At 37.5% G+C, this 65,115-nt stretch overlaps 3 protein-coding genes and 2 pseudogenes across 4 annotated transcripts in view; 3 read left to right on the top strand and 2 right to left on the bottom strand.

Annotated features, from left to right (window-relative positions):
* Positions 1 to 1,432, top strand: part of LOC145053659 (zinc finger BED domain-containing protein DAYSLEEPER pseudogene) — a 3,090-nt pseudogene extending 1,658 nt beyond the window's left edge. The window contains exon 2 of the transcript XR_013684574.1: positions 1 to 1,432. This exon is cut by the window's left edge and continues 888 nt beyond it. The product of XR_013684574.1 is annotated as a zinc finger BED domain-containing protein DAYSLEEPER pseudogene (transcript).
* Positions 1,433 to 10,076: 8,644 nt separating this feature from the next.
* LOC145050218 (uncharacterized) lies at positions 10,077 to 16,529 on the top strand. Its single transcript, XM_078998505.1, has 12 exons — positions 10,077 to 10,229; positions 10,318 to 10,536; positions 10,757 to 10,898; positions 11,061 to 11,210; positions 11,358 to 11,525; positions 11,625 to 11,870; positions 11,970 to 12,405; positions 12,494 to 13,434; positions 13,585 to 14,802; positions 14,925 to 15,869; positions 15,973 to 16,367; positions 16,497 to 16,529. Exons 1-12 carry the CDS (start codon positions 10,077 to 10,079, stop codon positions 16,527 to 16,529), a joined length of 5,046 nt encoding a protein of 1,681 aa, XP_078854631.1.
* A 612-nt stretch (positions 16,530 to 17,141) lies between these two features.
* LOC145053658 (zinc finger BED domain-containing protein DAYSLEEPER pseudogene) lies at positions 17,142 to 20,294 on the bottom strand (annotated as a pseudogene).
* A 1,382-nt stretch (positions 20,295 to 21,676) lies between these two features.
* DIN10 (Raffinose synthase family protein) lies at positions 21,677 to 24,501 on the bottom strand. The gene is made up of 4 exons (XM_079001731.1): positions 24,301 to 24,501; positions 22,881 to 24,214; positions 22,558 to 22,767; positions 21,677 to 22,478 (listed from the first exon to the last, which is right to left on the bottom strand). The coding sequence occupies exons 1-4, from the start codon at positions 24,469 to 24,471 to the stop codon at positions 21,737 to 21,739; spliced, it is 2,457 nt and encodes an 818-aa protein (XP_078857857.1). The 5' UTR covers positions 24,472 to 24,501; the 3' UTR covers positions 21,677 to 21,736.
* Positions 24,502 to 57,656: 33,155 nt separating this feature from the next.
* Positions 57,657 to 61,871, top strand: LOC145053656 (uncharacterized). The gene is made up of 10 exons (XM_079001730.1): positions 57,657 to 57,947; positions 58,032 to 58,099; positions 58,275 to 58,336; positions 58,513 to 58,662; positions 58,752 to 58,928; positions 59,006 to 59,218; positions 59,313 to 60,649; positions 60,738 to 60,800; positions 60,883 to 60,958; positions 61,074 to 61,871. The coding sequence occupies exons 1-10, from the start codon at positions 57,730 to 57,732 to the stop codon at positions 61,725 to 61,727; spliced, it is 3,018 nt and encodes a 1,005-aa protein (XP_078857856.1). The 5' UTR covers positions 57,657 to 57,729; the 3' UTR covers positions 61,728 to 61,871.
* The last annotated feature ends 3,244 nt before the right edge of the window (positions 61,872 to 65,115 follow it).

Raw genomic sequence — 65,115 nt, 5'->3', positions numbered from 1 at the left:
CTTCGAAATTTAATCTCTGAAAAGAACCCAAATGTCCTTAACGGTCAATTACTCCTCACAGACTGCTTGGCCCGTTCTTTAACGTTTATCGCGCATTGTGCGATAAACGCGGGCCAAGAGACTGTGAAGAAAGTTAGAGACTGCGTGAAGTATGTGAAAACATCGGAATCATTAGAAGAAAAGTTTGTTGCTTTAAAACAACAACTTCAAGTAATGAGTACGAAATCTTTATCACTCGATGATCAAACACAATGGAATACAACTTATGAAATGTTGGTTTCGGCATCGGAGTTGAAAGAAGTGTTTTCTTGTTTGGATACTTTAGAGCCCGATTACGATAAAATCCCAACTCTTGAAGATTGGAAAGTTATCGACAATCTTTGCACGTATTTAAAGCTACTTTACAATACTGCAAATCTGCTGACATCATCGAGTATACCTACGACTAATATGTTCTTTCATGAAGCATGGAAGATTCAGTTAGAGCTTGCTCGGGCCTCCACTAGTGAAGATGATGTCATTAGTAACATGACAAAACCAATTCAAGAAAATTTCGATAAATATTGGAATAATTGTTGTTTGGTTTTAGCGATTGCAGTGGTTATGGATCCGAGGTTTAAAATGAAGCTGGTTGAATTCAGTTTTACAAAGATTTATGGAGAGAAAGCGGTTTCTTATATAAACACTGTGGATGAAGGGATTCATGAGCTTTTTTCAAAGTATACCGGACTTCCTTTGCCACTCGCTTTACTAAATGGGGACTCCGGAATCGGTGATTCCGGAGTTGTGAAACAAGAAGATGATGCGGGTGTGGGAGGTTTAGGGAATGGGCTTGGGCTTACAGATTTTGATGTTTTTATTATGGAGAGTACGAGTCAGCAATCGAAGTCGGAATTAGATCAGTATTTGGAGGAATCGCTTTTGCCAAGGATTCATGAGTTTGATGTTATGGGGTGGTGGAAATTGAATAAGAATAAGTACCCGACTTTATCGAAGATGGCTCGTGATATTTTGATGATTCCGGTGTCGAGTGTTGGTCCGGAATCGGTGTTTCAGACGGGTGTGAAGGAAATGGACCGGTATCGGTGCGAGTTAAGTCCGGAGATGGTGGAGGCGCTTTTTTGTGCGAAAGATTGGATGCGTTGTGAAGGGGTGGAGAGTATGGAGTCGAATGTGAAGATGGAGTTTCCGATTTAGTATTGGAGTTTGATGTTTAGATTTTTTTTATTTTTTTTTTTGTTATTTAGGTTGTGTTCATTTGTGCAGGATATGGAAATAAATAGGTTTGAGTAAGATGAGTTGAGTTGTGTGTGTTATGAATTTGAATTGGAGAAGCTGTGTCTGGATTGGTGATTTGGAATGAGTTGTGAATACTTGGATGGAATCGTGTTTGATACGATGGAATTGGTTAGAGAGTGGATGGTTTATTCTATTGGATTTGTTTTGTTAGACGGAATTGATCAAACCCTTGTTAGAAGAATGTCAATACCTTCCTTTTTTTAGTTCTAGAAAATTCATCTTCTTAGTTTTCATCACTTAACGAGAGGAGTCTTGTTTTTTCTTTTTCTTTTTATCATAAAATGGGTTAATGAAATAAAAATTTGTTATGAAATCTGGGCTTCTTTATATTTATAGGGTTAATGTTATAAAAGCTATTAAGTTTTGGCCTAAAGTTACAAAAAAAACTAATTTTCATTAATTTTAGAGATATTCTTCCTGATAAATAAAGATCTTTTTGTCATATGTCACATTTTTATTTATTTTGTCACATGTAATTTTATAGTTATTTTAAATTAATTTTTATTTCACATGTCATTTTATTAATTTCTAGATAGTATTTAAATGCAATAATAATAAATGCATATCAATTTCATTAATGAACTTTTCTTATAATTACAAAATTATTAAATTAAAGATTTATTAATTTTATTTATTTATTTATCTAAATTATTTGTTTAAATTTATAAGAGAAAAAAAAAACACTTTAATTTTTATAATTTAATATTTTTTCACTTTTTCTTATAAATTCATACTTCTCAAATGTTTAGAATTTTGTTTTTAGTTTTTTTTAAATAAATTCATGTAATACATGGGTTTCACACCTAGTATTTTATATATTTGAACTCTTATGATCTAACCTAATAAATGAAAATCAATTTTGTCAAATGTTATGTTTTCATTGAATTTGACACATGTCATTTTTTAAGAGTTTTTGAATTATTTCTTTTTCATTTGTCATTTTCTTAAAATTTCATTTTTCTTAAATTTAAAATCCACATTTTAATGAGATTTGTATATATAAAGTTGATCATTCTATTAAATTTTATAATAAATGCTCTACAATCTTTATTGCTTACTTTATTTATTATATTCTTGTATTTATGTAAAATTATTACTTTAAAAAATATATAATGCTTATAATTTTATATTAAATTCTTTTTATAAACCCCTGTAATATATGGGTCTCACACTTAATAGCATAATATCCTTTGGCTCATGTAACATGTCGGCTTCAACACATTTCTTAGTATTAGTGGCAAATATAGAATATAAAAAAGTTAAATGGATTTTTTTTTTTCAAACTTGAGCAAAATTCGATAGTTTTAATGGCATTAACTCTTATTTATATAAGAATTAATGACATAATTAACTGTGAAGCATTGTTGGTGTCACTGTATAGTCTTATATTTCAAACTGTGTTAAATTAGATCCTAATTTTTTGTGTGTATCGATTTGGCCATTGTCACCGGTTAGGTATAGCAAGTAATTGTCTACATGGCATGCCACAAAGTGACAAAGGCAATTCCTTACCCACCTGTATCTACATGGTGTTGATTTCGCGTTCACATATTTTTTATGAATTTTAATTATAGCTTTAAAAGGTAATTTTATAGTTATTATTTTGATAGAAAATTAGTTTTGTTATCAATTTATGGAAACTAAACGTGACAAAAACGGACATATCACACAAACTTGACACAAACAACACAATAAATTAGTTTGGATAAGAGATTGCAATCCGCTTAGTTAAACTCAATAATTAAATGTGTTGATACGTCATGCCACGACTAAGCATGTAAGGTTATTTTTAAAAATTCAAGCTAAAAAATAACTGGTTTATGTTTAAGCAAGTTTTTATATTTCTATACGTAAATTGGACGGTCCTAAAACCAACACCAAATATGTAAAAGAAAGCAATTAGATTGAGTATGTTATGTTGTTTGTAACGTTGAAGCCACATTTAGCCGTCTAGGTCAAGATTACATTTTCGAAATTTTTTTATCGAAAAAAGTTCTTCCTTTCTCTCACTTAATCCAAGGTCCCATGCAGCCTTGCTGGGATGTAGCCCCTTCTCCTCCCAAAATCTTAGGAGACCGTGGCAAGGCAAAGGCATGATCATACCGCTCCTCGAATTTTATGTGTTTACGATGTGGTTTCTGGGATATACTCTGATAATAAATGTATTGAAAACCTTTTTGTAATAACTTTATGAAATTGGGTTGTTTTTGAAAAGTTTAAATTGGTTGGAATTTTTAGAGTGTTACAAAATTAGCCTAAACTTTAACTCATTTTCTTTCTTTTTCTAAGGGACAAAAACGTAAAAATGGTTTTATTTATTTCTATTTATTTCCTTACTCTACATTTTTTTATATTCTGAACAATGTAAGCCGAGTTCAATTCCAATCAACTAGTAAAATAAAGGCAAATAATAAAATGGTGTTCTCATTCCAAACAACCTCTAAAAAACACAATATAGTGTTTGAGATAGAATATGAAGACCAAAATACATGATATGTAAAACAATCATTTTGATATTTAGTTGGAATGCAAAATCAATTTGAACTTTAAAAAATCATCAATTTAATGTTTTATTGTTGGAATTGGTCTTATACATTATATTAACCCGGAGGAGTACAAGCATCCAAGGATCTAAATAGCTTATGTCTAGTTATGTTATATGTTTAATTTCGTATATTATTTGCTAATTTGAATTTTCACTAAACAAAAATAGGCATGTCAAAAAAGTCTCATGGGACTACGAACCTATGGGCCACGATCTCAGATAAGGGATATTTGTTAAAAAAATCGGGGGCGGGTGTAAGGTTAACATCCGTTTTAATTTCGGGGGCAGGAATGGGGATAGGTAGTTCCGTCTCGAACCCCTAATATGGGCCCCGTTAATATTATATATATATATATATATATATATATATATATATATATATATAATAAATAATAGCAATGATTTTGAATTTCCAAAAATCAACAAAAAGAATCCTATTTTTAAGTTGTTAGTATAACGTTTTTGAGATGTGATAACATTTATATTTTTAACATGTAAAATTATGTTATAATAACTATTTTAACCCAAAATAGCTTCTTTAAGCCCCCAAAACAACTTCTTTTAGCCCAATAAAAAAAATATCCCAAAATCAATAAGAGGCGGGGGTGCGGGTAATTTAGGAATTCGGGGCGGGGGTGGGAGGTTGAAAATTCTGGGGGCAGGGGCGGGGGAATGGGGAACTTTGGTGGTGGAGGCGGGGATGCAATCCCCGTCCCGTATACCCCCGTTGACATCCCTAAAGAAAAAGACGTTCTTATAAAAAGTTAAAAGAAAAAATTGCATAAATGGTCTTATGGTTTGTCATTTTCTTTGGATTCAATTTTCTAAATTATGGTTTTGGTCATTTTCGCCTAGTTTGGTATGGATTTGGTTTTGATCATTTTGGCCTAGTTTGGTATGGATTCACAACCTCACCTCCACTTCTAGAGTTCTTTTGTAAATATAAGGGTGTTTAAAAAAACTTTATAGAAATATAAATCTTTTTAATGGTTTGTAGAAATAGATGTGTTAGGTGCATTTCATGCACCTATTTTGTGTAAATATCTCGTCTTTAGCATTGCATTTAGGAGCCAAAATCATACATTTTTACTTACTTTTGGTTATTTTTAGTCTATCGGAGGAATACTTTTATTTTCACATTTTTATGGTGGATTTTGTTAGAAATTTGGGTATAAAAAGACTTGGAAATTTTGAGAATCATGATTTTCACTTTCAAATCGAAGTATTTGGGTGGTACTCCCAAATCTTTAATTGGATAAGACTCAGAGAGACAAGAACAAAGAGTGTTTGATGATATTTTCATATGTACCAAAAATGAGACCAAAACCAACTTTAAGATCTAAGTGTGAAAACTGTCATATGACAGTTTTAAATTGTCATAAAACCATAAAAACTGACATAAAAACAGATATTTGGATAAGGGTCAAACCAAGGGTCAATTATCTGAAAAACCAATTTTCTGATGCATTTTTGAAATAGTAACATACCCAGCCAGGGGCTTTACCCCTTGGACCCTGCCAGGGGCTGCCGCCCCTTGGAACCGCTCTCAGGAGCGTTGCCCTCGGACCCCCATTCGTTTAGGGGTTTCCCCCCTAAATGACAATGTACTTTGAAACTTGATCAAACTTAAACAAGTGTATACTCCACACCTTCCTTAATTGTTTAATATTTATCTAGATCACTTTTGGTCAACAAAGTAATCCTATTGCACTTAAATACCATTGATGATAACAAATCACCAACAAATTTCAAGTACATTTGAAGGTTGGAATGCACTTTGGTGATGCTAAGGAAGCTTGAGACAAGATTTGGAAGCAAACAGAGCGGAAACAAAGAATTTGAAAAATTCAAAGAGTACCAAAATAGTGGATTTCACACGGGGTGTGTGAAGGGGTGAAAATAGGCATGAAAATCCACAAGGGGCATGTTGACCAGCTCACCAGGCGTTGACTTCATTTCACACAGGGCGTGTGGATTTACACTGAATCCACATAGGGCGTGTGAAACCCAAAATCAACATTTCTTGAGCAATTTACTTTCAAAGAATCTCCGATCATAGCAACCTACTTCCTTCCACATTGGGCGTGTGGATCCCGAAAACTGCATTTTGGCAGTTTTTCCTAATAACTTATTACGAGATTTTTAGGGTTTTTGTCACTCTTTCTCATCTTAGACGACTTGGAGGTGATTTTTACCAGGAGTTCTTGCTAGTTTTCACTTGGAAATCATTTTTGGAAACATTTGGATTTGTTTTGTAAGTTGAATTAACATCATATTTCTCATTTCTAGATTTTGGATTCAAGCTTTAGCCATATCCGGCTAAAGCCTTCCATTTTTTATTCTGTTGTACGATTGTGTTTATGCTTTTAATCATGTGACTTGATGTTATGTTCATGATTCTATCTAGCAATAGTAGTTTTGTTTTAATTTAATGTTTGATTTAATCATTGTTCATGTTGGCCACTAGAATTAGGATTATTTCATTCTTGTTATTCATTTTTTGAAATTCATAATTGATTTATGAATTGAAAGTAAAGTACAAGAATCAAATTGGTAATTGTATGATGGGATTAACTTTGGTGTAAACTACAGTTTCATGCTCTTAGGTTTTCGAGCTTATGAGAAATATTGAACATTGTTAGGAACATTCACACTAATCTTAATGCGGTTTTTCAATCCAATTCTAAGAGCTTGTTTATGTTAGATTAGTAAAAGTAGGTTTAATATAAAGAGCTTTATTTTGATCAAACACTTTGATGAATGGAAAATGTTAGAGCTTGTTAGTGTTTTCAAGTACCAACTTAGATAGATTATGACTTAACCTTATTATGTGATTAAAATGCCTGACACGTGAGTTTATTACGGAATCGGAACCATTTTATTATTGAGTTAGATGTTTTTAATTGCATGTGCTTATTTTTAATTTCTATAAATCCAAATCAAACTCCCCTTATTTGTGACTCAAATACCTTGTGCAAAGAGGTATATTCGTTTGTCTCGTGTCTCTGTGGATCGATCCTACTTACCTTGTGCTACTTTCTAATGAAAAGTAACAGTGTATATAGAGTTCATTTTGTACCCTTATCATTTGTTGAGTTTGACACCCTATAAAATATGACTTAAAAGACCTACTGTTTGAAAAGCTAGTAATGTTCATTTCTATTTCTATGCCCAAATGTTATGCTGATGCATATGAATACATGAATTCAAAAGCTACTTTTAATATTTAAGATTGGTATATATTGAAACATGTAGCACCCATATTGTTCATATTCATAAATTTTATACGTGCTATTATTCTCCAAAAGGTACCTCTAACATTTAAATTTTAGCTTATCCCAATAATCTATATATTTCCCTTAATATCTAAAATATTTCATCTTTATGTCATGTGTGTTTGATTCAAATTGTTTGGTTTCATAAAGTTATCTATCTATTTTTCCTTGATTAAAAGAAAGTTGTTACCTCTGCAATTGTTTGATTTGCCATTACTTTCGTGATTTAAGCAATATTTGAATTTACATGTAAGGTTGTGAAAATCATTCAGCGATAACTCTGCGGTCGACTGACGTTAAACGATTAATCGGACTAGACGACGATTAATCGGGGACCCTAAATTATTAATAAAGCTATTTAAAAAATTAATATATCCTAAAAAAAATAAGTATTTGAAAATTTTAAATTTTAAAAAATATTTTAAAATTTTATAACTTAAAATTTTAAAAAATATTTTAAAATTTTATAACTTAAAATTTTAAAATTTTAAATTTTTGGTGTAATATTTGAAAATTAAAAATTTTGAATTTTTTAAATATTTTCCGCCTATGACCGTCAAGCCCGATTTTGACTGATTTTGACCAATTTCCGTCAAACACCCTAATCGTAATCGGTTCAAGACCGTCAACCGATTAATCGTATTTTTTCTGCAACATTGCATTGTGGTGTTCTTTTTTTTTAGTTTAATATTCAAATACCACCTTCCAATAGTTTTTCTAACCAGATGCTTTGCTTCGAATATACACAAAGACATTGTTTTAAGTCACTTTGAGGTATTGTATTATAAATTATATAACATATACCGAACTATTGTATTATAAACTAGGTGTAAGACCTATATATTACATGAGTTTATTTAAAAAAAAAAAAAAAAAAAAAAAAAAAAAAAAAAAAAAAAAAAAAAACTAAACTAAATACAAAATTTTAAGCATTTGAAAAGTATGAATTTATAATAAAAATGAGAAAATGTTGAATTATAAAAATTAAAGTGTTTTTTTCTCTTTTAAATTTAAAAAATAATTTGGATAAATAAATAAATAAAAATTAGAAGGAAAGTTCATTGATATGCATTTATTATTGAATATAAATCATATCTATAATTTAATAAAATAAAAAAAAAAAACCATAAAATGACATGTGGAATAAATATTAATTTAAAATAACCATAAAATTACATGTAGCAAAATAAATAAAAATATAACATCTGACAAAAAGATTTTTATTTATTAAAGAGGATTATATATGTATTGTTTCGAATATAAAGACATTATTAACTTATTATGTTCTAGAAAATCATTGGACCAGCCCGAATAAAACTTAAAAGGAAAATCTCATTGACGATACAATAGCTTTTCTAAATTGCCTTTTATGTATTGTTTAAAGGAGTTGTCTAATAAGTAATAACAATTTGTTGAAAAATGCCAACATCAATAGGTTGAAAATACATATGGGTTGAATAAACTCTAAAAATCTTACATCTAAAAATTAATGCTACTCCACTAGCTTTTTCAGTTTTCATGAACCTTCAAAAAAAAAACCCTCCTATTTTAGATACTATTATTAGAACCCAAAAATGAACTATAATAAACATATATTTTCCGACTCCTTCTCTTTCATTGAACTCATGAAATTTTTTAAGAAAAAATTTGTCAACATATCTATTCTTAATAAAAGAGTACTTTGGATGCCAAGTGTCCCTCTTTTGCACCTCCAATTTGACACGTGTCTTCACCAGGGAACTCTTATGCATCAAATTCCCGCCCATTCTTTACACCAAAAATTCAAGAAACTGCCCCTAAACATCAGCAAAAAATCGAGAAACAACCCCTAAAAATCAGCTCAAATATTTTCAAATACCTGCAAATAAAAACTCATATCAATCCTATTTTTATGGTCAAAATCTCGATAAATCAGCATCGTGGATTTAAATCAGCTCCTTTAAATTCACATTATCAACTCCTGTAATTCAGGAATCAAATGAATGCAAATCGTTGACTACAATTTCCTTTATTTTTCCTGCCAATTATTTGTAGATCATAATCATAAATCTGTACCGAACTCCAAATTTAAATCAATTACCCACTATCAAATCCATAAAAATCAGGAATAAAATCTGTGCTTCATTAGTCTCTGCATATTTATATATACCTATCGAATTGCACATAACCTTCTACTGGTTTGTCCTCCAATTTTCAGTTTCTTATCTGCTCTGCTCTACCGATTTGCAAAAGGTTAGTAATACAATCTTTTAAATATTTTTTTATTTTAACATCAAACTCTACATCTATTTTAGTAGTTTCGATCTTTCTTTGTTCTCTTTTTTTCGGTAGTTTCAATCATTCACAACTCGTAATATGTTCAATTCTATGTTTACATCAATTAATTGACTTTCATTCTTGCTATGTTTGCAGGAAATGCAGTAACTATTTAAAAAGTTGTTATTATTTTTTTTCTTGACAATTATTTTCAGATCATACTCCTCTACCTCTTTTTAAATTTAAATAAAAGCAAATTTATTTATGTAAAATACAATATGTAATCTTTAATTTGTTTTTTTATTTCAGCCAATTATTTTCAAATCAAACTGCACAGATAGTTTCATTTTTTATTGAATTTTTATTCTCTTTTTTTTTGTCTTTGTGTTCAAACTGGAATTTGTTGTTTTTCATTTCATTTTATATATGTTATTTGTTATTTTAACTTGTAACTTCACATTTCCATCTTTTCATACATTCTTTGTTTTCTTTTTTGCATGTCTTTCTATTCAAACTGTAATTCGTTTCTTTTAATATCAAATTGCACAAATAGTTCCGTTTTTTCATACATTTTTTGTTCTGTTCTTCCTGTCTTTGTCTTCAAATTGGAAATTGTTGTTGTTTAATTCAATTTATATATGTTATTTGTTATTTTACCTTCTAACTAAACATTTTATACATACTTTATTATTTGCAGATCAATGGCACATCCACATGTTACTTTCATTGCAGATTTAGATGTACTCAAAGATGATTCAACTATCAAAGTCAGAGTGATAAACCTATGGAACCTTTTTTCATTCTATAACAATGCTGAACTCTTCTCTATTGAGTTAATTTTGATAGATGAACAGGTATCTATCAAGTTAACATTATATATTATTTACACATTAAAATATAATATGATTTAATTATAATTTTTATATATTATATTTCTTTTAGGGTACCAAGATACAAGCAAATGTATTAAAAAAATACATCTACCGATTCAAAAACATTTTAAAAGATGGCTTGGCATTTTACATAAAATGTCCAAGCTTTGCATCACAAAAGAAGGGTGCTTTCAGGTTAACTCAAGAGGAACATAAACTTAGTTTTCTTAATGACACTGTTGTTACTGAGTGTCATGACTTTTCTGGAACTACATTTGGTTTTGAGTTTGTTGATTACCAGTCTATTACCAGTCTATATATATATATATATATATATATATATATATATATATATATATATATATATAACTAACTCATTACCCATTATGATTTAGAACTACCATTTGTTTGCTATTTTATGATTTAGAACTACCATTCGATTTGTAATAGTTATTTTAAAATTATTAATTTTTATAAGTTAACTTTATTGATTTTATTATATATCAAAGAAGAATATGGATGCTACATATGCTAGAGAAAGAAGAAGAAAGAGAAAGTTATACTTGGATAATAAAAAATCTAAGAATAACTATACCGCGGAATCGTCTCAACGTATATCTATTGCACATGCTACTCATTTTAGACAATACGGTAATTTTCTTACTTTGTTTTAAATATTTAATATATTTTATTTATTTATATTTAATCTATTGTTCATAATTATCTTAAAAATAAATAAATTTTAATAAAATATAATATATTTAATTTTATATAAAAAAAAATGTTCTTAAATTATTTACTATCATTTTACAGGTTCAATTAACACTACAACTTCTACAAACGCTAAAGAGAGGAGAAAAATTAGAAAGTTATATTTGGATAATAAAAAATCCAAAGTAAATTCTAACACATCTACCCATCAAAAATCACCTATTACACATGTTTCTTACATATCAAATAACGGTATTCTTATTCTTTTATTTTATAATTCTTTTTTAACTATATAAATTATATCTAATTGCTAAATTCTAAAGTTTAATTGTTTTTTATAATTAATTTTATTGGTTTTATTACTAACAATATTTCTTTTTATTTTTCATTACATAACAGATGTCTACAATCGTCGTAGTCATTTAGTATCTGTAGATAACTACAGAAACGTTACATCAGATAAGGAAAATCTAAACTCAGTCAAATCATTTGTATATCAACATACATCTATTCATTCTCAGTCTGCAGACATAAATGTTAGAACTCCTTTATCTAACATTTCAAATGGTATGCATTTCTTTATAGACAGATTCTAAAATATATGTTTACCAGTTATATAATTTATACAAATTCCTAACGTTATAATTTGTATTTTTATTTTTTCAGGAAATTATATTTTTCATAATAACATTCAAACACCGCTATCTATTAACAATGATAATCCATTGTTTGGTATCGGCATGACATCTACCGGTCATTCAACCATCACTCCAAAATCTTCATCAATCAAGTTACCAAAAGGAAAACATCAATTAAAAATGAAGACTACACACATATCTGCTATACCTATGATTGACTTGACATTAGATGAAGAAATTAATGATGACCATATTATTGAAGATGTTTTTCGCGGTACTTCACAAGGTGATCATAAATATAGAAAATTTAATATTTTTATTTAATATTTTTAATTATATTCATTATTTTTAATTTATTTATGGGATTCAACAGATTACTTGGATCATGGAGACCAGATTGTCATATGTCAAATTTGTCATGCAAAACTATGGAAAGATGAATCGCTTAGAGGCAAAAAAAACGGGAATACATCTTATTCGTTATGTTGTGGTTACGGCAAAGTTGAACTACCACCTTTAAAAGAAGCACCGTCATCTTACAAAAATCTTTACCGCTCCATAGATTCTAAAAGCAAACACTTCATGAAGAACATTCGACGTTACAATTCAATGTTTTCATTTACATCCATGGGAGGAAAAGTTGATTCATCCATCAACACGGGCAACGCACCATACATATTTAGACTTAGTGGTCAAAATTATCATAGTATGGGAAGTCTTCTACCGACAGGTGGATCTAGACCAAAATTCTATCAGTTATACATATATGATACGGAGAACGAGATTTCAAATAGATCAACAAGTATTAGGTAAATTTTTACAATTAACTTTATTAAATCAATTAAATTCATTTTAATTTATTTACTAACAATAAATAATTTTTTATAATATTTTCAGTGGACCAAAGAGCGGTTCTACATCAAGTTCAATATCATATGATCTCCAGATTATAGAATTTTTGAAGGTTATGTTAGATTCAAACAATGCGTTGGTCAAGTCTTATAGGATGGTAAGAGACAGTCTTCACGAAAATCCAGGTGCTAATTTGAAGTTAAGATTAATCAGAAAAAGAGAACAAGATGGAAGGACGTATAACTTACCAACTTCTTTTGAGGTAGCAGCTTTAATTGTTGGTGACATTTGTGATTCAATTGAAAAAAGGGACATCATTGTTGAAACCGCATTTGGATTACTAAAACGTATCAGTGAATTACATCCTTCTTACCTTGCTCTTCAGTATCCATTACTATTTCCATATGGAGATGATGGTTATAGAGTTGACATCCTTCATAGAGGTATAACAGTTTCAAGTAACAGCAAACGCCCGACATGTACAATGAGAGAATTTTTTGCTTACAGAATTCAAGATAGAGATCAATCGTTCTCACTACTTCTTAATGCTAAAAGGTTGTTCCAACAATTTTTAGTTGATGGTTATACAATGATTGAAAGTGAGCGATTATATTTCATATGTAAGCAAAAAAAAATTCTTAGATGCGAGTCTTATGAGAATCTGCGTAATCACCAAGCATGTGGGAGTACAGATATTTCAAACGTTGGGCAACGTGTGATCTTACCTTCTTCGTTTACCGGTGGTGCACGTTATATGATGCAAAACTATTTGGATGCCATGTCACTATGTAAGTGGTATGGATATCCTGATTTTTTCATAACCTTTACGTGTAATCCAAAATGGCCAGAAGTTCAAAGGTTTCTTAAGGACACTCCACTTCATCCAGAAGATAGACCATATATATTATGTAGGTTATTTAAGATTAAGTTGGATGCATTTATTAAAGATTTAAGGCAAAATGAAATTTTTGGCAAGGTTCAAGCAGGTATTTAAAATTATACTTTAATATATTTGTGTGTGTGTGTGTGTGTGTATATATATATATATATATATATATATATATATATATATATATATATATATATACCTTCTTTAGTTGCTAACTTCTATCTTGTTTGTATATTTTTTCATGCAGTGGTTTACACAATTGAATTTCAAAAAAGAGGTCTGTCGCATAGTCATATATGTCTATTTATGCATTCTGACTACAAGCTTCCTATAGTTGAATATATCGATCCAATTATTTCTGCTGAGATTCCAAATATTGATGAAGATCGAGAATTATATTCACTTGTCAGGGAGTTCATGATTCACGGCCCATGTGGAGCTGAAAATTTGAATTGCCCATGCATGGTGGACAGAAAGTGTTCTAAAAACTTTCCAAAGCAATTCTGTAATCATACTTCACTTGATTCAGATGGTTTTCCTTTATATAGGAGAAGAAATGATGGAAATTCTGTTGAAAAATCTGGTGTTCATTTAGATAACAGAAATGTTGTTCCATACAACAAATATCTGTTGAAAAGATATCAGGCACACATTAATGTTGAATGGTGCAATCAAGGATCTTCTATAAAATATTTATTTAAATATATAAACAAGGGTCCTGATAGAGCGACTATTGCTATGGTGCACAACAATAATGATTCTGATAACAACGATGCAGTCGATGAAATCAAAGAATACTATGATTGTAGATATATATCTGCATGTGAAGCATCATGGCGTATTTTTACCTATGATGTTCATTATAGGTATCCTGCTGTGATTAGACTGCCTTTTCATTTGCCTGGTCAACAACAAGTCATGTATGAGGCAGACGATGATATTGAAGATGTTCTTGACTGTCCTTCAAATGCTTCTTCAATGTTTATATCTTGGATGAAGTGTAATGAAACCAATAAAGAAGCACGGAAACTTACATATGTTGAATTTCCTACAAAGTTTGTGTGGAAACCTAACCTTCAAACTTGGAAGCCAAGGGAAGTTGGACGTTCTATTGGTAGAATTCACTCGGTTTCTCCTAAACTTGGCGAAGCATACTTTTTAAGAATTCTTTTAAATAAAGTGAAAGGTCCAAAATCATTCGAAGAAATTTGCACGGTCAATGGTGAAATATGTTCTTCTTTTAAAGATGCATGCTATAATTTAGGCTTTTTGGATGATGACAAAGAATACATCGAAGCAATTAAAGAAACAAGTCTTTCTGGATCTGGTTTTTATTTACGTTTCTTATTTGCTACGATGTTATTGTCCACCAGTTTGTGTAAGCCAGAGATTGTGTGGGAAAACACGTGGGAATACCTCTCAGATGGAATTCTTTATACTCAACAAAAGAGATTAAACTCTCCAGGTATTATATGTTTATTACATTATTATTAAAATTGTATCATATAAATTTCCAATATGCACATTTTACGTCCCACTTAATCTCTTGTTTAATATGATGTAAGTAATATTGTGTTGTTCGTACAGGTTTATCACTAAACGAAGATCAAATTAAAAACTTGACTTTGTTTGAGATAGAACAAATTTTACTTCGAAACAATTCCAGTCTCAAGAACTATAGAAGGATGCCTTACCCTGATCTTGATTCGGTTTCATCTTCAAACAATCGTTTGATAGCCGAAGAGCTAGATTATGACATACCAAATTTGAAAAATGACTTTGATCGGTTCTTTGTTTCATTAACCGATGAGCAACGCAACATTTTTCAAGATATCATGGCTAAGGTTAAAAATAATAAGGGAGGTGTATTCTTTATTTATGGTTACGGTGGAACGGGTAAGACATTTCTTTGGAAGACAATATCTGCAGCAATTAGATCCCAAGGTGAGATTGTTTTAAATGTTGCTTCAAGTGGGATCGCTTCATTATTATTGACTGGAGGCAGGACGGCACACTCTCGGTTTATAATTCCCATCAATCTTACCGAGGATTCTTTTTGTAAAATAAATCCAAAGAGTGATCTTGCAATTTTAATAAGAAAAGCCTCATTGATCATTTGGGATGAAGCGCCTATGGTACACAAGCATGCATTTGAAGCTTTAGATCGAACTTTGAAGGATATATTAAAATTTGTCGATCCTACAAACTCAAGTATTCCATTTGGAGGTAAAGTGGTTGTTTTTGGAGGTGATTTCAGACAAATTTTACTTGTTGTTCCGGGTGGCAGTAGACAAAACATTGTTAATGCTTCTTTAAGTTCTTCATATTTATGGAAACAATGCAAAGTCCATAAATTAACAAAAAACATGAGGTTAACTGTTGGAAGCGATCCATTTGTTGTTAATCGAATAAAGGGTTTTTCAAACTGGCTTTTGGACATAGGAGAAGGTAATCTTGGTGGTCCAAATGATGGTGAAGCAATTGTTGATATTCCAGAAGATATTCTCATTAATGATCTATGTGATTCGATTGGTTCATTAATCAATTTCGGGTTATTTTCAAGAAAGAGCAATACTTGCTCCTAAAAATGAAGTTGTCCAAGAAATAAATGATCGGTTGCTAAAATTGATTCCAGGAGAGCAAAAAGAATATTTAAGCTCAGATAAGCTTTGCCAATCTGAGTTTGTTCATGATCAGTTTGATGCAAGTTTATACTCACCTGATGTTTTAAATGGTCTTAAAGTCTCAGGTCTGCCAAACCATAATCTCATTTTAAAAGTCGGTGTTCCAGTTATGTTATTGAGAAACATTGATCAGAAAAATGGCTTATGCAATGGCACTAGACTACAGATAAAATCTTTGGGCAAGCGTGTTATCGAGGCAGTTATCATATCTGGAAGTAATATTGGAAACCGGACATTTATTCCAAGAATGTCTTTAACTCCTTCTGAAAACAAGATCCCGTTCAAATTCCAAAAAAGACAATTTTCATTGGTTGTATGTTTTGCAATGACAATTAACAAGAGCATGGTAGACTATCAAATAAAACATCCAATGTTGTGTATAAAGAAGTTTTTAGAAATTTATAAATACTTTGTTCAATTTTGTTATTTATATCAATTTACCTATATCAAACAATAACATTGATGCAAATGACAGACTTTACAGAATGTTGGTTTGTTTCTCAAGTAACATGAACAGTTGTATATTGTTTTATCTAGAATTCAAATTAAAAAACCATTCAAAACTATTAATTTTAGATTCTGATAGAAAACAAACAAACAAACTATCCAATGTTATGTTAAATTACTTTTTACCAATATATAAAACTGTATATACTTTTATTATGTATATCAATTTATCTTTCTGTTTTATTTAAATTTTATTGCATTATACAAAACGATAATTTTCTAACATATCTACAAATATAAATTGCTAATTGGATATTTAAACAATTTTGAATTCTTAATTTCAACCGAACATTATATTATTATGAAATTAATAATTATGGTATTAATTAATTGAAATTATTTTTAAAATTTTCAATAATTAGTTTATAAATAAATTAAAAAAAAATTTAAATTTTCACCCGTGGTGTCCACGGGTTATAACCTAGTATTACATAAATGAATAGTATTACATAAATGAATATGAAATATTATATTACAACTTTTATCGTTTCCATTATAAAATGATAAAAATATGCGATGACTAATCATTAATCAATGAAAATTAACAAACGAAAACTAAGCATGTAAACTGTGAAATGAAAATTAACAAGAAAAGAAAAACTTAACATACTCCTTCAAGAATATTTCGTCCACTCCATTAAAAAACATTCTAATCGACTAAGCAAAACCACAAATTCAAATCTAAAAAGCACAACTCATGTTACTCAAACCTATTTATTTCCATATCATTTACAAATGATCAAAATCGAATTAAAAAAAACAAAATTCAGATATCAAACTCCAAAACTAAATCGGAAATTCCATCTTCACATTCGACTCCATACTCTCCGCCCCTTCACAACGCATCCAATCTTTCGCACAAAAAAGCGCCTCCACCATCTCCGGACTTAACTCGCACCGATACCGGTCCATTTCCTTCACACCCGTCTGAAACACCGATTCCGGACCAACACTCGACACCGGAATCATCAAAATATCACGAGCCATCTTTGATAAAGTCGGGTACTTATTCTTATTCAATTTCCACCACCCCATAACATCAAACTCATGAATCCTTGGCAAAAGCGATTCCTCCAAATACTGATCTAATTCCGACTTCGATTGCTGACTCGTACTCTCCATAATAAAAACATCAAAATCCATAAGCCCAAGCTCATTCCCTAAACCTCCCACACCCGCATCATCTTCTTGTTTCATAACTCCGGAATCACCGATTCCGGAGTCACCATTTAGTAAATTGAGTGGCAAAGAAAGTCCGGCATACTTTGAAAAAAGCTCATGAATCCCTTCATCCACAGTGTTTATATAAGAAACCGCTTTCTCCCCATAAATCTTTCTGAAACTGAATTCAACTAACTTCATTTTAAACCTCGGATCCATAACAACTGCAATCGCTAAAACCAAACAACAATTTTTCCAATATTTATCGAAATTTTCTTGAATCGGTTTTGTCATGTTGCTAATGACATCATCTTCACTTGTGGAGGCCCGGGCAAGCTCTAACTGAATCTTCCATGCTTCATGAAAGAACATATTAGTCGTAGGTATACTCGATGATGTCAGCAGATTTGCAGTATTGTAAAGTAGCTTTAAATACGTGCAAAGATTGTCGATAACTTTCCAATCTTCAAGAGTTGGGATTTTATCGTAATCGGGCTCTAAAGTATCCAAACAAGAAAACACTTCTTTCAACTCCGATGCCGAAACCAACATTTCATAAGTTGTATTCCATTGTGTTTGATCATCGAGTGATAAAGATTTCGTACTCATTACTTGAAGTTGTTGTTTTAAAGCAACAAACTTTTCTTCTAATGATTCCGATGTTTTCACATACTTCACGCAGTCTCTAACTTTCTTCACAGTCTCTTGGCCCGCGTTTATCGCACAATGCGCGATAAACGTTAAAGAACGGGCCAAGCAGTCTGTGAGGAGTAATTGACCGTTAAGGACATTTGGGTTCTTTTCAGAGATTAAATTTCGAAGACTATCGAGGCCGGAATCACTAACGGGCTGGTTTATAGTGATGGAGAATAGTTTCCCTTCGATGTTCCAATCGGAAAGACAAGCGGAAACGGCATGGGAGAAGGCGGAATCGGAATCAGGGTACGGTTCCATTACAACGTTTAGTAGCTTCCGATGCATTTTCCAGTCACTATCGATGAATTGTCCGGTTACAAAAACATAACCGGTTGTATGTGAAGAGTTCCATAAGTCAAGTGTGAGAGAAATATTCCCGGGCATTCCTTCAATCAGATTCCAAATCCTTTCCTTTTCTTTCAAATAAGTCGCCCCACAATCCCCTTGAATTCTACCAAAATTACCAATTTCAAATCCGGGATTTAAGTTACGAACAAAAGCCATGAACCCTGGATGTTCCACCATCTCAAGTGGGTAGTCATGGAGTATGATCATCCGGGCCATTTCTTGGCGGCACGTGGCGGGGTTGAAGGCGGTGGAAGCGGTGGTTCGTCTGTACCGGCGTTTTGGTCTATCCAACTTGGGAATCTTGGGGGTCTTTGGAGTCAACCGGTCCGATGAGTCATGGTTTTGGTTACGGAGGCACCTGGTGACGTGGCGTTTGAGGTGACTGGTGCCTGAAACTTTTGGGCCATTAACGTATGATAGTAAATGTTTGCAGTGTTTACAGCAGGCTTTTCTAATCTCTTCACTCACGTTTACAATTGTGAAATGTTCCCAAACTGTTGATTTCTTTTTTCTTCTTTTAGTAGGTTGTTCTGTGTCCATGTCCATATCATCCAATGGTATGTCAAAATATTCTGGTTGCATTTGTATGTTGACCGGTGGGTCACTTTCCATAGGTGTAGTCTCGATGAGGTCCTGGTTTGAATTGGAATTTAGAAATAAGTTTTTATTTATCCTAATCTTTTGGTCATTCTATACAAATCAAAACTTGGGTTCATAAGAAATCCAAATCGGAAAATCCGAGCGATATGACTAAACAAATCAAGACACCTCATAATCGAAAATTTTAGATGGATTATTGACATCAATCGATGAACCCAAACAGCAAATAATTAGAAACATGAACAAGAAACACGAGTTCTGTAATAAACAAAAGGAATCATCGCGAATGACATTAACAAATAGTATACGAAACTAAAAGAGGGTTAGTGTTTGAGAGTATATTAAATATATATACCGTGATGGCTGAGGTCGACGAACCATCCATCATCAAGATCGATAAAATTCAAGATGAAGCCTGCAATCGTGATCCAGAATCCTTTGGGCTTGAAGTTTTGAACCCAAGATACGAATTTGAGAATTGGAGTATTGGACTATGAATTAGGGTTTGTTGATTTAAAGAAAGACTAAAAGGAACAAAGAAGATTTGTAAAGGAAAAGAAAATTATAATGGATATGGATATGGACTTATGCGATCCATTTAATTGGCAACGTAAGAGGTGCTGAGGCCGGATTTTATTTTATTTTTTATTTCGGATCCGGATAGTTTTGGATCAACAAAATCAAAAATCAAATTGAGTCTAAATTGGAGAATCCAGAATTTTAAATGTTGGGGTATTTAATGCATAAAAAAAATTCTTGGGAAAAATTACGTATATTAATGTAAAAAAATCTAAACAATTAGGGGTATGTGCCTCTCAAAACCAAGGTTTTAAAAATTGGTTTGAACCGGCCGGTCGAACCGGTTGGACTGGGAACCGGGGAAAGAGCGGTTCAACTATCATCGGTTTTACACTGATTTCTGAACCGGATTGAACTGGCCGGTTTTTAGAAAAACCCGATTGAACCGGTCAAAATAAACCGGTTAAACCGAATAAAAACACATAAAAAATATTCATTTACATAATAAACTTTGGTGATTTTTTTCAAATCTATTTAGTTTTCTTTAAATAAAAACATATGGTAAATGTTATAAAGTTTTTTTATGTGTTTGTATTCATCTAAAACTATATTTCGTTTAAGTATTATACTTTATTTTCTTTTTCACGTATATAGATTAATGTAAAACATTAAAATTTATAGTTATGTGTTATTTTAATGTATACGAATTCATCTACAACTTAATTTGATGTGTATTTTTAATGTTTGAACTTGGAAAAATCAAATTCATGATTTATATATGTATGTATGTGTAAGAAAATAGAAAAAAAAAACGAAAAATATAAAAAACCGGTTCACCCAGTGGTCGAACCGGGAACCAGTCATCGTACCGGTTCAACTAAAAAACAGGTTTTTAAAACATTGCTCAAAACCCTCCTCTTAAATCCACCAATGATATAAACCGGTCACCAAGTGAAAAAATTTCATACAAAAACCGGCCACAATCAGTTTAAACTTCAAAACAAGTTTGGAAAAAAAAAAATAACCATCTTTCATCATTTTTTGTATTTTGTGTGAATTTGATATTAAATTTAACGAAATTTTTATAGTTGATAAAAAACGAACCAATAAGCAAAAAAACATAGCTATTACAAACACTTTTTCAAAAAGTACATGACAAAATTATAATTTAATCAGAAAACCAACAAGAAAAAACAAGGACAAATTCAATCATTCAAAACACAAAACCCATTGACAACTTTTAATTGAAACCTCCACGACTCGAACTATGATAAACTGCTTTGATTATAACATTCATACCTATTGAGAAACTACTTTGATGATAACATTGTTTTTATATGCATGTGTAAAATGATTTGTGTTAATAATCTACTAAAATCATCAAAACGTTGTAAGTTATACTTTATTAAATTGTTTTTTTTTTTTTTTGTCTATTTCCGATACATGAAATACATAATCAAGAACAATAAAAAAACAATATATAATAGTTAACCAGAGTTCTAAAATAGATTTCGTACGCTCTCATTGCCAATTTTTAATTGAAACCTCCACGACTCAAACTATAAACCTCCCATGTCAATTTCTTACCTGATAGGCGACCAGGTACTTGGTTAACTCTTTGTAATGTGGTTAAATCTTGTGATGATAAACTACCGACTATTATGATCATTTGAGTAACTCTTTAAAAAAACCGTAAATGATGTTTAAAGTCTTTTCACCGATCATTATCATTTCACGAATGATTCGTCGGACATTCAATGGTGGTAGCTAATTTCATGAATTTTAAATTGATTGCAGTTCGTAGTTCATTTGCTCCAAAATCAATTGTCAAATAACTTTATATGGGTATACCACTTTATTTCTAATTTTAAGAATACAATGAATTTATAAATGAATCTTAATATCGTGACACTTCTGATCCTCAGGCATATGACTCAAATTCAAGTGCACAAGCCCGGACCGTGAATCATATACAAACTCGATCTCACTCGGTCCAACCATACACTTTCTTGGCTCAGTCATCGAGTACGCACCAAACCGTCCACATCCCTTGACCTTCATTTCAACAACCGCCGAAGAGCCACCACTTTCAATCAAATACTTCAAATCATCAATAGCTCCACCACCATTAAACATGTCAATAAGCCCTAATGGAGCAAACCCTAACCCCAATCCCAAAACCTTAATTGGCGTAACCGTAAATACTTCATATTCAAGAACATTTAATGAAACCGGAATCACATCATTGTTCGGTAAAGCTATCAGATCTCCGGTGTGGTGACTGTACATTGCACAGTCACCACGCCAGTCGGGACCCAGTGCAACCTCAGCAATGAGGTGCACGTCCCGACAACTAACCGATCCGGTTATCGGATCGGACCTGGTTTCATGGAACATGTTTTTGTGTTCCATGGCGTCCCACGCTGCTCCTTGACAATTATAAACACCAATAACACCGGTGTACTTATTCATGTTCCATATCTTCAACAAACTAACACCATCACGGGTCGGGTCAACAAAAAGACAATCTTTAGTGGGTCGACCCGGCAATCGGGCCCGAAGCACGGATCCATCGGGCAAAACAAGTTTTTTCAACAAATCAAAATCGTGCTTCCCGGGAGCATCACTATCAAAAAAAAAAATTAAAAATAAGCTATGATTATTTCTAAATTTTACGGGATTTTTATGGTATTGTGATTCGTTACCTCACGTATATCGGCCCACCACTTATGGCCCTAGCGGATGCATGGTACTCAGCTGCGGGATGAAGCGAATGGAACATGTCCCAATCAGGCTGCATAAATTCTCCAAGAAATACGCTGTTGTACGCCACGGATGCAATGTGGATCGTGTGTGACACCGGGTCACGAGGGTAAAAATCATCCGAAGCGCGAACCACAGCCGTTTGTTGCGATCTGTACATACATGACTTAATCTGGTAAGCTATATATCAGTGTTTTTACTTTTACTACAGAAAGAACAACTTAAACAACAATATCAGACAACACTTTATCCATATAGCACTTACGAGTAAAGTGAATCGTTGTTGTGACTCATGCAATCAATGCAGCCATTATCAGGAAAATTCCGAGCGATAGATGCATCGAGCGCGTGATGATATTGCCTCATTATGGCAACCCGACCACCTAAACCGGTACCAAGTGTCTCCAATATGGATTGTACATCAACTTTCACACCATCAACACCAGCATTCGCTAAATACGCATGTAAATTATCGTAAAATTTGAACACTTTTTTCGGGTTCATTACTCCCAAACCTTGTATAGCCAACGGATCGGCTTTCCATAATGGATCATTTTCAAGAACATGTTTAGACGCCTTTGGAGATTTCATCACCGGCCCGTATTCCTCCATCGGGCCAGCCTCAGGGCTAACCCCACCCCAATATCCTACAATGGCATGCCACACGTACACATATTTCAACCCGTATGTGTTTTTCGCGATATCGACTATGTTCTTGATCCCGATTTTCGGGTTATTTTTGGATTGGAATTTTTCGTTTTCTTTAATCCCGGTTAGCCTCATCAACGGTTGTGATTCTCCGATCTTTTTCTTGTCCGATCCAACGGACTGCCATCCATCGTCAATGATCACAAACTTTGCGGGGGCCCCACCATCGGCTAAGCTTTTTAGCCCGGACTCAACGCCTTCTTGAGTCACGTCTTGGTAAAACGCGTCCCAAGTGCACCACCCGAACCAATCGAGAATCCCGGGGAGTTTCTTGTCTTTTCGTTGCTTGAATGAATTCAGATGCAATTTAACATTATTAATTGCATCTGTAATTGTACTAAAAGGGTCAGTTCCTACTCCCACGTAAACCGTGCGAGTAAAAATAGACCCTTTTACGTCTGAATCACCGCTTTCGATAGAAAGCTGGAGCTCGTCTCCAGAATTACCATGGACACAAGCTCGAAATGACCCTTCAATCAAGGGTAAGAAAACAATGTAAATGGGTTCGGTTTGGGTTTCTCCGATTGTTTCCATTAATAGAAACTGTGTTTCTGATGGGATTTCACTCCCTTTACTTCCCATCTTCTGGGCCATCCACCATAGCTTGAACCGGAAGCATGCCATGAACCGGACATCGTGAAGTTTCCCCAGTGACACCACGTGATGACTACTTTCTTCTTCAAAATCCGACCCGAGGAAAACCCCATCTGTGTGACCCGATTCCGACGCGGATGAGATACTCACGTTTTCCGACACACCGGTCAGAATGGTTCGGTCCTTTACCACCAATCTCCGCCGTGAAATCTGAACCACTGGACCAATTGTCATTTCCGCTTGTTCTTGATGTGTTTTATCCCTTTTTTCGGGGTAATCCAACACTGATTCTCTGTTCTGTTAACAATCGAAAAAAAAAAAATCGACTTGGAAACCAGCTTTACGAATGGGGAAAAAAGAGAGATTGTGGAATTGAAAAGTACCTTAAATGAAGACGAGATGAATGCTCTTCGATTTCGAGAACTGATTGTAATTTTAGAGGATAGATGAGAGAAGAACGTGATTGATGAGATAGAAGGTGGGTTGAGATGGGTATTTATTGGGGGAGATAAAGATGTGTCATGAGGGATTAGCTTGAGAGATCGAATCGCCATGGCTGCAATTTTTTTGGTTTTCTATTTCTGCAGTTTCTTCTCTCTCTTGTAGGATCTGAGTTGTTATTTGTCGATTTGGGAATGTTCGTATCGAACCTTGAACTTCTAAGGATTGTTATTTGACGCCCTTGTATTTGTGATAAAGTGCTTCCATTTTATCTTTGACTTTGGAAAGCCATAAACTCTATTTAATTTAGCTTGTTATATGTAAAGTGTGAGTAAAAAATCTTCAAGAAATTAATGCATAAGTAGAATTATACGTGCCCATGAGTATACAAGTACTAAAGGTCTTAAAATTTTAGTTTTTACATTCTTACATCTAGTATTCATGGATACTAATGCTAAGATGTTTTTTTTATTATCTACGTCCAAAATACTAACATTTAGTTTCTAAAGAAGTCATACATGAGCATATAAAAAAGTTGTTCAACTGTTTTTGTGTGGAAAACGTTTATGATTTACACTTTATAGACATAAATTATTACTTAAAAGTTGAAACTAAACAATCTTGAAAACTAGAAGATCATAAGGATAAACATAAAATCATAATTGACTAGCAATGAAGATAAATAACTTGAAAGGGAATTTACTTAAAGAATGAGATAAGTTTTGTTAGAATATCAAAGCTATAAAAATAAAGAAAAATTGAACCTCGTGCATATATAAGATATATACTTAGCAATTTTATCTCTACTATATTACCTTTTGTGCTTTACACTGTATGTTGATTTCGGGTTTGCTTGGAGTCATTTGAACTTTTATTTTATAATAAATAAATAAAATAAAAGATGTTTCAAATATTTACTAACATCATGAGAGCATTCACACTATATAATTTAATGGAATAGTTGAATGATATTGAGTGACTAGTTGACATTCAATTTATTAAACTCAACCATAACAAAATGTTATATAAAGTTTAATGGTTATTAAATTGTTAAATGAAAAAATATAACTTTTAAAATTTTAAAATATGTTATATTTAACTTTTATACAGTTCAACATTAAACTTTAATGTATTGTAAGAAAATAATATTAAAGTTAGATACAAACATGACAAATCATTAAATTTTATAAAATTCAATTCATTTTGAATGTCCAAGTACGGATTGAAATTTATCTAAAGTGGAGGCATACTTGAAAAAAGAATTCGAGGTGCAATGTGAGACTTGACTAAAGAAGAAGGGGGTAAGATGGATATTATAATAAAAAGGTTAGATAAAAATGACACGTTGGATCTACGTTTCTTTTTATAATAAAAAGGTTAGATATAAATGACACGTTGGATCTACGTTTCTCCAATCCAAAGTCGTCTACATATCGCACACTGTTTTGGAGTTTCCTTAAAATAATAATAATATAATACAAATCTAAACGTTTTGAAGTTACGTGCTATCATAATAGTTGATGAAAATGACTTATTATGGGATGCTGAAATTCTATGAGCATCTTTTATATATTTCCAAATTTATTTAAATATAATATTAATAGTTAATATTTAATAGTTTTTAGAATCTTTATTAACTGTTAATATTAATCAATAATTAATGAACAAAAACCTTAAAAAGGAAACTTCCTTCTATTTTGAAAGTGATGGTACACGAGGTCTTATTTTATCTTTCAACTAGATGTATTTTGTGGGTACAGAAATATAAAATCAAGTGGATAAAATATCATCGAGTAAAAGTTAAAATGTGTTGGAATTCATATTTATATTTTTTTAAAACTTGTAAAGACCTAACTTACTATTAGTACATGCATAGATCATGTATACTTCTTTTTGACATTTGAATGAACGCTTCTTTGTAAAAAAAATGTTTTTTTTATTCAATGTCTTATCTAGCATATCTCCATTTCCATTTAGAATGGCAAATCATTTTTTTCTTGTTACCCAAGAATCTTCTACATATAATTGACCATGTATGGAAGCGTGCTTTTGTTGATTATCATTATAAAGCATATGGTAAAAGGTAATTGCCTCTTGTAGAGTTTTAAAAAAATGGCCATTTGATTCATAGATTGTATTACGATTAGGGATGGCAAAAAGCCCCAGACCTAATGGGGAATCCAAAACTCGCACTCGTTTTGACTGGGGAATCCTCAGGTTGACCGGGGATGGGGACGGGATGGAGAATACCCAAATAAAATAAAAAAAAAAAAAAAAAAAAGTGGGGATGGGGATGCCCTTAATTCCCGACCCTAGACCCGCCCCGACATATATTAATATATAAAAATAATACAGAACGTATATTTATAGTATAGTTTATAATATATAAAATTTTATCTAAGTAACCTAACTCATTAGTAATTATTTGGTTGAAATTATACTTTTTGTTTTTTCTTTTATCTAATTTAAACTCGTGTATATATATATTTTTCTCTTTGGTTGATTTGTTTTACCTTAAATATCAATCTGATAATTTTTTCTACTTGATTTTCATGTATGTATTTAAATTTGGTAGAAAATTTAATTATATTTTTTATGCAATTTATGAGTACTTATATATTTTATAAAATTTTTAAATTTATGCTGGTAAAATTGAAATATAGAGTTTTTTCTTACGTAAAAGTTTGCATGTTAAAAGAGATAAACAAATCCCCGTTTCCCCGTTGGGGGTGGGGATGGGGGTTTATTTATATTCCCCGATGGGGATGGGGATGAGGATAGGGATTGGAATGAGAATTCGGGGATGAGGATGGGGATTGGGATCCCCTGTGTTCCCCGCCCCCCCCCCCCCCCCCCCCGCCCCCGTTGTCATCTCTAATTACGATATGAGGAATAACCACTTTGTTCCCATCATGTGTTATGGACATCACTTCGATCTGCTTCTATTGAAGATTTTTCAATATTAGTGCAACATCATGAATTAGAGCCTAAAAGTTTTAAACATTTTAATGGAAAAATAAAACTTTGAGATAATAAATAATTTAAATAATTAAATAAATAATAATAAATAAAATAAAAGAATTAATTTTAGAGTAACAATTATAACGACAATTAATAATTGGATGATCATTTAAGCCAAATTTAGAAATTTGGTTAGAAGGCCATGGTCATCAATTTAAGGAAGTTAGGCTTAGACCCATACGACTAGTTAGGACTTTATCGGCATGAATTAGGCATGAATTAGATGGGGAAGGGTCATATTTGAAACATGGAAAGTAATTAGTTAATCATCTAAGTGAATGGTGGTTATACGGTGAGACTTTCATTTATGTAATGTTTCGAAAATTGCAAAGAAAATTTTTCATTTTCAAAATAGATTAATCAATTAAAACCTTTATATCGGGAATCATTAAGTAACATTTGTTTGTTAAAACCATACATTATCATAGTTATATTACAAAACCACGGAAAAGAAAATATATGATGCATGTGTATAGTCCGCCGATCTCTTCTCACGAACAACCTGTAAAACATTTTATCCATAACTGTAAGCATAAAGCTTAGTGAGTTCCCAGTATACCACATATTCCATCATATATACAATCCATCCACACAAAGTTCTTGTCTCTCTAGCATCGACCTGCCAAATCTCCTATCAACATGCATATAACATACATAGCAATCATACATAAAATAATAGATCAATTCCAACCCCAAGTGGATGTTATTGCCAAATCATAGTCTTACAGTCACTTAGTACCATGGTCTTCTTTTGCCATTTCCAAGGGCCAAATCCTAGTCTTACATACGAGTGTCGGTGCCAGATTCATGGCCTTTCATACAATTGTCAAGGACAGATCCTGGTCTTTCATACAATTTCTAGAGGACAAAATCTTGGTCTTCCATACATTTCCAGGGGCTAGATCATGGCCTTTCATTTAAAACATAAAGTCATATGTAATTAGGGATCATATAAACAGTCAAACAGATGATCCACCCAAGAGCGAACAATCAGACAAAGACATTGTAATTAGGCATTAGACCAAAAGTTTTCAGGCTATCCAACTTAAACTACATAGAACCAAAACTATCACTACCACATAATCATATAACATAAATGCATAACATAAACTAGCATATTGCATACCCTAGGTAACTAGCCTTCCCTAATTACCCTTTCATTAACCATTACTCAACCAAGTCTTTCGTTGGTCAATCATACATAATTCTGATAACCTGCCTTCCCCAATTACCCTAACGAAACATAACTCCTAACAATATCATACGGTCAACAGACAATACTTTACCAGTCTAGCTAACCATAATAGTATCATACGATCAACATGCAAGACCCTACCAGTCTAGAATACCAAAACAGCATTATACGATCAGCATGCAAGACCCTACCAGTCTAGCATATACCAAAACACTATCATATGATCAACAGGGAAGACCCTGCTAGTCTAGCATACCAAAACAGTATCATACGATCAATATGTAAGACCCTACCATTCTACCATACCAAAACACCAAGTGTTCTAAACTACAAAGCATACCAAGGAGTTATCCTAGTCAACTAGCATACTTGTACTCTAATAGTACATCTATCATACGATGCAAAGGATATACCATGGGATATGTGACATGGTAAGAAACTCACCTGAATTGAAGAACCGGAGGAACACAACAACACTCTTACCCCTTGCGCTGATCAATCTTGCGAATCGACTAACATAAAAATAGATTTTTGGTTTGACTCAAGGTCAAACTAGTCAAAAGTCAATGGTAAACGGTCAACAAAAGTCAACAATCAAACAAGTCAACAGCCACGACACCGTGGAGGTCTCTTGGCTATATCATAGGCATGACATGACAAAATATACGATATGCATGACATCACCATGTTGTGGACCCTCCTTGGCCATGTCATGAGCATGTCCAGAAAAAACAATCATGAGACAAGACTCCACCATTTCATGGTCATTCCTTGGCCACATCGTGGGCACTGGTAGAATTCACAATTCCTCATTAAGAGATTAATCCTTAGAAATCTGTGACAACCGGCAAGCTTCTGGTCAAGTCAAAGTCAAGTCAAGGTCAACAAGTCAATCTGGTCAACTCAACTAGTGTTATACATTAGGGATTTCTTTATGTTTACTAATGTACAACTATAAATCCTAATGCAAAGTAACACTTGAAAGTCCCAAATGTTCAAAATTTAACACCCTAATCTGATTCAGGGAAGTAACATCTCTATAAAGTACTATTAAGTACCCTTCGGGGTGTATATCACTCAAAATGGGATGTAACTAAGTCTACGGCCTTTGAACTATGAAGAAAAACACTAATAAAGGCCCCCAGCAAAATCTCTCTCAATCTCTCCCACTATATCTCTTTCTCTCCCAAATCTCTCCAAGTATGTGAAATCTCTCCCAAATCTCTCCAAGCATGTCAAATCTCTCCCAAGGCTTCCTATGTAACCTTTCCTTAGTTAAATTTCAGCTCACAATGAGGAGTAAAGCTTAAAAGAACAAGACAATGGAACCTTCTTAAGCCATTTCGGACCCCCCCCCCCCCCATTCGGAACCTCTAAAGTGACTCCGGAAGTGAGAAACTCCGGAAGGCCCTGGTACCAGACAATCTCGCACCTCATAGCTTTTTGGCTCTGAAAGATCTCACCTGAGGCCGCTTTGGAATCCCTAGCCTGTTTCACACCTCCGGACTCCGCCTGTCGACTCCGGAACTAAAAGGAGTGCTTCGGAACTTCGCATGTGACTCTGGAAGTTGGTGAATGACTCCGGAACTTATCTAAATGGTTTCGGAAATCCACCCTTGCTCCGAAATTTCGAGGTGGACTCCAGAATTTGCTTCTTCATTTCAGATTTTTGGCATTTTCGGACTTTTCCATCATTTTAAGGCATTTTGGCATCGGGAATACCTCCAAACTCATATTTTTCATATCTTAGACCCCCTTAAACCACTATTTTATGCCAAAATTAATTATTTTAAACATATTTATATAAAATAGTACCCAAGATTTTTAAGGAGATTCTAAGGCAAATAAAGGGGTTTGACTTTATGATGTGATGTAAATCTCTTATTTCTCATGCAAAACTTAGTAAAACACATATTATCCATGGATAACAAGCTTTACCCACCAGCCCTCCATGCAAATGTCAAGTCACCCTTATCCTTCCCTTTAGATACGTGAACTCCTTTTCCACCCCAAGTTCCATTTCTCATTTTCACTTCCAAAAAGCTCCTAAGAGTGCCCTCCACTTACTCAAGCTTCAAGTTTCATCTTCTTCAAAGAAAATTCTTAGATTTATTTTGTAAGTATTTTATCCTCTTTGAATAATTATTCTTCACATTATTCTAAGATTTCATTATATTTACACACAAAATTTACTCTTAGAATCCCCTAAAGATTCAAGAAACTTCCAAGTTTTGGAGCTTGGAAACTTCCTCATCACTCTTCAAATAACCAAGATGAGCTTCATACCCCACCTTTTTCTAAGTTTTTATTTTTTTGGGGGGATAATACAAGTCAAATCTTGTCTAAATCCTTGGATAATTCCATGTATTTGTATGTTTAGTGTGTGTGTTGAAATATTATTATTCTATTATAAATTTTCATGAACGTGAGTTTCACAGATCTCATGAAAATCTGAAAAATATTTAAAAACCACCACATAAAGAATACTTTGTCTACAAGGAAGAGAGCCTCCCAAGGCTTTTGGATATGTCCCCCCCCCCCCCCCAACCTTATTTCATATCACCATATCTAGAGATAAAAAGTTGTTGAAATAGACTTATAAGTTGACACTATTGCTAGGATCTTCAAAGTTTGGAACTTTATGCTTCTGAAAAATATTAGGGAGTATTTTATAAATATTTGATAGTCGAGAAAATATACAAATAGAGCATTTATGACAGAAAATTTTGCATGTCATAAAGCTGTTGTCATAACTTCACACAAGTCATAGTTTTACACAAATCATAACTTGACACCTTCCGAAAAATGGGGCCTCACTTAGTAATTTATAAAGGGAAGAGCCATTTTTTCGACTTCGCTAATATTGGGCCGATTGATAAATATACAAAGCGGATTATTTTTAACAAACGACATGAAACGAAACTAAACGAAATATCAAGTAAACGACTACTACTATTATTATTTATTTAGTCAATAATGGTTTTCACGATTTGCTCAAAAGTCGGTTAGTATTCTAGTTAGAAAAATCTTCACAGTACATATATTTATACATAATAATGTACGCTCAAAGTCCTGTAAGAGTTATAACCAGAGTCTCCTGGAGGGGGAGCGGGAATTTGTGTATAGATCTATATGGGGTTGACACCCCGCACCTTCGTTGTTCGCTACAGCTAGACCGGGCAGTCTAGGGTGACAAATGTCTTAAACAAAACCGATGCCTGAAGAACGTCATAACAGGCACTCCGTCATATTAGTATGGTTATAACGACTCACTAGAATATAGCAGAAACGTATGTATGTATACAAATTTCACCTTCGGTTTACAATCAACTATGTTTTAATTATCTCAATGAGACTTTTCCACACAAGTGTTATGTTTTTACCAAAGCTACTATTTTCACACATCAGAAAGTATAGGATTTTCTGGGGGGGGGGGTGATTTATTACGATTTCGAAAACAATGAACTAAGACATACATGCAATTATACTCGATTTGAAACAAGAACTACAACTATTTTGATAAGAAAATATTGGATTTTCTGGATTTCTAAACTATCATCAAAGTTTTATACGAACATGCTTATGAACTCACCAACATATTTTATGTTGACGCTTTTCAAACGACTTGTATTCTCAGGAAATCAATAAGTAGGTTATGGATCGCGGACTGAAGATTATTTTGCTGTATTTTGGAAATTTGCTTACTGATGTTTCTTTTGTGTAAATTTGAGAATATAAACACGATGTAAAACAATGTAAGCTTGTTATATTGACGTGTGATGTTTGGATTTGCTATGCTTTAATTATATATAATTGTTATGATACTGCACAATGACGTCACCCGCCTCCAGACGTTTCCGCCGTTATGGTTCGGGGGTGTGACAAAATCAAGGCTCAAACTTCTGATCTAATCCTTCTCATTGACTTACTGGATACAATTTCCAACTTTATCCATTAGGACCTCACCCCAAAGCAAGATCTACAACCCTAAGTCCATTAAGTCCTGATTATGAAACATCCCAAAAATACGGTCCAAAATTTTCATTTTAATTTAAGAACCACAGTTATTAACCCATTTCATCAAAACATAAGTTATAATATATCAAACATTGTTATCAGAGTTTCAAAACAACAGTGTAAACATCCCAGGCTAAAACAACTTGGTGTGTGCAATACAGTCATCTCGAGCTCTTCTCCTTGCAACTGGAAGTACCTGGAACCAAAAGTGAAAACCGTAAGCAAGAAGCTTAGGGAGTCTCCCCAAACTACCACATACCATACACATAATCACATACTACAAATATTGGGCCTATCCCACTACATCGGTCCCCGCCCAGCATCGGACGAATCCGGCATCAGGACCCGCCTGGCATCGAGCCCCGCTCGGTATACAGATTTGTTTCTACTAGGCCCCGTCTGTCTCTAGGCCCCTCCCGCTATACACATACAAACATATAATCATAATCAAGCTAGTAGATAACAAGAAAAACACACTAATACTTCTAGTCTCAAGGCCCCGCCTATCTTGGGCCCCGCCCCTACTCTACTACTAATGAGATATGGAACCTCGTCCACACTCAGCTAGTGATGAGATACGGGCACCCGCCCACACTCATCCTCCCTACCAGGCGCATACAAGTATCACAAAGACAAAAAGTATAACTAAACATGCATTCCTTCCTCGGGTACCACCCGACATCGAACTGTAGTTCGGAAACATACATATAAACCTTCATTGGGCCCCGCCGGCGTCGGACCGTAATCTGGAAGCATATAAACTACATCGGGCTGACTCCAGCATCAGATCTAAATTCGGAATACACTAACATACGTAAACAGGCCGACATTGGTGCCTTCGATCCGCTCCTACTGGAGAAAACTCACCTCACAAGTTGACTGTATAATCTTGTGAATAACCTCTCGCTGCTAGCTGGCAGATCCCTGAACTGCTGTTCTCTCGACTCCCCGAGCTACCATTACCTAAAATAACAATTAGTCCTAACCAATAATTATCTTTAGGGTAAAATGACCAATTTACCCCTAGTCCAACTTGGTCCGTATCTAAGGCCCAAACCATGATCTAAAAAGGCCCAACACTATGTAGGCTTCTCAAGCCCACTAGTGGCCCAATAATGGCCCAATTTGCTAAAATGGGCCCAATCCCTCTAATGGACCTTACCCTAAGACCAAACATATTCTTGGCCCAAGTTATCTGACTTTTGATGGCCCACTAAGTCCCAAAGAACCAAAATCCACTGCATGGCCCAATCTGAGGCCCAATACACGCCAAGCCCATATATGATGAGTACGCGGGGCGTACTCCTCTGTACGCTAAGCGTACAAGCTGCATGGTGTGTATGTTGTGCGTACTTGTATGTACGCCCAACATACTTCTCTTTTAAGTCACTTTTCCATTAAAGCACTTAATACTTTATCCCAACGGCTATAAACACAGATCCAAGTCCTCTTCAACGTCTTAATCAATAAAGTCACTGACTTAGTGACTTTACATGACCCTAATAACCCCAATCTCCAAAATGGCATCCTATTCTCATAAAAGTGATCTTAACTCATGCGTGAACCTAATAAGACATCCTAGATGGCAACTTTTTGCCTTAGGGACTCATTTAGAACTAAGAGTGGCAACTCTAAGCCTAGGAGTCAGATATGAACCATAAAGCTCTATTCTTGGGACCAAAAAGACTCCAAAACCATACAACACAAGATCTAAGCATACTTGAGGAAAGTTCAACGCTTTATACCTCAAGGTGATCATAAATGGAACCATAATCTCGGATCTACTACTTCTCCTTTGATCCACTACCTTGCTATGCTCTTTACTTTCTTGGAAAATGGCTTCACAACACTAAAATTCTCTCTAATGGACTCCAAAGCTCCAAGAACACTCAAGGGAGGATTAGGGTTTCGTGGTGGCTATCTAAGGATGAGGGGGAGGTTGATATATAGAGAATTATGTTCTTTATATAATGCTTAGCCCTAAAATTAGGGTTTAGGAACTCTGAGCGTACGTTGGGCGTACTTCTCGTATGTTGAGCGTACTCCTCCAATACCCGTGTCCACTTTCTTCTCTACGTTGGGCGTACTTTCGCGCCTGCTACCTTGCATGAATGGTCCTTTCATGCCATCTTTCTCCATTAAGGACCAATAATGCTAATAACTTCAAAGTACTATAACTTCTTCATTATAAGTCTGTTTCCGATGAACTTTATATCCATGAAAAGGTAGCGGGAAGCCCTACGCTCCTAGACACACCTCCAATTCTAAAACCTCCTGATTAAGACCCGAGACCCATAAAAGATCGAATCGCTTATACCCTTGGCCTCCGAGACCACAACCGGGTATACATATTATGTCCAAAACATACTTAAGAACACAAGATAGTCTCAATCACGACTCTTTTCTCATTCTTGTAAATCAAATGACCAGTTGAGAGCCACAACAACCCATGTAGTTCCTAAAACTCCACGAACATCCATGAAAGGGACCAAAATCATCCAAAATGAACTCAAACTTGACATAAGAAGAATAAAGGTCAAGGTGCAAGCTTTGTACCTCCAAAGACTCAAAAACTTGAAGAAAAAGATGGATTTAGGCTTGTTATTTACTTCCTTGCACCAAGAAGAAGCTCCATCCTTCACAAACATCAGAACAACCTCCAAATCAAGCCATCAAGCTCATAAACATGGAAATTAAGCTAGGGTATCGAAATAGGAAGATGGAGAAGACATAGTCCAAGAATTAAGGTGCTTAAATATGGAAGAAACCCTAAAAATATGGGCTTGGGCTGCAATAATCACCACGTCGTCGCACACTACTTGTCACACTATGGTGTCCAATAAAACACGTGTTTCTCATATGCCATGCCACATAGTGGTATACTATGCACCACGTCGTGACATGTGGTTTTCCTCAAAAACCATACACTTGACTCATTTAGGTCACCAACTGATCCAATCAAGAAAACGGGTGCTATAATTTATAACAACATACATTTAATGGGCTTGAAACCCAAAAACCCAAAAAAAATGAACCCATAAACCTGCAAATTTAAAACCTAAAACCCATAAACCTAATCTAAAAAACCAAAAACCGATCCATGAAGAAACCGAACCCATATGGGTTTCAAAACCAAAAAATCGACTTTGTACGATTTGGATTGGTTTTAGCCGAATACCAACTTATGCTCGTCATAATACAATCGCAACAAAACTTATAAAAGTTCACATAACTCAAAAAAAATAAATACATTACCATCCATTATGCAATGTGAGTAAAATTAAACTATTCTAAAAGTTTACACAAAAACATGATGGTGATTTTGGTGTCATCGGTATATTTTGGTATAATAGAATTTATAGATTACTAGTGGAGTTAAGTTCTTGATTTTATCTACAATTTAGGAGGTGATGAGTGCATGCTTGTATAAAATGAATTTAATCTCAGTTCGACCAAAATAGAGGGGTCAAGATGGTAAAGGGAGTTGTAGTGTGGGGTGTAAGGAGCAGCGCCCTTGGCAGAGGTGCACTGGCCGATCAGCAGGTGGGGCCGAGGGGGTCGCACTAGCAGGGTGCGAGGTATATCCCATAACCTAAAATTAATTTCATTAAGAAATTTTTCTGGAAAATATTATTTTCAGAATATATTTTCTTATGATTATCTTTGAAAACGACATCCCTAATTAAGGGGTAACATCAACATTTAATGTTGATTTTCTCTTATATTTGTTAATCGAAACAACTCAAACTGTATAAATCCCTAATTTGTGATTTGTGTAGCACTCCAAATCAGTTATTACCTTGAATCCCTTGAAGAATTTTAAATATAGCATAATAAGTCCCTTAAGTATGTCGGGCGTACTTATGGGTACACTTAGCGTACTTTGCAATGAGGATCGTGGAGGGGCAGCACGTACATTGGGCGTACCAGGAGTACACTAGGCGTATGTGACAGACATCTAAAACCCTAATTTCTGGACTTGAGGCCTATTTAAATGTCCTTAAGCCTCTTGGACCTAACCCTAGACGACCTCCACAACCTTATTTCGCCCTTCTACACTAGGGAGAGTTTGTGAAAACATTTTTGAGCTTAGAGAGTGCATTTGGGGCCATTTTAGTATCCATTCAAGAATGAGAAGTTGCCAAGCAAGCTTGGAGTGACATTGGGCTTCAAAAATATGCACTTAGTTCGCCTTGAGGAGCTTATGCATGTATAAACCTTTGATATTTCCATCTTATTCATTAGATCTAGTTAGGGTTTTCTAGTTTGGTCCCTTTTGTTGGTTTTGGATCTCATCTTGTTAGTAGAGCAACTCCAGAGGTTGGAAAGGTTAGATCTGAGGTCCTTTGGTCCATTTATAACATAAAAATGAAGTCTTGATGGGTGTTGTGACCTCATGTATAGGTTAGGAACCTTAAAAGATCTTAATGGGGTTGTTGGGAACATATGAGACATGCAAAGGCATAAAGTTGCCAACTTTATGCCCTAGGTCGTCTTAATAAGCTTAGATATGACTATTAGACGTGAGAAAATCGAGTATTAAGCACTTAATGGAGAAAGTGCTTAACCTGTTAGTATGTTGGACGTAACCTAGCATACACAGTACGTAAGGCCCAGGGACTCACTACGTTGTGTGTACCAGGGTGGTACGCTAAGCGTACGCACAGTAGATGGACCTGGATTTGTTTTGGGCCTTTGAGCTTTTGGGCCTCAATTAGTCATTGGGCCTGGTCTTGTTTTGGGGTTAGGGGGCCAGTTTATCTGTTTTGGACCATGGATGTTATGACTGGGCATTATTGGTCCATGAGGCCCATTTCTGACTTTGGATATGGACTTTGGGCCCATTAGCTAAGAAATACATTTTGGGCCTTTGTGAAAGGTGTAGCACTTGGTTCCTGGTACGTAAAATTTATCTAAGTATTTGTCATTTTAGCCTTGAACTCGGCGAGTTATAGGTCCGACTCGCCGAGTAGGGACGCGGTCCGGGGGTACGTTTAAGTTGGCGACTCGGCGAGTCCATATTCTGGACTTGGCGAGTCACCGCTGTCTGTTGAAACCCTAAAATTCAAGGGTTTGCACCCTATTTAAACACTCATTTCCGCCCCAACCTCGCCCCCATTCACCCTCAGAGCTCCCAACCTCGTGCTACCCTTATTCCTTGTGAGATTAAAGTGTTTTTGTGTGTTCTTGAAGTTTTTGAGGAGAAAGAAGAGTAGATCAAGAAGAGGAGAAGGAGGCCAAGCATTTTTATGTCATCTCAACGTTTTCCTTGAGGTATGGTTCGTTTCCCCTCTGTTTTCAAGCTTGTAGTCCCTAATAGCTTCATGAGAGTCCTTTTTTAGCCATTCTTCAAGCTTGTTTGTGCTTGGTGGGTTGTAATAAGTTGTTAGCCTTTAGATCTAGGCATGATTTAGTCCCTGGAGCTTGGATCTACTACCTTTATGGAGTCTTGTTGCATGAAAGTCCTAGATCTACCCCTTTTGGTGCACTTTGAGCCCTAAAACCTTCATTGGTGATTATCTACACGTAAAGTTGGAATCTTTACGTGTAAACCAAGCCCTAGGAACCCAGATCTATGAATGGCATGAACTGGATTCAAGCAAAATTGCGTGTATAGTTTTTGCATGAGGCAGACTCGGCGAGTCGCTCATCTGACTCGGCGAGTCAGGTTGCGAGTCCCCGGGTTGTTCCCCCTTTTTGTGTTGCGAGTTGGAGTGGTGATTCATAGGGTATGGCTCAGTGGGTTGGAAGCCAGACTCACTCATGAAGTCACTCGGCGAGTCAATGCCATGACTCGGCGAGTTCATGGCAATCTTCTTGTCTCAAGAACAACTCAGCGAGTTGTTCATACAACTCGGCGAGTCACAGCTTAGAGTGTTCTTCGGATGAAGATGAACTCGGCGAGTAGGATGAAGGACTGTTGTCCTTGGGTATAGAAGGAAAACTCGTCGAGTCTACGCTTAACTCGACGAGTAGAGACGGACTTATGGTCAGGCTAAGGGAAAGGGACCTGGCGAGTTGGCTAGCCAACTCGGCGAGTCTGGTTAACTGGCAGTTGACTGTGACTTGACTCTTGATTTGAAAGGGGTAAATGGTCAATTTACCTTGAAATCGGTTAGCAGTATTTGACTAAGGTTTTTGTGGGAATTATAGCCGGAAGATCTCCGGAGCGGCAGTAGCAGCAGGCAGTCAGTTCCCACGCATATCGATAGTTACTTTGAGGTGAGTTTCCTTTCAGTAGGAACGGATCTAAGGCACCAAGGCCGGCCCATATAGACGAGATGTTAGTACTAGAGTGTGGGCCGAGCCCGTATCTATTGGTTGAGTTGATTATGATATGTGCCAGTATGATAGAGTGGTCTATACTTGTTGTCTGTGTGATATTTGTATATTATGGGTTAGCGGCTGAGTGTGGGAAAGGCCCGTATCTCTCCGAGAGTGGAGTGTGGGCGAGGCCCGTACCTCCCAGATAGTGGAGTGTGGGCGAGGCCTGTATCTCTCGGCTAGCAGAGTGTGGGCAAGGCCCGTATCTTCATGAGTGTGGGCAAGGCCCGTATCTCCTAGTTGTATGTTGTATGCTTGCATGGTATGAGGTATTATGGGGGAACTCACTAAGCTTCGTGCTTACAGTTTTCAGTTTTGGTTTCAGGTACCTCTTCGTCGAAGGGAAAGGAGTTGGCGCGGTAGCGGTACATCACACACACACCTGCTTATATTCCGCATTATGACATCTACTTGGGAGATTGTACTCTGACATTTTGTGATTATGACAATGTTTTTTTGACATGCAACATCTTTGTGAAACGAAATGGTTGTTGAATTTCTAAATGTTTTTCTAAGTACATGTTTAAAAACGAAATTTTTGGCTCGTATTTTTGGGACGTTACAAGTTGGTATCAGAGCCCTGGTCTGAGGGATTCGAACACACCTTCGGGGGTGTTTGAACTCAAATCGAGGGATCAAAAGATTTTGGAAAGAGAAAATGTTTTCTAAAAGCTAGTAAAGGGTTCTAAGAAAGAACGAAGTGTGTGATGTGCGCGACCGGCCAAGCTCAAGTAAGTATTCCCCAAAGTACCCATACAAGTTTATGTTATGCTTATCAGTTTAAGTAGAACAGCATGCTAGAATAGGACTAAGGATCTAGGAGTGATGCCTTATGTGCTTCAGTGTGTGAAAAGTTGCATGCTAGAATTGAGTAGACAACATTAGGATGGCCTGTTTAGGTTATGCCTGATAGTGCGAGTTTAGCATTGTATGCTAGTTTAGTTTCTCTCTAAGAGGATAGAGTTGCTTGAGATTGTTTCCTTTATGTCCAAATGATGTTTGCTTTGTGCTATGTGGGCTTTAAAGTGATGGGAGTTAGCTGTTAGGTGAATACGATAAAGTCACATGTGATCAGGGTTGAATAATCTCAGAGTGTTGGATTTGACCCTATTGCGTAGCTCTTGTTTGAGTCCTAACCGTGGTAGAGATGAGTCCCTTACTCGAAGGATTATCCGATCCTCGTCACATGTGATTGTATTCAGGTAATGGCTAATTGGCGTCGCCAAGAGGCCTTCAGCAGCTGAGGACTAGGTTGGGTGAAGTCAGGGGTTTCCTAGGGTAAGCCTAGGATAGGAGTAGTAGAGATCAACGGTAGTGAAAGGGACCTGGTGGAGTCAAGGCAGTCCTTGGAGAAGGTACGGATAGATGTGGAAGGTAGTATGGGCCCGTACTACTGAAAACAGAGGATCCGTACTCGAATCGAGGAATGCCAAGATAAGACCAGGGAACTTGTAGTAATTATGATCCCTCCAGAGGTATCAGTATCGCTAACAGTTGTGATTTCCTTTGTATTTCAGAATGGTGGTACTACGTTCGAGGCCAGCAATTGGCAGTGCAAGAGAGGGTTCAAGTTCGGGATCAGGTTCCGAGCCAGTGGATGAGGGGCTACGCGAGTTCATCGCGTCTGAGATCACTAGAGGCATCCTTGAGTCGACCCCCATCATCTTCGGGTCAATCAAGGAAGGGATATTAGAGTTGATGGAGGATCGCCTCCGGGCATTCAGGAGCGACATGGCATCTGGCCAGTCGGGATCTCGCACGCTGTCCTTCAAGGACTTTCGGGGCATTGGTGCGCCGGATTTTCACGGGGCGAAGGACCCCATAGCTGCCAGACGATGGATTGCCGACATTGAGTCTGCACAAATGATTAGCTTCTTCCCTGAGGGGTCGAAGGTGAGGTTCACAGCAGGGTGTTTACGAGAACGAGCTAGGGATTGGTGGGAGTCCGTGGGGGACTCATTGGGAGCCTCGATTGTCAAGGCTATGACTTGGTCGGACTTTGTGACCAGGTTCAGGGCGGAGTTCGCGCCAGCTGTCGAGCTTCAGCAGCTAGCCAGGGAGTTCTTGGACATGAGGCAGACGACGGAGACTGTGGCGGAGATCACCGCCAAGTTCCGGGAGAGGGCACTGTTGGTGCCCAGTATGCGGGTGATGAGGATATGAGGAGGACCCGTTATCATGACATGCTACGGGCTGACATCCGGGAGTATGTTAGCTTTTCAGCTTGCTCTACCCTGGATTCCATGATTGTTAGGGCGAGGGAAAGGGAGATTGATTTGGAGCACATTCGGAAGAGGAAAGCAGAGGCGGGACAGGTGGTTGGGGCTTCGGGGAAGAAGCCTAGGGGATTAGATGGGAGGCCGTAAGGCCAAGGAGGGTCGGGCCGCTGCGGGAAATGCGGCAGGACGCATGAGGGAGCATGTAGGATGGGATCAGAAGGCTGCTACAAGTGCAGAAAGGCAGGGCACTTTAGCAGGGATTGTACTACTCCTACTTTGGCTATTCAGACATCGGAGTTGTTGTGTTTTCACTGCAACTATAGGGGCCACAAGAAGGCCAATTGCCCTCAGTTGACAGCATCAGCGCCGGTTAGGGCGCCGGCTCCAGCTACCCTGCGGTTTACAGATGGCCGGCAGTGCAAGGCAGAGGCTCCAGTGGTGAGGAGTCGGGCATTCCAGCTGACGGCAGAGGAGGCACGCACCGCACCGGATGTGGTGACGGGTATGATTCTTTCCCTCTACTTTATTTTATGATGTTATGTTATTGATATGTGCTATGTGTATATGCATTAGGATCGTTCCATGTGAACGGTATTCCTGTCCAGGTGTTGTTCGATTCGGGTGCCACTCGATCATTTGTTTCCCTTGCGCTTAGCAAGAGGTTTACTGAGTCTTCAGGCATGTTGGATTGCCCTTTAGAGGTAGAGATCGCCGATGATCGATCGGTGCGAGCGTCATCAGTATTCAGGGATTGTGTCCTGAGGCTTTTCGAGGAGCGCTATTTGGTGGATTTAGTTCCCATCCCGTTGCGGGGGAACAAGGTAATTATAGGCATTGATTGGTTGAGCCCTAATGGGGCGGTGATAGATTGCGCACAGCAGCTAGTGCGGATCAGGACCCCGAGTGGGGGAGAGTTGGTGATCCATGGCGAGAGGCCACAGCGTGAACCTGTAGTATGTTCAACAGCGAGGGATAGGCGCTACCTCCAGCAGGGTTGTGCGGGGTATGTTGCGTATGTTATGGATACCCGGGAGACGGGTAACGCGACGGTGAGCGAGGTTTCAGTGGTGCGAGACTACGCTGATGTGTTCCCGGAGGAGCTTCCTGGAATACCTCCGGAGCGTCATGTAGAGTTCAAGATCGACCTAGTTCCTGGTGCGGCTCCGATAGCCAAGGCACCCTATCGGTTGGCTCCTCCCGAGATGCAGGAGTTGTCTACGCAGCTACAGGAGCTGCTAGACAAGGGATTTATTTGTCCGAGAAGTTCACCCTGGGGAGCCCCGATCCTGTTTGTGAGGAAGAAGGATGGGTCGCACCGGATGTGTATAGACTACTGGGAGATGAATACGGTAACGGTGAAGAACTGTTACCCACTCCCGAGGATTGATGACCTCTTTGATCAGTTACAGGGAGCATCTTGGTTCTCCAAGATCGATTTGCATTCAGGCTATCATCAGATGAGGGTTAGAGAGGAGGATATTCAGAAGACCGCGTTTCGGACGCGTTATGGCCATTATGAGTTCGTGGTGATGCCGTTTGGGCTTACCAATGCTCCTGTCGCGTTCATGGGCCTCATGAACCGCGTGTGTAGACCGATGTTGGATCGGTTTGTGATAGTTTTCATTGATGACATCTTGGTTTATTCCAAGACTCAGGAGGAGCATGAGAAGCATCTGAGAGAGGTATTGGAGACCCTGAGGAGGGAGAGCTTGTACGCCAAGTTCTCCAAATGTGAGTTTTGGTTGCGCGAGGTGCAGTTTCTTGGGCACCTCGTCAATCAGAACGGGATTTCAGTAGACCCGGCCAAGGTGGAGGTCGTGATGAGGTGGGAGGTTCCAAAGTCTCCATCCGAGATTCGGAGTTTCCTAGGATTGGCAGGCTACTATCGGAGGTTCATTCAGGATTTCTCCAAGATAGTCATACCCTTGACATGGTTGACTAGGAAAGTCGTGGTCTTTCGGTGGGGGCCTGAGCAGCAGGCAGCGTTCGAGACTCTGAGGTAGAGATTGTGCGAGACACCAATCTTAGCCCTGCCCGAGGGCGTAGAGGATTTTGTGGTATATTGTGATGCGTCGATCTCAGGCCTAGGTGCAATATTGATGCAGAGGGGGCATGTCATTGCTTATGCCTCGAGGCAGTTGAAGCCTCACGAGGCGAACTACCCGACGCATGATTTGGAGTTGGGGCGGTGGTTTTCACTCTCAAGATTTGGCGGCATTACCTCTACGGGGTTCGATGTACCATTTACACGGACCACAAGAGCTTGAGGTACCTCATGGATCAGCCGAATCTGAACATGAGACAGCGTCGGTGGTTGGACGTGGTGAAGGATTATGATTGCGAGATCCTTTACCACCCGGGGAAGGCCAATGTGGTGGCCGATGCGCTTAGCCGCAAGGCGGCACCGATCAGGGATGTTTGCATGAGGATGACTGTGGTGACTCCCCTATTGGAGCAGATTCGGGAGGCTCAACAGGAGGCTATGAAGGAGGAGCATCGAAAGAGTGAGCGTATAATAGGGCAAGTCACCTCCTTCGATTATGATAGTCGGGGGTTATTGACACTACACCGTAGGGTGTGGGTGCCGTATCATGGAGGCGTGCGCCAGATCTTGATGGAGGAGGCGCACAAATCCCGATTTTCTATTCATCCAGGGGCGACGAAGATGTATCGGGATCTCCGCCTAGACTATTGGTGGCCCTGCATGAAGCTGGATGTGGCGTGGTACGTCGAGCGGTGTTTGACCTGCCGAAAGGTCAAGGCCGAGCATCAAAGACCGCACGACAAGATGCAGTCGTTAGGAATCCCGTTATGGAAATGGGAGGATATTACAATGGATTTTATCACGAAGCTCCCACGAACGGCACGAGGAGTAGATTCGATTTGGGTCATCGTGGATCGGTTAACTAAGAGCGCCCATTTTATTCCGATTCTGGAGAGTATCTCGGCCGAGATGTGCGGTTCACTTCCAGGTTTTGGAAGAGGTTTCATGATGAGTTGGGCACTTGTCTGCATTTTAGCACCGCCTTTCACCCGCAGACGGATGGTCAGAGTGAGCGGACCATCCAGACCTTGGAGGATATGTTGCGGGCATGCGTGTTAGATTTCGGTGGTAGCTGGGATACCTATCTTCCCTTTGCTGAGTTCTCGTACAATAATAGCTACCACGCGAGTATTGACCGTCCCCCATTCAAGATGTTGTACGGTCGGAGGTGCAGGACCCCGATATGCTTGGGTAAAGTTGGCCAGAGGGTCATGGGGAGCACCGAGGTGGTGCTCAAGACGACCGAGAGAATCCAGCAGGTTCGGAGCAGGCTTCAGACTGCGCAAAGTTGACAGAAGAGTTACGCCGACAAGCGTCGATCCGACCTGGAGTTCTAGGTCGGGGATATGGTTCTCCTGAAGGTGTTGCCTTGGAAAGGCGTCATTCGATTCAGGAAGCGGGGCAAGTTGGGCCCGAGGTTCATCGAACCGTTCAGGTTTGTAGCCCAGGTGGGCAAGGTGGCATATCGGCTGGATCTGCCAGCCGAGCTCAGCCAGATCCACAACACCTTCCATGTCTCCCAGCTGCGGAAGTGCCTCGTGGATGATTCAGTGGTAGTGCCATTAGAGGATATTCAGGTTGATGACAACCTGAATTACATTGAGCGTCCAGTCGCAATCCTCGACCGGAAGTCGAAGGATCTAAGGAACAAGAGGGTGGAGTTAGTGAAAGTGCAATGGTAGCACCGCAAGGGTTCGGAATGGACTTGGGAACCGGTGGAAGAAATGAGGGAGCATTACCCCGAGCTGTTTCAGGATCGAGCGGCAAACTTCGAGGACGAAGTTTAAAATAAGTGGGGGAGATTTGTAGCACCTGGTTCCTGGTACGTAAAATTTATCTAAGTATTTGTCATTTTAGCCTTGAACTCGGCGAGTTGTAGGTCCTACTCGCCGAGTAGGGATGCGGTCCGGGGGTAAGTTTAAGTTGGCGACTCGGCGAGTCCATATTCTGGACTTGGCGAGTCACCGCTGTCTGTTGAAACCCTAAAATTCAAGGGTTTGCACCCTATTTAAACACTCATTTCCGCCCCAACCTCGCCCCCATTCACCCTCAGAGCTCCCAACCTCGTGCTACGCTTATTCCTTATGAGATTAAAGTGTTTTTGTGTGTTCTTGAAGTTTTTGAGGAGAAAGAAGAGTAGATCAAGAAGAGGAGAAGGAGGCCAAGCATTTTTGTGTCATCTCAACGTTTTCCTTGAGGTATGGTTCGTTTCCCCTCTGTTTTCAAGCTTGTAGTCCCTAATAGCTTCATGAGAGTCCTTTTTTAGCCATTCTTCAAGCTTGTTTGTGCTTGGTGGGTTGTAATAAGTTGTTAGCCTTTAGATCTAGGCATGATTTAGTCCCTGGAGCTTGGATCTACTACCTTTATGGAGTCTTGTTGCATGAAAGTCCTAGATCTACCCCTTTTGGTGCACTTTGAGCCCTAAAACCTTCATTGGTGATTATCTACACGTAAAGTTGGAATCTTTACGTGTAAACCAGGCCCTAGGAACCCAGATCTATGAATGGCATGAACTGGATTCAAGCAAAATTGCGTGTATAGTTTTTGCATGAGGCAGACTCGGCGAGTTGTTCATCTGACTCGGCGAGTCGGGTCGCGAGTCCCCGGGTTGTTCCCCTTTTTTGTGTTGCTAGTTGGAGTGGTGAGTCATAGGGTATGACTCAGTGGGTCAGAAGCCAAACTCACTCATGAAGTCACTCGGCGATTCAATGCCATGACTCGACAAGTTCATGGCAATCTTCTTGTCTCAAGAACAACTCGGCGAGTTGTTCATACAACTCGGCGAGTTGGATGAAGGACTATTGGCCTTGGGTATAGAAGGAAAACTCGTCGAGTCTACGCTTAACTCGACGAGTAGAGACGGACTTATGGTCAGGCTAAGGGAAAGGGACTCGGCGAGTTGGCTAGCCAACTCGGCGAGTCTGGTTAACTGGCAATTGACTGTGACTTTACTCTTGATTTGAAAGGGATAAATGGTCAATTTACCCTGAAATCGGTTAGCAGTATTTGACTAAGGGTTTTGTGGGAATTATAGCCGGAAGATCTCCGGAGCGGCAGTAGCAGCAGGCAGTCAGTTCCCACGCAGATCGACAATTACTTTGAGGTGAGTTTCCTTTCAGTAGGAACGGGTCTAAGGCACCAAGGCCGGCCCGTATAGACAAGATGTTAGTACTAGAGTGTGGGCCGAGCCCATATCTCCTTGTTAGTTGATTATGATATGTGCCAGTATGATAGAGTGGTCTATACTTGTTGTCTGTGTGATATTTGTATATTATGGGTTAGCGGTTGAGTGTGGGCAAGGCCCGTATCTCTCTGAGAGTGGAGTGTGGGCGAGGCCCGTATCTCTCGGCTAGCAGAGTGTGGGCAAGGCCCGTATCTCCTAGCTGTATGTTGTATGCTTGCATGGTATGAGGTATTATGGGGGAACTCACTAAGCTTCGTGCTCACAGTTTTCAGTTTTTGTTTCAGGTACCTCTTCGTCGAAGGGGTAGGAGCTGGCGCGGTAGCGGTACATCACACACACACACCTGCTTATATTCCGCATTATGACATCTACCTGGGAGATTGTACTCTGACATTTTGTGATTATGACAATGTTTTTCTGACATGCAACATCTTTGTGAAACGAAATGGTTGTTGATTATCTAAATGTTTTGCTAAGTACATGTTTAAAAACGAAATTTTTGGCTCATATTTTTGGGACGTTACAAAAGGACTTGGGAATTTGGGTTCCCCACTTAGATAATGTTTGATCCTAACATTGGGTAATATTTTTATTGTTCAGCATGAGTTTCTACGGATTTTTAGGAGAGCAACCTTCGGATTCTACAGACAGAGGTGAGTCTTCTCACCATACCAATGGGTCTAAGGCACCAAGGGCAACCCATTTTATGTTATGTGGTACACTAGCGTTTGTAGAGATATGTGGTATGCTAGTGATTGTATGTTATTTCATGAAAGACCTCGGGGGAGCCCGTGGCAATTAGATATAAGACCATGTGGGGTAGCCCATGGAATTCTCAGGTAAAGACCATGTGGGGTAGCCCATGGCACGGTGGTGTAAGACCCTGGGGGGAACCCACGACATCCTTACAGGTTTATGTATGTGTATGTAGTATGTTAGATGATTATGTGCTATGATATGCTAGGTTGATTATGTATGTTATTGCGTGAAAGACTAAAGTGTGTTTGAAACCCTAATCAGTCTAAACCTTGTTCTTGAGTGTTTGAAAGGCTAAAGTGTGTTTTGGTGCTTTTGATTGAAGAAGCTTGGTATTTTAGAAGCTTGGAACGAGAAGGAGAGGGTAGATCCAGTACCTATATTGTCTTTGCTGGCATTTTAAGGTAAAAAGCCTTTACCTTGGTCTTCCATTTGTTAGATCTCTTCTTAAGAGAGAATATGGGCATTTTGGTGCAAAAATGGAGTTACTTTCGGATTTGGGCTTGTCACAAGGGAATAGTTTCAGATCTGGACTCCTCTAGGTCCCAAATTCATAAAGCTATCAACTTTATCTCATATTGACCTCTCACCATGGCCCAAACCTCATTCTAGACTTGGTTTTTGGTGTTCTAAGCCTTTAAGACCTTGTATGCACGTAAAGTTTGCAACTTTACGTGGAATATGTGCCTTATGAAGCTAGATCTACAATTTGGAGCTTTGGGGTAGCTTAAAAATGTCTTAAAGGGAAATGTACTGAAGGGACTCGATGAGTTGCATGGTCAACTCGATGAGTCCGATGAAGATTGGTCGTTGTTGGTTTCTGCATGGACTCGGCGAGTCAGTGAGACGACTCGACGAGTCAGTTAGGGTTTTTCTCGACATTTGGACATTCATGGACTCGACGAGTTGTCTGGAAACTCGGCGAGTCAACTAGGGTTTTCATGATTTCTTGAGTTATGGAAGGACTCGACGAGTCAGTAAACTGCACTCGACGAGTTGGGTAAACATGGACCGATGACCTTGACCGTTGACTTTAACTTTGACTAAGGGTTGACCAATTTGACTTCTAGGGGTATTTTAGTAATTTAGGAATTTATGGGAGCGGAACATTGGTGGGTGTAGGTGTTGGAGTTGGAGCTGTATTTGGAGGAGTTTGACATTATCATTCTGAGCTAGTTGTGAGGTGATTTGTCCTCACTATACTAACAGGGTCGAAGGCACCAATACCGGTCCTTTTCGGATTTGTATCCCAGTTTATTGCATGATATGCTCATTGATTTACATACTGGTAGTTAGGATGGTGATATGCTTAGTGACCTGGTTAGGTCGGTATCCTGGTATATAGGATAATGTTATGTAGTGACCAGTTAGGTCGGTATCCTAGAATATAGGATAATTATATGTTAGTGACTGGTTAGGTCGGTATCCTGGTTATAGGATGTTGTTATGATTAGTGATATGTTAGATCGGTTTGACTGTTATATAAATGCTAACGTATGATATTTATGTGCACATGATTGTTTGATTGGGGTTGGGTTGATGTGGTCCTGCTTTGTGGTGAAGGCTGATGTATCCTGGGCGGACCAGATAGAATGCAGACCCGGGAGGGCATATCAGTTAGGACGAAGGCCTGGCGAGCGGTCCACATAGGCTGAAGGCCCTGAGAGGTGGTCCAGACATGTCAGAGGCTCGGAGAGCGGTCCAGATAGACTGAAGGCCTGCGAGGCGGTCCAGTTAGGCTGAAGGCTCATTATGCATGCTGTTTGTTTATATGATGTGATTATGATTGTATGGAGTTGGTATTTTGGGGATACTCGCTAAGTTATGGCCTTACAGTTGTTGATTTTGTTTCAGGTACTTCTGATGATCGCGGTATGGCGAAAGCGTGATCGTGCACCTCCTTATGTTTTATGATTTGATTATGGGATACTCTGACACTACACTATTTTGAAAACAAGTTTTGTAATAATCATTGGCTTTGATATGTTTTAAAAAGTTTAAATTTGGCATGATTTTATGGGTGTTACATTTCATGCCCTATTTTTTTGTAGTTTTCTCTAACACTACTAGTGTAGGCCATGATAAAGCTTGTGACACAATTGAATGAAAAGACGAGAGAAACATCAAACTTATGGGCTCCTCCAATATACATAAGACTTTTTAGTTCATATAAAAGGGAGAAAGATATGTCAGAAAGATGTTTATTAAAAATCAAATCTACAATATGCCCCTTCCATCATCTCTTTCCAAAGTATATAAAGATGATTTGAAAATGTTTTTATGTTCTTTGTTTTTATAACAAATGTGTATTGTATCATATAAACAGGTGGTTATTGTTGACGTTAAGAGAAAACTACTTCCCGCAATGGAAGAGCTGTTGAAAAAGGGCATGAAGATTCAGGCAATTTAATCACGGGGATGGTTTATTTGCTTAATAGGGTCTTATGTCATTAAAATTAGGCATTTAATCAGCTAGCTAGTATAAATTCCTCAATAAAGGGTTATGGGTTGATTTGGTACCAGGTGCGACTCCGATAGCTAAGACATCTTATCGGTTGGCACGACCTGAGATGCAGGAGTTGTATATACCTCTACATGAGCTATTAGACAAAGGGTTTATCAGGCTGAGTAGTTGAACTTGGGGAACACCGATACTATTTGTGAAGAAGAAGGATAGTTCCTACAGGATGTGTATCGACTATCATTAACTGAATAAGTTAACAATAAAGAACTGTTATCCACGTCCGAGGATCAATGACTTGTTCGATCAAGTCCAAGGTGCATCTTGGTTTTCCAATATTGGTCTGCATTCAGGCTACCATCAGACGAGATTTCGTGATGAGGATGTTCATAAGATAGCTTTCAGAAGTAGGTATGGTCATTATGAGTTCATAGTGATGCCTTTTAGGCTCACCAATGCACCGATGGTGTTCATGGACCTCATGAACAGGGTTTGTAGACCGATGTTGTATTGGTTGATGATTGTCTTCATTGATGATATCTTGGTTTATTATAAGACCAAGGAGCAGCATGGTGATCACCTATAGGAGGTTTTGGAGACTTTGAGGAGGGAGGGGCTTTATGCCAAATTCTCCAAATGTGAGTTCTGGTTGCACGAGGTGCAGTTCTTGGGGCACATCATCAATTAGAAGGGTATATTGATCGATCCATCCAATATCTATATCGTGATGCAATGGAAGGTTCTAAGGTCTCCATCTAGGATTTGAGTTTCCTTGGCTTAGCAGGGTATTATCAGAGGTTCATTGAGAGTTTCTCCATGATCGCAGTACCATCGACCAGTTTAAAGAAGAAGACAGTTACCTTCCATTGGGGGCCTGAACAACAGACATCATCTGAGACTTTGATGCATATATTGTGCAAGGCTCCGATCTTGACTCTGCCCGAGGGTGTTAATGACTTATTGGTTGATTGTTATGCTACTATCACAAGATTGGATGAAGTGGTTATGTAACATGGTCACATGATCACTTATGCGTCGAGGCAGTTGAAGCCTCATGAGGCGAATTATCCTACACATGATCTGGAGCTGGGGGTTGTGGTTTTAGCCCTCAATATTTGATGACAATACCTTTATGGGGTCTGTTGTATTATTTATACGGATCACAAAAGCTTGAGGTACTTGATGGATCAACCAAATATGAATGTGAGACGGCGTAGTGGCTGGATGTAGTAAAGGACTATGACTGTAAGATTGTATACCACCTCAGGAAGGATAACATGGTGGCTGATACGTTGAGTCGTGAGGTGACTAGTGCACTTATTTCTATTTGAGGATGACAATGGTTACCCCATTAATGAAGCGGATTCGCGAGGATCAGGTCGATACCATAAAGGATGAGCACCACAAGAGTGAGCGCATCGTGAGGCAGGTGTCCTCTTTTGATTACGACAGTAGGGGACTGCTGATCTTGCATCAGAGGGTTTAGGTTTCATATTTGGGTGGTGCATGACAGGTACTGGTGGAAGAGGCACACAATTCAAAGTTCTCTATCCATTCGGTTGTAACAAAGATGTACAGAGACCTGAGACCCGATTATTGGTGGCCCTGCAAGAAGCATTCCGAGGCTTGGTACATGGAAAGGTGCTTGACTTGCAGGAAAGGCAAGGCCAAGCACCAACGACCATTCGACTAGATGGGAGCCGTTAGGTATTCCCCTTTGGAAATGGGAGGATATCACGATGGATTTCATCACAAAGTTACCGTAGATAACGCGATGGGTGAATTTGATTTGCGTCGTCGTGGATCGATTAACCAAGAGTGTTCATTTTATCCACATCCAGGAGAACATCTCTACGAAAAAGTTGGCGGATATTTATATCTGAGAGGTTGTGGCATACCATGGAGTCCTGGTATCGGTGGTTTCAGAAAAGGATGTTCGATTCACTTCCAGGTTCTGGAAGAAGTTCCACGAGGAGTTGGGTACTCAACTGCAGTTTAGCACAACTTTCCACCCCCAAATCGATGGTTAGAGTGAAAGGACTGTCCAGACGTTGGAGGATATACTTTGGGCATGTGTAATAGACTTTGGTGGGAACTGGGATACGTATCTCCCATTGATTGAGTTCTCCTACAACAATATTTATCACGCCAACATGACCGACCTCCTTTTGAGATGTTGTATGGGGGAAGTTTTGAACCTCGATTTGTTGAGGTGAGGTTGGACAATAGGTCATGGGGTGTAACGAAGTGGTACTCAAGACCACTGAGCTGATTTAGCAGGTATGTGGGAAACTCTAGATCATACAGAGCCTTCAGAAGAGCTATGCCGACAGACGCCGTTCAGACCTTGAGTTTCAGGTCGAGGATTTTGTGCTCCTGAAGGTATCGCATTGGAAAGACGTCATCCGGTTCAGGAAGCAGGGCAACTCGATCCCCAGATTCATTGGTCCTTTCAGGATCCTCGCCCGGTTGGGCAAGGTTTCATATCAGTTGGATTTACCAGCTGAGATGATCCAGATCCACGACACGTTTCATGTCTCCCCAGTTGCGAAAGTGCTCGGCCGATGATTTTATAGCGGTACCATTGGATGATATTTAGGTGGATGAGAGCCTGAACTATGTGGAGAGACTAGTGGTGATTCTTGACAGGAAGACCAAGCCCTTGTGAAACAAGGTAGTTGAGCTGGTGAAGGTGAAATGACAACACAAAAAGGGTTTTGAGTGGACATGGGAACCTTAGGAGGAGATGAGAGATCATTACCCGGGTTGTTTACAACAACAGACTTTGAGGACGAAGTCTGATTCAAATGAGGGAGATTTCTAACACTCGGTTCTCAGGTACATTTCTTCATGTTTTAAAAAATTATTTATTTTGGAAAAATGTGGCTCTACATGGGGCGTAGCTAGACAAGTTACACACGGTGTAACTCATTACTTGGATACGGGGACTTAATGCCTTATGCGAGGCGTAACCAGGTTACGCAGGGCATTACTCCACTAGGGTGCAAACCCTAATTTTGGGGTCTTGGACCCTATTTAAGGACCTTAATTTCATTGCGACCCTTCTTACCACCAGCCTCCATCCTCTTGAGCATATAGAACGAAACTCTAATCCCTTAGAGCAATTTTTGAGCCTTTTTGGTGCATATTGAAGAAATAGAAGGTCAAGCTTGAAAATTGGTTGAAGCCCATGTTTGTGGATCCAAAATCTTCATTGCATTTATCAACTCCATGAGGTATAAAGCTCAAAACTTGCTCATATAAAGTAATTTTTTGATCAATTACTTTCTAGCCTAAGTGTTCTAAATGAAAGTCATAGTGGTTGTTCAACTGAGAGCGTGCATATAAAAAACGTCCAAATCTGACTTCGTGAGAGGAAATTATGATTTTTTGAAGTTTCAACGTAGCAATACAAAAACAAAAATTGAAATTCTAATTGGTTGATTGTTAGACGAAACAATCTAAATGAGAGTAACCCGTCGATAAAAATTATAACGTCCCCGTTTTCACATTCAAAATTTTTTATTTAAAAACGTTACTTTAGAAAATATTAATAACCAAAAACATCGTTTGTTCAACCATAACATAAAGTGAACCATGTCTGAAAACCAAAACATACAACTAATAAGAATATCAGAGTATCAGTCCCAATGAAGCTCGTAAATGCGGAAATCGGAGAGTGTGTGTGTGTGTATCATGCTGCTACCGCGCCGGCTCCTTTCCCCTCGCTGAGGAGGTACCTGAAACCAAAACTGAAAACTGTAAGCACGAAGCTTAGTGAGTTCCCCCATAATACCCCATACAATGCAAACATATAACAACCAATGTTCAGCTAGGAGTTACGGGCCTTGCCCACGCTCGGGAAGATACGGGCTCTGCCCACACTTCGCTAGCCGGGAGATACGGGCCTCGCCCACACTTGTGAAGATACGGGCCCTGCCCACACTTCGCTATCTGGGAGATACGGGCCTAGCCCACACTCCAACCTTGGAGAGATACGGGCCCTACCCACACTCAACCGCTAACCCATAACATACAAGTATCACGCAGACAACAAGTATAAGCAACTCTATCATATTAACACATATAACATACTTGGCTAAACCCAGAGATACGGGCTCGGCCCACACTCTAGTATTAGCATCTCGTCTATGCGGGTCGGCCTTGGTGCCTTAGACCCGTTCCCACTGGAAAGGAAACTCACCTCGAAATAGTTGCTGGTCTGTGTGGGAATTGATCACCTACTACTGCTGCTGCTGCTCCGGAAACCCTCCGACTGCAATTCCCACAATATACTCAATCAAACACTGCTCGCTGACCTTTGGGTAAAATGACCATTTTACCCCTGACCTTGCCCTAAGCCAAAGCCAGATTCAACTTTCAGTTGACCCGACTCGCCGAGTTGGCTTTCCAACTCGCCGAGTCCCTACCCAAACGACTGCCCTGAAACCCGATCCTACCCGTCGAGTTAGGCGACGACTCGACGGGTTCACCTTCTTAACCAATATTCAAGTCCTTCATCCTACTCGCCGAGTTGTATGAACAACTCGCCGAGTTCATCTTCATCCGAAGAACACTTATGCTAAGACTCGCCGAGTTGTATGAACAACTCGTCGAGTCCATCTTCATCCGGAGAACACTCATGTTGCGACCCGCCGAGTTGTATGAACAACTCGCCGAGTCTGTTCTTGATCTAAGGAGATTGCCTAGAACTCGCCGAGTCAGGGCATTGACTCGCCGAGTACCTCCATAGATGAGTTAAGCTTCCGACTCACTGAGTCACACCCCGTGACTCACTGCTCACTCGACACTACGAAAAGGGGACAAACTCGGAGACTCGCGAATAGACTCGCCGAGTCATATGAACGACTCGCCGAGTCGTTGCCATGCACCTACTGAATACACGGATTTGCTCGATTCCAGTCCATGTCATTCATAGATCTGGACTTCTAGGACACTAATCACACGTAAAGTTTCCAACTTTACGTGTGGATATTCACCAATATGGATTTTAGGGCTCAAAATGTCTCAAAAGGGTAGATCTAGGGCTAACAAGCAATATGGGGCCATAAAGCTAACAGATATGAGCTCCTGGAGCTCAATATTGCCTAGATCCAGAGGCCAAACATCTTATTATGACATATAATGCACATACAAGCTTGGGGATTTGACCAAGAAGGACCCAAATGAAGTATTAAGCATAAAATCATGGGGAAAACGGGTTATACCTCAAAGGAACTGCTGGAAGAAACACAAATAATGCCTGGATGGCTTCCCTTCTTCTGGATCTACTTCCTTCCTCCTTCCAAACCTTCAAAAACACACACACTAGCCTCAAACTCTCGAAGAACAACTTAGAACGAGAGATACAGGGCTTTAAGGGTCAATGGGGGCCGACTTGGGGCTGATAAGTCCTTTAAATAGGGTGCAAACCCCTGAAACTTAGGGTTTCATCCAACAGCTATGACTCGCCGAGTCCAGGATATGGACTCGCCGAGTCGCCAACGTAAACGTGTCCCGGGTCCCGCATCCACTCGGCGAGTCGGACCTATGACTCGCCGAGTCCAAGGCTAAAAGAAAGGAAATACTCAAATAACATTTACGTACCAGGAACCGAGTGCTACAAAAATACATTCGAGAACGGAGTTAGTATGAAGAAGTTATAAATTTCGCACGGACTTTAACAGTCTAAACCAGTCTAAATATGAAATTTTGTTAAAGCATGAATTAGATGTTGATACCTTAATGAAAGTTGTAAAGTTGGTCGAGGGGATTCCGACGATATAAAGAACGTCGAAAATGGAGCTTATATGCGGACGTTATGGCGATCCGAAGATTTCAGGAAAATACATGTATTGATGACGTGGCTGCACGGAGTGTGCCACGTGGAAAAATGACTGCCTGCTCCTCCAAGAGACACAATGACGTGGCTCCACAAGTTTGTGACATGTGGAACCACCACGCGATGATACCTGGCACCATCTAGAAGAAAGGATGCGGACGAATGGGAGCTTGACACATGGCAGTGCGACAGAGGGACTAGCACACTAGATGTGCGCGATGTATCTATGTCCGGTGTGCAGCGCACACCTGCTGAGGCTATAAGTACCCCCTCGAAAACTCTCATTTCTCCACAAAAAAATCATCCATTTCTCTCTGGAAACCTCCCAAGTTCTTGAGTTCGATTTTTTCTAGATTTCTTGAGTATTTTAGCTAGGTTCTCGAGTAACTAGGAGCCTAACAAAATAAATCTTTTGGTTTCAGAGTTCTGTTTGTACAATTTCCCGATTTTTTTTGCTAAAACCTTTGTAAGTTAAGCTGTACTCTTTTGCTTTCAGTGTAACTTATATTTATATTCATAAGTCATTATTATGAAGCTATAAATATGATATATCAATAGTTCCAAGTCATTATACTGATTAGTCTACTTACGAGAGAGGTGTCTAGAATGGTCACGTTGGCTTGGTCGTTGGATCTCAGAAATGCTATACGCCAAAATGGTCCTGCCTCCAAACTTTTCTGCCTGGTTGATCCTAATTTGATAGAACTCTTAGTATACATTAGGATCATTGAGGAATCTAAACCATTAGGATAATAGTTCATGAAACATGAAACCAAACTAAGACTTAACGTTATGTACATCTAGGTATTTTGAAAAAGTGTTAAGGCGAAGCGTTGCCCTAACTTCGAGTCACATACTTCTGTTAGGTGAGTGCGTAGTTACTATCAAGAACATAATATTAATTTAAAAGTATTAGCACTTATAAGTGATTTTAAATGTTTACATGTATTATGCTATGTGCTACTTGTATAAATATGATAATACCATTAGGTTAGGAATTGTATTGGATATAGATTGCGTTTAGCATAAGTATGGAATGGTTATAATAAGACTTGAAAAAGGTATTTGGTTCCCAATAATCTGGATATTAGATAAGTCTCATTCTGGGATAGAGTATGAGATCAGATAGCGAAGTGTCGTATTCCTAATCTTTCTTGGATAACTAGAAATGGTGGGTCCAGATGAGACAATTGATAGGTATGTTTGGGTCACCGACCAGAGTAGATGACAACACTTGACTATTCTAGGCGGTCTAGTGAATTACGTTGCTATCATGGAGTTATAACCCATGGACGTAGATAAAATGTAATACCATATTTATCAAATCTATGAACATTGGCTGCCTTAAATATGACTTACACTAGCCAGTGACTCCCATGGCTGTGTAGTCAACAGATACTCATACAGTTCATGAAGTAAGGTGATTCTTCTAGATGATTGTCGAACTAGGATTTGAGGATTGGTTAGGTTGGATAGTTGGTATTATATATATATATATATATATATATATATATATAAAACTTAACATCATTGTTTGCAAGAATGATATTATTTATTATCATTAAATTATTATGGGTTTGAAAACCCTATGCATATCACCAGGTTTTTTCAAATCTGACCCACTCATTCTATATGCATCACATGTGGCGAATGTAAGGCTACCGAAGTCTAGTTAGGATGCTAACTAAAAAAAAGAGATGTGCTTGTTACAGTACATCATGACCTTTTAATATTTACGATGTAATGTATATTTGAATATGAACGATGACATCCTCGAAGTTTTTATAAAATATAATAACTTTTGTTATCTCAAAAATGTTTTGTATAACTTGGAATTTCTGCATTTCAATTTATAAAACGTAAAAAATATTTTAATTGGTTCTGAAAAATGAAGGATGTCAAATGATGGAGTTTGTAATTTTTTTTGATGATTTTGGTAATAAAAATAAATCTAAGAAACAAAATAAAAATGGCAAAATAGTCATTAAAAGTTTTTTCAAAAATTTTAAGACCAAAACCGTAATAAAAACCTAATTTGGACCAATAGTGCTAGTCTAATTTTTTTTTTTTTTTGACCAAAATGAATTTTTTTCTTTAAACATAGGGACAATTTTTGTAATTTTTTGTATTGAAATGACAACTTATCGAAAGACTAAGGACCAAAGAGCAAAAACCTTTCTCCCTTCAAAGACGATGTAAATTTATTAATGGCGCGAATATTGCTGCGAACTGAAAACACTCTCCAAACTAGGGTTAATCTCCAAAAGCAATCGACTCCTCAAATTTCTCCAAATTTGAAGAAGAAACAATGGGGGTTTTCGCTACCCAGTTCCTCGAGTTGAAAAGTCTCTTATCAAGTTGTGCTAATATCAACTCAAAATCAGAAAAATCGTCCCTTTACTCGACGTTATTACAACTCCAAGAACACTCGACTACTGATCCTTCCCTCCTTCAATCGCTGACGGATTCATCTCACGTTCTTCTATCCTCGATGGCAAACGATATTTCAGATGATGATGAGGAAATGTAAGCTCTTTTTCGTAATTGATTGTTACCTTGCTATTCGCTACTTGCTAATGTGGGTGTGTGGATGAATTTGTCTAATTGCAGTGCTGCACAAGCCTTGAAGTGTATGGGATTCATGATTTACCATCCCTCCATTGTTACTGGCATTTTGGGTACGTCGACTGATGAGTAAATTAGCCTCGTTAAGTAGTTGATTGTCTACTAGTTTCATTTCGCATTTTTAACATTTTATTTCATACGAAACAAGGAACTGTAATCGGTTTCAAGAGATTACTACACATGGATGTGAACTACTGAACTGAGCATCTTGTTTTGTGGGCATGACAGGGGATGATGCTGATATGGTTCTAAGTTCTTTGCAGAAAGTCATTTTATCAACACGCATTAAGGTTGAAATTTCTTATAGCTTGAGATCATTTATAACACTTAAACTCGTTTTGTTACACAATACAAAACAATCTGTCCTGCTTTTGGCATGATTTCTCGTCTGTGCAAAAGACACAAATGCCCTCCTTGTCCACATCATAGCCCTAGAAAGCTAATCCAATATATTGTTCAATTGCAGTCTGTTTGTAATTTAGGAGTATGGTGCATATCAGTTCAACAATTCAATCCATCATTTTTAAATGCTCATATCGACTCTTTAGTAAGAGCAATAGTTCATGCTCTTGATAATCCTACTGGATCTTTATCAACAACTTTTGAGGCTATGCAGGTATGAACAATTCAGTTAATCTTGTTATATTAGTTTTCAACTTTTCATGCCCTATTTTTAGTAACTTTTCTCTAACACTAATATTGTAGGCTGTGATGAAGCTTGTAACTCAATTGAATGAAAAGATGAGAGAAACATCTAACTTATGGGCTCCTCCAATATACAGAAGACTTGTTAGTTCAGATAAAAGGGAAAAAGATATGTCAGAAAGATGTTTACTAAAAATCAAATCTACAATATGCCCTCCTCCATCATCTCTTTCCAAGGTATATATAAACATGATTTGAAAATGTTTTTATGTTCTTTGATTTCATAACAAATGTGTATTGTATCATATAAACAGGTGGTTATTGTTGATGTTAAGAGAAAACTACTTCCTGCAATGGAAGAGCTGTTGAAAAAGGGGATGAAGATTCAAGCAATTCAATCATGGGGATGGTTTATTTGCTTAATAGGACCTTATTCCATTAAAAACAGGCATTTAATCAATCAGCTACTAAAAATTCCTGAACAAACATTTTCTGATAGTGATCCACAAGTTAAGATTGCTTCACAGGTACCTTAAAACGGGTCAGTTTGGGTTATATCTCATTGATAAGGGTCAAAAGTGTAAATGTTAAATATTTAGCTAAAAAATTATTATTTTGCAGATTGCTTGGGAAGCTTTGATAGATACTTTAGTCATTCTTCCAACACAAGAATACACAACAAATGAAGATACAAATACAAATGGTGTTATTGAAGCCAATGGATTAACCAAAAGCATTAAACTCATAATGACACCTCTAATTGGAATCATGTCAACCAAATGCGATTCATCTGTTCACTTATCTTGTCTAAATACATGGAATTATTTGCTTCACAAACTCGATACCTTTATCAACCACTCTTCAGTTATCAAAACTGTTGTAGACCCTATGCTTGAAACTGTCTTTCGTGTGGGACCCGATAATCGAAACATCTGGTCATGGAATTTCTGCTTGGATTTGATTAATAGTCATGTGGGTCAACTGGGTCAACCGGGTGATCACCCGGTCAAATGGATGACATGGAATTTAAATCGGTTTGACTTTTTTATAAAAATGGTTCATGTCTTCATCAATCATGGGGAGTTAGCATATGATTCTGCTTTAAAGCTATTTCGTTCTTCCATAAAAGGAGTCCAATTATGTCTAAAAAACACGGGTGTTTCTTTTAGTGACATTATGTCGTGCATCGAGACAATTATAACGTGTTTAAAGACATTATCCGAAGGTCAAATCGGTCAAACTTTTCTTGAGTTTATCGAGATTGTTATCGAGGAATTGCAACCGTTGATCTTAGGATCCCCTCTTTACAAGATGAAACTTGATGAAAAGAATACGGTTTCACCCGTGGCGTATCTTGTTCTACTCTACTTCAATGCAGTGGTGAATTTATTTGACAGTGTGGGCCAGCTCAGGGGTTGCTGTAAGAATAACAGTTTTGCTGCACGAAAACTTTCGGACTATGTGAGTTTGTTATTGGTGTCATATGATGCTTATGATATTATTGACACGTTGATATTTTCATTGGAGAAATACGTGACACCGAACAATTTAAATTTGTGGATTACTATTGCAAATTGTGTGAAGGATTATTTAAAAGGGAAAAAATCCGAAGTAGATGACACTTGGAATTTGGTAATCTCTCGTTTTTTGGCTTACCCTTTTTGTGTATTTCAAATACCACAAAATAAGGTTGATGTTGAAGAAATTGTTGAACAATGGATTGCGATTTACAAGTCTTGTGAGTGTTGTGAAAGTTTGTTCCCGGTTTTTGATCGGTTTCTTGAAGAATATTCTAAAGTTGATCAAAAGAGTTATGAATTTCTTTCATTGTGTGGAGATGTGATAACATGTGTTCTTGAAGATATTAATAAATCATCACATCCGTGTGGGAAGAATAACGATGTTGTTGGTGATAAACGCATCCGGTGCATCAAAACCAGCCTCCATTGTGTTGCCAGGTCAGCATTTTTGGATATTTGACTAATAATTAAACAATTTTCTTAAAATATATGTCAAATTGAACGTTTTAATTTGTGCTTTTCTTAGGTTTCTAAGTGTGTCATATGTAGATGCGAAAGCAAATCCGAAGATTCTTGATACGATCTCAAGGTGAGTTTATATTTTTGGTCATGTCTTTATATTTGTTTAACAATTTTAATTTGTGGTTTTTATATGACGAAAATAATTTCAGGGTTTTCTCCACATTAATACGCTTCTTGGAATCTTTTGTCTTTGATGAGATTATCAATATCATTATCTTTATTGAGGTTCGTTTATCTCTTCTCCCGATAATTCCTCATTTTTTATATTTTTCTACACGTAATTCCAAATTTCACGAAGATTATCATACTCTTTACGTTGATTTTACTTTCTTTTATCCAGATTATATCAATTCCATTGCTTCAATGGTTATCGGATCATGAAACACAACACGAAAACACAATTTATCAACTCCAACAATTATGGATCACAATTCTTAAATGTCTACAAACCCATTCACCATCAATAGACTTCAATTCAACCTTTTTGAAACTCCAATCAACCCTAATCCAAGCAACGTTGGATCATTCAAATCCTTTAATCTCGAATCCAACAATCACCTTTTGGAATTCAACATTCGGTGCACAAATCAAGCTTGACTACCCTCAAAACTTGCTTCCCGTTTTGGACAAACTCTTCAGAAATGGAAAAATAAACCTAAACAGAAAGAGTCACTCGAGAACAAATTCCGAAATTACCCCTCCACAGAAACACAAGGTCACCACAGCATTGAACAGGTGTGTGAAAAGAGTAGAGCTAATGGAGGACCATGGGAAAGGGTTGGGGTTTAAGAGGAAAAAGTTGGAGTTGACCGAACATCAAAAGGAAGTGAGGCGGGCCCAACAAGGGAGGTCAAGAGACTGTGAAGGACGTGGGCCCGGGGTCCGGACTTACACGAGTGTTGACTTTTCTCAAGGGATGGAAGAGGAGTCACAAGAAGAGAGCCAAGATTTGAGAAATACAGAAGCCATATTGGAGATGTTGAAAAGGGTTTGAACTTGATGTTGAATATGGTTAACATTATTGTAAAATATGTAACTTTGGTAATCGATGAATATGTTAGGTAATGGGTTAATGTCGAAATGTGTAATTATTTTAATAACACACTAAACAAAAGAAGGCAAGGTTCAAATTCTGTAATTCCCACCTATCACCAAACATCTTTTGCCATGCTACCCAATTAATCTTCCTTTTGTCCCATGTCCCTCAAACCCCATAAATTCAGCCTAACACTTTCTAATGTGCCTATAACTTTTTTTGGTGCTTTGTATATGGAAAAGTAAAAGAAGGGAAGGCTTCCAAGAACGGACTTCACTAATGTTAATCTTCCCTCAAATGAAATATTTTGGATTTCCAATTACTCAGGGGGTGTTTGGCTTAGCTTTTAAAAGCTCAAAAGATCTTTTCCAAAAAGTTACAAAAAGTCAGGATTTCCTGACTTTTTCAAAAAGATGATTTTTCTTGTATTAAAACTCTAAAAGTTCCTAGTTTGCCAAACATCTTTTTGTTTTTTTTCTTTTATAAAAAGGACTTTTGGCTATGAAAAGCTAAGCCAAACACCCCCTCAATTTGGATTTAAAAGTGATCAACAATTGGAGTTCAATGTCTACAAAGTTTTGGGACTATAGGAACATCAAGTTAGGTAAAAAGAGTTGCACCAAACTCACGATTTTAAAAATTTGCCATGCAAGCCAATGCCAAATTCTTAATTCCAATCCGAAAGACTTCATTTAGTAAAAGTTTACCTTCAAAACCGAGGCTAAGTGAAAACATCTTAGAATTCTCTTGAGATTAATGAAATTTGTGATAGACCAATCACCAATAAATATGACATCATCCGCATACATGAGATAATAATATCTTAATATTTATTGATTTTCTAGAGTTTCTTAGTGGAAGGGTGAAGTTAAGGTTTTGATATGGCGAAGGCAAAAATAATAAAGTTCTATGAAGATGATGAACCTGTGAACACTAGAGCATTCAAGAATGTTTAATTATCCATCACCATCGTAAATCATCAACGTAAATACGAAATCAAAACAAAAACCACAAACCATCATCAAGGTAAATACAAAAGCAAAGCAAAAATCGCAAACCACTGCAACAAATGAAAACCATAATAAATGTGCGAAAAAGAACGGATCGAACGAAATTTATTGTTCATGTTTGTTGGTTTAGTAAATAACCTTGATCATCTTCATTAAAATTTTAAACGAACATAAAAGAGCAAAAATAAACAAACACTAATGAATATATATATGAACATAAACATACATGAAAATAAATGAACATAAACAATCACAAATGAATATAAACCTCAAATGAAGAACAATAAAACATGATCGTCAACATTTACGTGTTATATGTTGATCATACTTAGTGGCGTCACATTTTTTTTTACTAAATTTAGTTGTATAACTTAAACCACTCTTAGGAATTCCATTTTCTATCTTGTCATTTGTTATATATATATATATATATATATATATATATATATATATATATATATATATATATATATATATATTAAGAAGCCTGTAGTCAAGACGAATATAGATATACAAACTAGAGGCAATGTAACACGCGTTTCACTAGATGAATCGAAGTTAAAATGTTGGGTTTTGGAGAAGAAGGAGCCTCTAAAATGTTGGATTTTGGAGAAGAAGGAGCCTCACGACGTGAGGCATAAGAGGCTCATGACGTTGTGTGGGACTGGTCTCACAACGTGAGACATAGAGTGCTCACGACGTGAGAACTGCTGCAACCCAAACCCATGATCTTTTAGAGTTTCCTTTATATTTAAGTATCTCTAACCTCATTTTAGGGTTTCTTATCAGCCCCAACCCCTCTTTCATCTCAGAAAAACCCTAGTATTCATCCTTGCTTGATCTTTGGTCATTTTGGGAGCTTTTTATGGTTTGGAAGAAGGACAAAAGATGAAGAAGAAGGTGGTCTTGTGTTGAGGTTTACAAGGAATCATCATCATCATCACCTTACATTGTTTCTGGACCATTGTAAGTGTTAAAGCTCCTATATTTATGGTTATATAAGGCTGGATCTAAGTTTTGCCCCACTTTTCTTCTTGATTGAGAAAGTTTGATGGACCATTATAAGGCTAGATTTATGGTTATATAAGGATAGATCTGTATGATTATATAAGGCTAGATCTAAGTTTTATGGTTATATAAGGCTAAATCTAAGTTTTTGTCCCGTTCTGGTATGTTCTTGGAGCTCACGACGTGAGGAAAGGTTGCTCACGTCGTGAGGACAACTAAGTTGACCTTCCTTGACTGAGTTGGCCAGGGTGAGTCAGGATAAGTTGGAATCGGACCGAGTGAGCTCTCATGACGTGACCAAGGACAGGTTACAACGTAAGGAAGGTCAGTTGACATTATGGGCTGTTGACTTTGACTTTCACCCTTGACTTTTGGATTGGTTTGAATTTTGGTCAAAATTCTATTTTTAGAAGGTAGACTTGGGTTTACCTTGTGTGGATTTGTAAAATCCCAAAATTCAAGACCAAAAATTTCATTTTTAATTAAGTTATTATAAAACCAACAATATAAGAAAACCTCCATAATAACATACCATGTCAAAACCAACATGTTAATAATAAAAACATGTTATCATAAAACAATATCAGAGTGTAATCCCAAAGATCTCATGTGCGGAAAACATAGTGTAATGCACTGCGATCGAGCCGACGCCTTTCCTTTGAAAACGAAGTACCTGAAACCAAAACTATAAATGTAAGCACAAAGCTTAGTGAGTTCCCCCATCATACCACATACCATACAATATACATACCGTCTAACATACCCGGGTATTGTACTACCCCTTCAGTCTCTTTTAACCGGTAACTGCCTAGCATATTAGGGTGTTGGCCTACCCCTTCGGTCCTGTCGACCGGTACCTAGCCTAGCATATCAGGGTGCTGGCCTATCCCTTCGGTTCTTTCGACCGGTACCTCGCCTAACATATAAGGGTGCTGGCCTACCCCTTCGGTCCTTTCGACCAGTATCGGGGAGTATTTCACCCTCTACTCTACCACATAGCATCCTAGTACATAAACATATAAATCATATACTTCCTAGCTTATCTGGGTGCTGACATACCCCTTCGGCCCTATCGACCGGTACTGGGGTCTATCATTCCCCTCCTACCACTATCACATAACATCATAGCATACTAGCACATAAAGCGCACTCAATCTCAATGCCAAATTTTCGTTTCTGATTTCTCTCTTGATCAATTCATCGATTTTCTATTGCTTATACCGAGTTAGAGTCTGACTCTCTCATGCTGAATTGCTGTTTTCGCCTACCTTATGTGTTAAAATGATGATTTTATCTTTCCTTTTGTGCTTAACTCTGAAATCTGAAGT

Source organism: Lactuca serriola, chromosome 5 (genome assembly GCF_051521515.1).
Source record: "Lactuca serriola cultivar US96UC23 chromosome 5, Lser_US96UC23_V15, whole genome shotgun sequence".
Classification (NCBI taxonomy): domain Eukaryota; kingdom Viridiplantae; phylum Streptophyta; class Magnoliopsida; order Asterales; family Asteraceae; genus Lactuca; species Lactuca serriola.
The sequence above is the reverse complement of the archived record's forward strand: the minus strand, read 5'-3'. Positions and strand labels throughout refer to the sequence as shown.

Bases quoted from the DNA above. Each gene is read 5' to 3' on its own strand.
- DIN10 (XM_079001731.1), bottom strand. From the start codon at position 24,471: ATGGCGATTCGATCTCTCAAGCTAATCCCTCATGACACATCTTTATCT. The intron at 24,215-24,300 runs GTACTTTTCAAT...GATTGTTAACAG, and splicing joins TCATCTCGTCTTCATTTAAG to AACAGAGAATCAGTGTTGGA. The intron at 22,768-22,880 runs GTAAGTGCTATA...ATGTATGTACAG, and splicing joins AACAACGATTCACTTTACTC to ATCGCAACAAACGGCTGTGG.
- LOC145050218 (XM_078998505.1), top strand. From the start codon at position 10,077: ATGGCACATCCACATGTTACTTTCATTGCAGATTTAGATGTACTCAAA. The intron at 10,230-10,317 runs GTATCTATCAAG...TATTTCTTTTAG, and splicing joins TAATTTTGATAGATGAACAG to GGTACCAAGATACAAGCAAA. The intron at 11,871-11,969 runs GTACTTCACAAG...GGGATTCAACAG, and splicing joins TATTGAAGATGTTTTTCGCG to ATTACTTGGATCATGGAGAC.
- LOC145053656 (XM_079001730.1), top strand. From the start codon at position 57,730: ATGGGGGTTTTCGCTACCCAGTTCCTCGAGTTGAAAAGTCTCTTATCA. The intron at 57,948-58,031 runs GTAAGCTCTTTT...GTCTAATTGCAG, and splicing joins TCAGATGATGATGAGGAAAT to TGCTGCACAAGCCTTGAAGT. The intron at 60,650-60,737 runs GTCAGCATTTTT...TGCTTTTCTTAG, and splicing joins AGCCTCCATTGTGTTGCCAG to GTTTCTAAGTGTGTCATATG.